Source organism: Rattus norvegicus, chromosome 3 (assembly GCF_036323735.1).
Source record: "Rattus norvegicus strain BN/NHsdMcwi chromosome 3, GRCr8, whole genome shotgun sequence".
Classification (NCBI taxonomy): Eukaryota; Metazoa; Chordata; class Mammalia; order Rodentia; family Muridae; genus Rattus; species Rattus norvegicus.
The window spans coordinates 77,834,805-77,906,893 of record NC_086021.1 but is presented as its reverse complement, the minus strand read 5'-3'; the positions used below and the strand labels follow the sequence as shown (position 1 = coordinate 77,906,893).

The 72,089-nt window shown below is 44.6% G+C and overlaps 1 long non-coding RNA gene across 1 annotated transcript; it reads left to right on the top strand.

Moving 5' to 3' along the window:
* The first annotated feature begins 29,300 nt into the window (after positions 1-29,300).
* LOC108350396 (uncharacterized) lies at positions 29,301-65,157 on the top strand. Its single transcript, XR_010064810.1, has 12 exons — positions 29,301-29,904; positions 37,846-38,150; positions 42,137-42,275; positions 43,424-43,488; positions 43,783-43,894; positions 46,057-46,173; positions 46,328-46,887; positions 51,811-51,941; positions 52,087-52,177; positions 61,171-61,599; positions 62,478-62,628; positions 64,209-65,157. It is a non-coding gene; the product is annotated as an uncharacterized LOC108350396 (long non-coding RNA).
* Positions 65,158-72,089: the final 6,932 nt, after the last annotated feature.

The following is a 72,089-nucleotide window of genomic DNA, read 5'->3' as shown; positions in this document are numbered from 1 at the left end:
TCTCTTAGCCACTTGTGTTCTCTGCAGGGGTTTGTGTGTGCCTGTTTCTGTCTGTCTGTCTGTCTGTCTGTCTGTCTGTCTGCATGCCATTGGGTCAGCCAGTGAAAGTTGCTGGTTCTTGTCAATTCTCAGTGCTGCCTGTGCCTTGGTGCACTTTTTATAAAAAATAGAATATTGAAATAGTTAAGGGTGATCACTATAGACTAGGGGATTTATTTATTAATTTAGGGCTGTTTGTAATATGGAAAGAGAGAGATTCTCTTCTTTACCCCCTAAAGCACCAGCCAGACTCTTCTCTACAATGGAGTCATTTTCTCCTCAGGTTGTACTGTTCTTCCTCCTCTGTTCTGGTCTCCCAACAGCAGTGTGTGTCCGTGTGTCTGTCCAGCACACCTAAGAGCCAGATGTCCTGCATGCACCCTAGATTTACTACATCTATGAAGTACTAGGTTTGAATCTCTATAGTAAATGCTTTGCCATGCTCACTGTCCTTCCTCAAACCGCTCACTTTCCATTGTTTCTCTGGGTAATGGTCCCTGCCTCGGGCCAGGTGGTTCTGTAACAGAGGAACAGCCCTCAGCCTGGACTGACCTCCAGCAGGGCCAGCCAGAGGAGAAGTGAGGAGACCTGGGGAGACAGAGCCCCCACTCCATTCTTCTCCAGCTTTCAAGACCTCAAATGCTCCCCCTGGGTCAGATGCTGTACATCTCAGGTTTGCTCTCTCCAGGAGCAAAGGGAGGATACAGCAAAAATGTCTGAACGGCTGAGTTAGACCACAGCTAGCTATTTCCTAATGGGTTTTATTGAATTGGTTAAAATCAATGTTGTGGGTAAGTACAGGAAGCGACAGGTTTGGCTATGGCACTTCCATACCTATTCGCCATGTGACTTCATTTTCCATGGTTACTATTCATGAGCTACATAATTTTTGCTGGGCCTAGTGGCACAGGCCTGTAATCCCAGCTACTCAGGAGGCCGAGGCAGGAAGATTGCAAGTTCAAAACTAGCTTATGCTCCATGGGAAGAAGTTGTCTCAAAATAAAAAATAAATAGCAAGGCTCAGGCTGTGGTCTAACGTTAGACTGTCTGCCTGGCACGCACGAGAACCTCGGTTGGATCCCCCCCACCCCGGAATTGAAAATGTCCCTCATAGGGGCAGGGAAGGGGCGAGAGGATAGGGGGCTTGTGGATGGGAAACTAGGAAGGGGGATACCATTTGAAATGTAAATAAATACAATAACCAATAAACAATTAAAAAAATTAAATGCCATTTTAGTTCTAAGCATAGAGTGGAAGCTCTCCTGTCTTTTGCATTTTAATAAGTGGCATGGTTTGGTGAAAAATAAATCAGATGTCGGGCCAGAATTCAGGTTTCTCCATTCAGATTTGTGATTGTCAGGCTTGGCAAGTCTGGAGAATTGTCCTTTGTGGGCTTCCGTCCACCCATCCTTGGAGTGGAGGTGTAGCAGTTCTTACTGTTTGTACAAACTGAGGAGATCTGGTGAGACTGCATCCACCTTGACCTCATGCATGAGCTAAGAGCCCCATGAACATTAACATTTTTTTCTCTGCCAGAATCTGGAGGCCCTCGGGGTGCAGCGGCGGGTTCAAGAGCATGTTCTTTGCTGTGAAGCCTTCATGGATGCTCAAAACACGGTGTTGTCTCTCCTCCACTTTTCACTAAGAATGGCGGGTGTTTATAATAAAATACAAATCTCATGTCTCTAACCGGTGAGCGTAATGATGTTTGTGGTGCCGTCCTGCCTTTGTGCCTTGTAAACCTCTGGTTCCCCTGGGGGGGTCACACACAGGAGGGAGAGGACACATCCTGTGGGTCGCAGGCAGTTCTGGTTCTCACTGGTGATGCGATAACTTGTCACCGTTCGAACTGAGCTCAGTGGCTCTCTGGGGAAACAGACTTCACACTGGTTCCTAGAGCAGACACAACACGAGACAGCATCCACATGGTCCAGCTCACCTACACACCAAGGTCAGGATCGGAGCCAGAAATGACCTCTGTGCCTGGGTTCGTCTCATCTAGTGATTGACATATTAACTCCTAACATGGATACCCAGTGCTGTCTGATTTTTCAGCCATTTTTTGTCTAACTTCTCATTCATTCATCATTGAAGCTCTGCTCCATTCAAGGTTTGGGACTTCAGTTCTAATGAAAATCCCAAACATTCCCTACCCCAAGAGCAGCCTATCTCTAGGAGAGGTAATAAGATATAACCATAAAAAATACAAATACTCTTAATCAATGAAATAAGTGGGTGATGGGTACATGTATGCTACAGTATGTATGTGGAGATCTGAGGTCAGTTTGTAGAAGTTAGTTGTCTCCTTTGTCCCTGTGGGTCTCAGGGATTAACTTTCCCACAGTCAAACAGTGGATGGAGCTTGGAGACTCTTACGGAAGAATAGGAGGAAGGATTGCGGGCAGACTCCTAAGGGGATAGGAAATCCACAGAAAGACCAACTAAGTCAACTAACCTGAAGTCTTGGGGCTCTCAGAGACTGAACCACCAACCAAAGAGCATACATGGGCTGGACCAGGCCTCCTGCACACATGTAGCGGATGTGCAGCTTGGCCTCCATGTAGGTCCTGACAACTGGAACGAGGGCTGTCCCAAAAGCTGTTGCCTGTACTTGGGATGTGTTCTTCTAGCTGGGCTGCCCTGTCTGGCCTCAGTGGGAAAGGATACACCTAGCCTCTCAGAGAGTTGCTGTGCCAGGGTTGGGGGATACCCAGGGAGTCCCACCTGCTCAAAGGAGAAAGGGAAGTGGAAGGATTGTAGGAGGGGGTGGCCAGGAGGTGGGCAGTGAGTGGGGTATGAAGTGAATACATAATAATAAATTAATTAAGTAAGTAAACTTGGCGTCTTTACCTACTGAGCATCATCGTCTCGGCAGCTTAACAAGCAGCAAATCTGGGGCTGGAGAGATGGCTCAGTGGTTAAGAGCTCCGACTGCTCTTCCAGAGGTCCTGAGTTCAATTCCCAGCAACCACATGGTGGCTCACAACCATCTGTAATGGGATCCGAAAACTTTTTCTGGTGTGTCTGAAGACAGCTACAGTGTACTCACATATGTAAAATAAATAAAAATCTTAAAAAAAAAAAAAAAAAAACAAGCAGCAAATCTATTTTGAGGAGGAAACTATTTTTCCTTAGACAAAACCAAACCATATGTGCACGCATGCACGGACCATGGCAAGCTCTTCCAGGAGTGAGGAGAGTGAGATCTAATGTTGAAGTTCTGGGTGGAGAGAGTTCTATGAGGAACTTGGAATTTGGAAAGGAGAGAGAAGGAGAAAGGCAGTAAGAAGAGGATGGCTCGGCGGTTAAGAACACTGGCTGCTCTTCCAGAGGTCCTCGGTTCAATTCCCAGCACCCGCATGGCAACTCACAACCAGCTGTCTGTAACATCTGTTTCAGGGGATCCGACACCCTCACACAGACATACATGCAGGCAAAATAGCAATGTACATAAAATAAATAAATTATAAAAAGAGGGAGAGAGGGAGAGAGGGTGGGACGGGTCAGAGGACAGCCTAGTCCTAAAGCAGGAGGGCCAAGGAAACTTGAGGCTGAGGAACAGGTACAGTTTGGAATCCTACAAACACCTTGTTGTGGGAATGCAAACGTCCCTCCACTGCCTCAACTCATCAGCAAACTGTTGAAACAAATGCTTCCTGCCAGGGGCTGGCATGGTGAGAATGTGTTTTTAAGGAGGATGGGGTGTGCCCCCATGCCTTCTGAGAGAAGAGAGAGCCATGGAATCTAAAGCACAGATATTTAGAGAGAGCAGAAACTCAGAGACAGAATTGCCCAGAAGTTTCCAGTTCCCTAGGAAGTGAGGACATAGACTTGGGTCATTTACGTTTAACTCTCTAAAACTTTCTATGCTATGATCTCAGTGAGAAGCAGGATAGGGGGCTGTAAAGAGATTGCCAAGAAGTTCTTGTGAGCAGCATACCTTCAGGAGGATTCCACAGGCCCAGGAATTAGCAAAGGCCTGTGTGACTGCAGACAAGCAAAGGGTTTGTGTTGGCCTCCGCTGGTGTCCAGAAAGTAGCTGTGAAGAGGGTGGTGGGGAATGAACTAGAGGATGCATTGGATCACTGGGCATAGGAAACCTTGAAAGGTGCTGCAGGTTGCTCCCTGTTTTGCAGATAACAGAGAACCACCTTTCCTCAAGTCTTTTGGGATTTAAAACCTCTCCTGCTTTGATATTGCACTTGGTGGTAAGGATATGAGATGGGTGCCAGTATTCCCAGTTTACAGGGCATCTGTAGTGGCTATCGCTGGTTGTCAGCCTGACTCTATCTGGAATGAACTACAACCCAGAAATGGAAGGCTCACCTGGGATCCTGATCTTGAGGCTGGGAGATACAAGTTTCTGACCCGGATCTTGGCATGGAGATCCTGGGGCATAGCAGCTATGAATCCCAGGAGCCTAAGGCAAGGAGATCTCTGAGTTCAAGGTCATCTGGGACAAAGCAAGTCCCAGATCAGGCATGGTGGTACACACCTTTAATCTAGGACACATCTTCTGTGGAGACCTACATAAGGATATTGGAAGAAGGAAGAGTCTCTCTTCTTCACTTGCCTGCCTTGTGGGACTGAGCAACTGCTAGATCCTTAGACTTCCATTCACAGCTGCTACTGACTATTGTTGGGGAGATGGACTATAGACTGTAAGTCATCAACCAATTCCCTTACTATATAGAGACTACCCATAAGTTCTGTGACTCTAGAGAAACCCCAATACAGCATCTAATAAACAAATGACAAACTTATACACAGCCAGCACAGCAGCCCAAAGAAATCTCACCTACATGTCTTAAGTGGTAATTCCATGGTGTTCTCATGCTGTGTGTATCCACAATTATTCTCTTTGGATAAACATGCCCTGGGAGCTCCAGGCAATTCCCAGAGGAGGTGAGAGGGGAGGGGGGACCACCGGGCATGCATGGGCTGATTTTCTTGAGAGCAATTCTAGAGGAGAATTTCTGATGAATAAAATTCTCCACCTCATTACACAAGTAACTAATCTAATCAGCCAGTCCAGTAAGTGGGCTAATTTTTTGGTGTGGTAGCTTCTGCCTTGGCCCACCCACTCTCCCCAACGCCCTTCATCCCAAGTTTCTGATGGCTGCTAACAGGCATTCATTCCGTGACTGCTACGTGCCAGGCACTCTGGGGTATGCTGGGAAATGGCCTTTGAGGAACAGTGATCCTATTGCTGTCTGCTTGGAGCCTAAGGGTGTTTTTGATGAGTAGAGAGAGACAAATGACTGTAATTAAAACTCCTGTCTCAACTGGCCAAGTGGAAGGGGTAACTCCTTTCTAGGTTCTTGAGTGTGTACTCACACCTGTGTGCAGGTGTATGCAGAAGCCAAAGGCCAACACCTCAGTGTCCTCTTCAGTCACGCTGCACCACTGTTTATTAAACTGAGGACTAGGCCTTGCCAATTTGGGTAGGCTGGTTCCCAGCAATCCCTAGGGACCCAGCTGTTCTAATTCCTCAGCACTGGGAATACAGACATGCATCTCCACAACTGGCTTCTTTTACGTGGGTGCTGGAACTCTCAACTCCAGTCTTCATGGGTGCACAGCACTGACCAAACACCCTCCAGCTTCCTTCCCACATTTCTTTGTGTTTTGAATTCACAATCAGGAGGGAGATCATGCCTCCCAACATTCAGTCCTGCTGCTGCACTTAACGTATACAGTGTTTGATCCCGACCAGACGTCCCATTCCAAGGAGTTTACTGCAGATGTTGTTCTGGGATGGGTGACTCTGCTGAATAAGGCTGCTTATGCAGCAGAGCAGACTGGGGTCAGGACAAGGCTGCTGCCACATCTGTGCAGGGCCATATCTCATCAAGATGCATACCAGGTCCTAACAAGACAGATGTCATGCTGAGCCTTTTTTGACTCTGCTGAACAGCATTGCCTGAAGCCTGGACTGTTTTTAACCACAATAAACCCAACTCCAGGGCACCATAGCATGGGAACATTGCCTGACTACCTGCCTGCCCGCCCTTCACGTGCCTCTGTGAAGGTGGTTCTCTCTGTTGTCTTGCCCAATGAGGGCATACCACAGGGTATCTAATAAACTCTCCACTTCTGTCCTTTCTTAGTGGAGTCATTTCGCTTTTCTGTCACCTGCCTGTCACTGCTCTTCCTAACTGATCATTCACCTCCTGTCATGTGTGTGTGTGTGTGTGTGTGTGTGTGTGTGTGTGAAAAGTTTACAGTTGTTGTCTCTGTAATTATTCATGAACTGAGGACCACTCAAATGTCCATCAGCACATGAGCAGATATTCAACATAACAGATCATTCGTGTTAGTTACACGTTAGTTAGTTCGTGCAGTAAAATTGAAGTAGCTACATCCAGAGGTCACCAGGTTGAACCCTTAAGATCTATGAGTTTCACTGTGTAACATTTTACCTGTTAAAGTCGGTGGTAGTGCCTAACCTCCTTTTAAATTATGTAGAAATCACCCTGCCAGTACAAACCCTCACTGAGTAGTTAGTGATTGTCAGGGATGGATGGAGAAAAGACTGGGGTTGGGGTCGGGGAGCTCGTGGGTAGGAGCTTTCTCTTTGAGGGGGAGTGACAAAAGCATTCTAAAGTTAGACTGTGCTATTATTATACATCCCTGTGGGTGTGTTAATATTGGTCAAGTTTATCCTTTGAGTTTTATTATTGATAAACTATATCTCGAAGAAACAGTCTAGCCAGAGTTCTAGGCAGTCATGTGGCCCTTCACTAGCTCAAATTTATAACCTAAACTCAGAACAACCCAATCTACTCCTCGCGTCACTCCTTCTTCACAGCACCCCGACATATTCCTATCTCCACGACTTTAAAGGGCACCACAGACACAGCAAGTCTCTCCCACGTTCCTGTGCACCGCAGCCACTCCCCCCTGCTCGCTGGTCCTAGGTCAAGATCTGGAATGGGGAAGACTTTGTGCCTCACATCGTGGTTACTCGGCCAGTGTCTAATCTTTCTCATTGGACTATAAGGTCACTGGGGGAAAGGGCTGTGCCCTTATCCTCTTATCTGTGACAGCATGTAGAAATCGCTCAATAAGTGCTCGGTGACTCCACTGTCAACCCAAGGCCAAGAGGAAAATAGGACCAGCCCTTCCCACTCCCCAGCCTCTGGGAACCCCATTGCAATCTTAACTCTTGAGATCAAAATTCTTTGGATTCCAAATATGTGAGATTCCCTTCGTTAGATAACCTACTTCATTCACTTAATCTAATTTCGGGTTCCATCAGGTAGAGATTGGCATTTCATTCTTCGTTATAATAAAGTAGAAGTATGAACCAGATATTACTGACAGACACCTGGGTCAGATTTATGCCATGACAATTATGTCTATTGCCTCAGTGAACATGAGAATGAAGCCATCTTCTCGGCAAGCTAACTTCTTTTCCTTGGGCTACATACACTAATAGGGTTGCTAGGTCACCATTTTCTTTTTTAAAGAATTCCCAGCCCTGGGGGCTGGGGATTTAGCTCAGTGGTAGAGCGCTTACCTAGGAAGCGCAAGGCCCTGGGTTCGGTCCCCAGCTCCGGAAAAAAAAAAAAAAGAACCAAAAAAAAAAAAAAAAAAGAATTCCCAGCCCTATAATGACCAACACATACAAATCCTTTAAAACATCACAAAATTGGTTTCTGGCTCAATTCTTTCTTATGTCCTTGCTCCTCTGTGTCCTCACAAACAAGGCCTCTGTTGTCCAAATTTCTTCCAGCATTCTTGTCTTCCAGCTTGTTAAGTACCAAGTGCTCCGTGCAAAGGTCCAAAATCCTCCAAATCCTAGAACAAGAGAGTCCAGAAGCATAAAGGGTCGTGTGGCTGGGTCCATCACAGCACTCCACTCTCCTGATTTTGTTTCTTGTGTTTATGGCCTCTTCTCCAAAATTCCTTAACCACTGTTTTCTTCTAGAAGTTTTCTTGTTTCTTGTCCTCCATGCAGGTCTTTAATCTAATTCAAATTAAGTTTTGTACAAAACTCAATTGAGTTTGTATAAAATGATGGGGGATATGGGTCAAGTCTTCATCTTCTGTATGTATGTACACAATTTCCAGAAAACCATTTACCATACCAAGAAGACTGTCCTCTCTCAGATGTGTGATGATTACACCCAAAGGCTGTGTTAGAGAACTGACACATAAGGTGTAGCTCTGTGCTAGTATATCCCATAATGATCGGACGATAAGGAATCAATAAATGATGTACTCTCAATGTACCCTGATCACTAAGTGATTCACAGCCTTAAGATGATTCTCTTGGATAAAGACAAAAGAAAAAGGGTACCCTCAAAATGATCACATCGGTAAGAGGCAAGGAAGCAGCTGGCCTACACAAGAGATATAGTATACCTTTTCCTACACTAGAGTGCTCTGAAAAGCTGTGTGTGTGTGTGTGTGTGTGTGTGTGTGTGTGTGTGTGTGTGTGTGTCTGTGTGTGTGTGTGTCTATGTGTCTGTGTGTGTGTGTCTGTGTGTGTGTCTGTGTGTGTGTCTGTGTGTCTCTGTGTGTGTGTGTGTGTGTGTGTGTGATTGAAAATAGATTCTTTTCTCCTCCACACCAGTTTCTGTTCCTTCCACTCTTCCCAGCCACCCCACTCCCCAGTACCAAGTGTCTAGAACCATTGTTCTAGAGCCACTGCTGTTCTAGAAGGGCACCCAACCTCCTTGTACCAAGGGCCACCTCCTCCAAGCTCACCGTCGAGCGGCTTGGCCTCCTGCCATGCGTCTTCAAAGGGCTGAGAATCATCTCCCAACCACAAACCTGCCATGGATCCTCTGGGAGTTGTTCCAGCTCTCCAGAGCTTCGACTCTTCTGCTATTTTTTCTGAGAGTGGCCATAATTGCAGTGGGATGAAACAAAACTCACCCAGAGTTAGTCCAGCACCGAGCCTGGCTCTGAGCACACAGTCAGTGCTTATTTTAAGTTCCCATTGTTCTGCATACCATACAATATTAATGTCATTAATATGGTCCACAGATGATTTTGGGTTAACCCCCTCTTGTCTTCTGTGCCCTTCGCCACTGGTGCCAGGGTGGACAGAATCGCTTTGGCAAGGGTTCTCAAGTGTAGGAGTGTGTGGCCCCCTAGTGCTGTGACACTAGAAGCTTTAGGGCTAGGAAGAAAATGTAAACTTTGAATGAAAAGAGGGAGCAGAAAAGAATTTTCCCTGCTGTGCAGATAATATGACAGATGGGCTGGGCCAGGATGAGGTTGTTTTCCTAAGAAGAAAACTTTCTAACTACACTTAATGTTACTTTTTTTTTCCTGTGGCCTTGCAGACTGAACCCGGGGCCTTGCACATGCAGGCAAATATCCTGCAGCTAAGCTGCACCCTTAGGCTGAGAGCAATAGCATTTCTAATCCACGCTCTCCTCCCACACGCAGCCCTGACTTCTGAGGTGCAAACTCTTCTGGGCCCCTGCAGACAGCACCAGGGATGAGGCTCTCTCCCTGACATCTGTTGTGTCCTCCTCCGAAGTGACACAGTCGCAAGGCTCATTTGAAGGAAGAAGGGCTCCATGTCGCACTGAGCAATCTCAGGTTAAACTCTGTAAACACAGCGACTGTGCAAAGGAAGGAAACAGCTAGCAACATTGCTGTGGAGATCGGGCCCTGCCTGCTCTACGTTACTCCATGTTGTGTCAGGCAGGGGTGTTTCAGATTGCGCTTGCCCTCGGGGACTCCATTTTCCCAAGCAGTTTTTGATTCTGTTTTGAAGATGGAAGTTGATTATGTACCTGTGTGGAAATGTGGACGCCACCGTCTATCTAGCACCACACACACAGCACAGAGTGACAAATGGCTTATTTCTGGTAAACTGCCCTTTAAATTTGTCCAGGTAAACTGATACTGTAAGACAGATAGATGATAGATAGATAGATAGATAGATAGATAGATAGATAGATAGATAGATAGATAGATAGATAGATAATTTATTGTGGTAGATAATTTACTGTATGTGATGTGACCGGATCATTAATATTAGTGATTAAGTTTGTCATAAAGGTGGCACTGGTGACAGACAGAAGCCAACCAGGCCGTCCCACCTTCATGCAGGCACCAACCACTGCAATGAACAAACACGTGACGGAGAGATGGAGGAAACAGAACAGTGGCGCACAGGTTTGGTGGGGCAGATTGTAGCACCCTGGACTGTGTACAGACTCAGCCCCCTAACCCACTGCCCAGATGTGAGACTGCACTGGCTCTGGGCAACAAAGGAGGCCTAGAGATGAAGAAAGATGTACTTTCTGGATTGGACCGCCTCAAAGGACCGCCCTAGTCTTTGACGTCACTGGAGACCATGTTGTCTGTGGTCCATGCTGCTACCCCAGGCCTTGACGAAGCCTGAGATTCATGGGGACATGCCATTGACTTAGTGATGTCGTAGGGCTCTGATGCCTCGGTGGGCCATCTGGGTGTGAATGCACATGCAGCCATCTGAGGCCATGTTGAGCCTCATGGTCATCTTGTAGCCACTGAAGCCCATGAGTGGGCTGTGTTGTCTGTGGCCTGTGTTACCATGGAAGGACTGAAGCCATGTTGATGTGGGTGGGCACCAATGAGCTGGTGGCACCGTTGAGGGAGAACCAGCCCTACCCCTTGCTGACTACCACATGGTGGTGCAAGTGGTGGCATGGGTGTAGGAGAGCTGGTTCTAACCCTTGTCAGCAGCTACACAGCTCTCCATAATTGAGTGCTTCTAGAGGCGGTACAGGTGAAAGAATATCCCCTCCTCTTGTGAGGCTCCCACTAAGAGGAGTTTAACCACACTCCTGTGAGGGTATGGATAATAAAAAATGGACCTGGTGTTTGCTTTTGCTTTGTTTGTTTATTTTTGAGGGGAGAGGTCATGGGGGAGGGATAGAAATGGGAGGACTGGAAGGTGAGCACAATCGGGGTAAATAATATGAGATTCCCAAATAATCAAGAAAAAAAGAAGATTGGTATAATTGAACCCATGTTTGCCTCAGCCAGGATTGCCAGAGAAAGAGGGACTATCTTTTTTAATGTATAAGTGCTCTCTCTGCATGTACACCTGTGTGCCAGAAAAGGGAATCAGATCCCATTACAGACGGTTGTGAGCCACCATGTGTGCTGGGAGTTGAACTCAGAACCTCTGGAAGAGCAACCAGTACTCTTAACCGCTGAGCCATCTCTCCAGCCTTGAAACATCCTTACCTTATGAAATTATTATCCAATAAATTCTGACATTGTGACATAGGATAGTCAGAATATGTACTACTTATTGCGATATTAGAATGTAAGCACAGTACCTATGTGAACAAAGAAAGGTCTGTGGGGACAACCCTCCTCCCCTCATAATAACAGTTATAAAAGCTAAGAGAGGAAAATGGAGATTAGGCCCTTACTGATCTCCAAGGTTCTCCTAAGACAGAACTCAAGCTCCTTAGTCCTACAGCAGAGGGTCCTCCTCCTTCCCCATCTGACTTGGAGTCTGACTGAGACTTCCAGGGTATGACACTTGGTAAGGAACATCATACTCAAGCTTCTAAGGCTAATTCAGAAATGGAGATACAGTAGCCTAAGAATGGGTGAGCACAGGTAGACTCTGAAGTCAAATACGGTGGCTTAGCTGGCAAGCACTATCCACCAACATACTGAAAAGTCCATGGAAGATCTGTGAGATCAGAAGCCTTATGATTTAGGAAATATCAATTAAAAGTTTAAGTCTTGGGGCTGGAGAGATGGCTCAGCAGTCAAGAGCACTGACTGCTCTTCCAGAGGTCCTGAGTTCAATTCCCAGCAACCATATGGTGGCTCACAGCCACTTGTAATGGTATCCAATGCCCTCTTCTGGTGTGTTTGAAGACAGTGTCAGAGTACTAATGATTCCACCCAAGTGCAGCTTAGTGAAACACTGAGTTTATTGGGGTTGCTTCCAAGAACATCCATCCAATGTAACTGCATCACCAAAAAACATACAGTAGCATGGAAAATGACACAAAAAGTACATCCCTGGAGTTTTCCATATGACTTGCTAGAAACATGTAATGACACAAAACTACAACCCTGGAGTTCTTCACATGACTTTCAAGAAACTGGACCAGTCCAAGAGTGTTTCCTGGCCAGTGGTTCTCACTGCTTATACAAAGTTGGAGAGGAGTTTTATGGATCTTGTAAATTTCAGGAAGTTCCTAAGACTTGTGAGTTATTTCTTAACCTTATGAGTTTTACTTTCTTCCTCCATCTTACTAAGCCACCATGGAAGATGGAATGCTTCAGTTCAGAGGAAGTTGTTGCACAACAGCTATTGACAATGGCCAAACCTACACATTCATGACTCATGTTTTTGTGGTACAAAACATATTTATCCATGTGAAATAGAACTCAATACAATCAAATGACACAATTGCCACAATCCTGAGGCCTTGAAAGAAACGGCAATGTGATTATTTTACAAGGTCCTTAGAAAAAGAAGAAAGAAGAGAGACAACTTGATGTGGGTTTAAATAAAGGAAGCATATAGTCTTGTGTCATCTTTGAAGGACATTCACCAATTCCATTCAAGTGGCATGTTGACGTAGAAGGGAAAATCAACTCAAACTCAGTTTCTCCTACTGGAATCCACAATGCATACCACTTCTGACACCAAGTGCTGGGGATTTCCTCTTATGCAAGCAAAAAATTAATTCTGCAGCTCTGGCAGTAGATGGATGTTCTTTAATCCAGTTCTCATCTGACACTGTATTTGAAGGTAGCATCAGACTCCACTGACTGAAGGTTCAGTCCCCAAGACTTTCCCATTCCTGCTTCCACATCGAATGTCCATGGCAAGGCCTAGGTTATTTCTACTCATACTTCTGACTGGTTTTAAATCTGAGTTCCCAAACCACCCCCCTTGGGTTTGATTGATTTGCTTTAGAGGTTCACAGAATTTAGGGGACCACAATGTTTACTGATTTATTATAAAAGATATGAATAAAAAGACCCTTCTGGTGGAAGACCAGAGAGCATCAGACTCTCTACAGGGACTTCAGCCCCCTGAAGCCTCCATGGACACCACACCCCTTTAGCTAAGTCTCTGACCCTTAGGAGTTTCGAGGAAGCTCCACAACAGGTGCAACTGTGGTTAAACTCCTGCCCTTGGGGGTCAGTTTCTCCTCTGGCCCCTGGATCTGGAGATGGGGATTTAAGAACTAGATTTTGTTTCAGGTAGGAATCTGCGTTCCAGGGAACCTGATGAAATATACAGGTTCTTGCATTCCACAGCAAAGAACTGAGCCAGAGACACAAGGTTAGAAATAGAAACAGTGTAACTAGAAACAGAAACCGTTTAAGAACAGGAAAGTATGTCTTCAGATGGGAGCCAGGCAGTGAGCTGAGGGAGACCACCAAAGGTGCTGGACCTGAGCCCATGACCCTTTTATGAGATATTACATACCACCCACCCCTTCCAGATTTATATATCTTGGGCTTTTCTTGAGCATGCTCCGTTTATTATAGGAAGCCGAGGAGGGAAAGGGCTTCCGGCCTGTCTTCCAGCTGTCTTCTTTTGTATGTCAATCTTGATGCTTCCACACTACCTGGCCATTCATTAGCACAATGAGACACACTCACGTCAAATATTCCGTACTCTTCAGGAGTTATCGGTGTTGGCATATAGAGAGATGAGGAGCAAATAGATATTTTCCATTTCCCATGTGTGATTCATTTTCATGATCTGATTAGTTCTCATCTCCCAATATTACCTGGTTGTAACTTACCATTCAGCATAAGAAGGTGGGAAGAGCATAAATGTTCAGGCTCCAGCCCAAATAACAGAGGTTTTTAAGGTGCCTGGGGGGAAGAAGGTTGAGGAATAACTTTCTGGATAAGGACACACATACCGTAGCCTGATACTCTATACTGCAGGACCGTGGATTGATGTCATCTGGGGCTCCAAGGACTGAGGCTGCAGTCCCCAGGCCTGGTACAAAACGTGCTAGGAGCTGTGTGCTTCCTTCCTACAGGGATATAACTGAGTTGCAGCCACCATATGTTTCTGCTGCACAAGGAGGTGGCCTGAAGAGTAAAAGATCGCACAAGGTATGAATACCACCCCTTACTGCCACCAAGCAGATACCCACATCTATCAATACTAGAAGAAAGATGGACTTTAGTTAAAAGAGAGAGACATAGGCAGTAACTCTTAGGCCTGCAATGGTGACGTTGGAATGTCGTCTGGAGGCAGAACCAAAGCAATTCCTGTTTTACGTGTGAAGATGAGCAGAAACTCTCTGCCTCTTGAGTGGCTAGACATCCACCTGTCTCAGAACAGAGCCTGGGGCAGGTAGTATCACCGGGTCCCCTCCCCTGTATAATTCTAAGACACCCTCATTTTCCAAGTTGTTAAAAATAGAAGCCCAGCGTCTGGTATGTAACAATATACAATGTTGCAGCTGTGCCTTTATGATGAGCAACACTACTGTAGGGCTTGTGATGAGGCAATCACTTCGGAGCACAAGCTCATTAACCCTCGCAGTATTCTGATTAGGTAGGCAGGTGGCAGGGATCTGAAGGCACTTCGACACAGAGCAGCTAAGAAACTCCTCAGCAGCCCAGGGCTCCCTGTTCCTGTCAGAGATGGAGCTGGGGGTCTTCCTTCTGGATTCCATGGCTCAAAGCTACATATCCAAGATTAGATTTAAAATGTAGTATTTCCTTCTGTTCTATCCCTTCCCTCTAGCAGGCAACCCATGTCCCATCCACCAGAATCCAGCCAGCCGTGTCTTAAAAACAAACCAAATCAAATTTAAAACCATACCTAAAACTCTTTTCTAACCCTATGAATTTCTCCTTTTTTAAAATTTTTTTTAAATTTTTTTTTTAACATTTGTGGTTCAGTTTTTAGGAATGCCCCTGCCCTAACCGTCTTCAAACACTCAGCCAGGCAACCGCCTAAATGGCCTGCTGTTCCCCTGTCTTGATTTATTTGTGTCTTTGTTAAGGGCAGAAAATTTTCAGGTGCTTTCCTAAGACTAGAGGGACAGGTTTGGTGACGCTGATATAAAATCGGGACACCTAGCCACAGAATCGAGTTCACCAGCCAAGAGGAAGATTTCCCAGCCTCCCTCAGGGTAGGCCATGTTCCTTCAGAAGGCACAGAGAGATTAATATGGGAACTCGGCTCTTATGCCTTGGGGGGCAGGATTCCCCAGCTCCCTTGGAGACAATGACACACAGCCACATCTTCAAATTGTTAATTATGTACTGCCCCCTAGGGATTTCTGTTTTGCTGGTGGCAACCTGCATCCAGTCCTCCGGGAAATATTTATCAGCCTGCCTCAGCCAGTATTTGCCACATAGAAAGCTGCGCCTTTTTGTGACCTAGTTGTTCTGGGTCCATCCCCACCCCCACCCCCGCCCCCAGCCCCCAGCAAGTCCTGTTTGTGGACTTTACTTTTCTGTTGTTAGGCTCTGGCTCCCAGTCCCCGATTTCAGTCTTCATTATTTTATTTGCCCAGGATGGCTAGATTTGCATAATCTGGGCTAGACTCTCTCCCTACCACTTTTAAAGGTTTGCTTCTCTTCTGTAGTTCCACACCCCATCCCCCAACCCTCGGGTTTTGTAAACATCTCTGGATTGGGGAGGGGGGGGGGGAAGAGGACTAGCAAACTATGAATTATAGACACTTACACACAGGGCGCTTACATATTTATCCGCACTTACAGGTGGAAGATTTCTCCACACTCTCAAATGTTCTCTATGAAATCCCATTTAAATCAAAAACTTTTATCAGAAAAATGAAATTGCTTCGTGATTGAATAGCACTTTGCTTCTAAGTACCAGCCATTGAGGCTGATGAAATGACCAAAGTGTGCTCTTTCCTGGAAAGACATGCCCTTTATTTTAAAGTTGGAGCAAGGGGGAAAAGAACTAGCGCCATATTTCTTCACACAGTTTCTGTGGAGCAACAGAGAAACACAAGAGCCATCTCCGGCTGTAATTAAAGCCTCGTCGGTACCTGGTAAGAGGGTTGCAAATGCCAATCACGCTTACTTTTTGTGCAGTCGGGTTTTCTTTTAGTAATTCGTGAAATAGGCACGGTGGGCATCTTTCTTCATGTGTGGTATGTCTTTAAAAGCATAAGCATGTGCATAAGCATAAGCACGCGCGCGCACACACACACACACACACACACACACACAGAGAGAGAGAGAGAGAGAGAGAGAGAGAGAGCAAAGAAGCCTGTACACAACAACTTCAGCAAATATATGCATGATCAAAACAGTTCAGAAATACCCGCTCTGCAAACGAGCAAAGGGCAGCAGGTTTTTGAATAGGCTTCATCAGCAGAGGGGAGAGGTCAGCCATGAAGATTAGTTACGGGAGCTATTGAGTCTCCTCTGACACCCACGGTACAAGCTGCTTAACATAATCAGTCGCAATCAGCCAAACTGCTGTTTATTATAAAACGTTTTTCGCTTTTAATATTTCATATTGTTATGTAAAATGGTGCAGTGTAGGGACACACACATTTCACCAGGGACAAATTTGTACAAATTGTCAGCAATAATAATTTGTGGCTCTTCTCGTGACATCTTTTGAAGTTAAAACCACTGAGGGCTCCCTCTTCACAGCTATTTCCTCTAATGTGGTTAACGGTTTACACTGGAGCTGACCAGCAGCTCTCTGTACTGTGTTGTGACCATTTGCTGGCATGAGAAAGAACTGTTTGCGTGAGCATTCAGCAATCAGACAAGTTGGGAAGCTTGGCTTCCCCCTTGTCCTTCCCGCTTAGGAAGAGCCCTCAGGTAGAAGTGTGTCCCGCCCTGGAATGGAGATTAGCAGAGATCTTTCCTGGCCTGTCTTAATAACCAAAGTTAATTTTTCATTCAAAACATTTTCATTTAAGTAGAACTACGGGAAGCCTGCAGAGTCCCATAACCCCGTACACTGGGGATTCCTAACTGTCCAACAGGCCTGACTGCAGGCCGGGACTAATCAGAGGGTATTTGGCTGTGATCCTCCCAGTTCTCAGAGGAGGAGGAGAAGGGGGGAGGGGCAGGGGAGGAGGGGGAGGGGCAGAGGCAGCTGTTATAGCTCTCATTCTGACCACTGAGCATCACAGGCAAGATGCCCACCTAAGCTGATTTTCCTAACGGTCCACCCCATGGGGTCATCCTCGCTCTTCCTGAAGCTGGCCTGGCTGAGCAGATACCACTGGAACTGGACACGGGTATAGGAGTTTCCTGGACAAACATACTGTCCTTGAAAGTAAAATAGGTCTGTCCTTCCCAAAGTAGTCACCTTGGCAAACTACAGAGATGCTGTGACTTCAACTTACAGAGCCACAAAAGTCTCAGTGTTGTTCCTTTGGTCCCCAGCTGGTGGCGCTGCTTTGGGAAGCTGTGAAGGCCTGGACCTAGTTGGGTTCTAGCAGGAGGAAATGGGTCTCTGGAAAGTAGGCCTTATGGGTGATAGACCTGCTGGCTTCTGCCCTAGCTGGCTCGGCTTCCTGGTCTTCTGAGATGGGAGCGAGCAGCCTCCTGTCATCACAGTGGCTCTCTCCACAGTGACAGAACATAAGTGAATAAATCTCTTTTTTAAAATCTATCGTTCATACTTTAAACAAGACCAGTTCAATACAGTTCTCTCTTTTTTTTCTTTCTACTGCACCTTCCTATACGGTGAGCCAAAAGAATTCCTTTCCGTCAGTCTGTCAGAGTGGTAGGAAAAGTAACCAATCCAGTTTTGTAATAAACTGCTTCAGGGTGGAAGTTTCCACTTTCCCTTATACAGGGATTACATAACTGGTCCAGGCACTAAGAGGCTCGGCTAATGTTACTGAATAAAGAAACAGTTTCCACTAGTCAGCCCTCTGCTTCCATCCCGCTCTCCACACCGAAGACTAGATATATGGGATTTTCTCACTTCTGGAAAATGTTCAATAGCAGAAACTTCTCGGGATTAGCGCCTACAAGCGGCAGGTCACAAAAGTGTGACCAACCCCAGTCACCCAAACTTTCTAGAACAGAGCAGTCTAATAGAAATATAATGTAAAGCACTTCTATAGTTATGATTTTTTTTTAGTAGGCATAGTAGAAAAAAGAGAAATGTATTGAATTGGTCTTGTTTAAAGTATGGATGATAGATTAAAAAAAAAAGATCTATTCATTTATGTATAGGAGTGCTCTATCTGCATGCATGGCTGCATGGTAGAAGAGTGCATCGGATCCCATTACAGATGGTCGTGAGCCACCATGTGGTTGCTGGGAATTGAACTCAGGACCTCTGGAAGAGCAGTCAGTGCTCTTAACCGCTGAGCCACCCCTTCGGCCCCATGAATGATAGACTTTTAATGAACCTAATATATTCAAACTCTTGTTGTTTCCACACAGGCAAGTTAAATATGAGTAAGGCATTGTGCACATTATGTATGACCACTGTATCTTTGAAATTTGTTCTGCATTTCATGCCTACAGCCGATCTCTATGCTGTTGGGTCAAGCTTCCAGTAGCCAGCTGTGGCTGGGAGCCGCCATAGTAAGGAGCATGGCTCCGCTCCACCTTCCTCATGCCATTTGCCCTTTTCTCCACAGCTGAAACAAGAGGGCTGGAAATACCACAGGACGTTGTTCAGGGCAAAACTTAAGAAGCTTGTGAAACACATCAGCTTTCCTGTTATCACTGCCAGCTGCATTTTTTTAAGGATTAATTTTAGCCGTGGGTTTGTGTGTGCGTGCGCAGCACTGCACTAGGGTTACAAGCTGCTTTGAGCCACTGGACGTGGGTTCGGGGAATTGAGCTCAGATCTTCTCCAAGAGGAACTGCTGAGTGATTCAGGCCAGCCTTTTATTCATTGGTTGGTCCATCCCTTGCTGGTTTGTTTTGTTTGTTTTGTTTGTTTGTTTGTTTTGTTTTGTCTTGTTTCAAGCCAGGCAGTTAGGAGGAGGCTCAGAACAGAGGCGAGTGTGGTTCAGGCTAGAACAGCACTGGTGGGTTCCATAAGACTTGTCGATGCTCCTAGCTTCACTTTTAAGTGTCACAGTCACAGCCAGCTCAGGAGAGGGTGTGGGGAGGGGATAAGGAGCTGTCAAGCTCACCAGTCTGGGGACTTCCTCACTGTGAGCCCATGCCTAGTCTATGGGGCAACTTCAGAGGTGATGGGTTCCGACCGAAGCCTTGGGGGAGAAACTTTCTTCGAACCAGGGAGCAGCCAGCTCCTAGAGCCCCGAGTATGAACAAATGTGGGACACAGGAAGTGACGTGAGAGGGAGGTGTGGGCAGTGAGCAGAGCAGCAGGGTAGTCTGGGGCCAGAGTAGACAGATCAAACAGATTCAAAAGACCTGCATAACAGATTTAGGACCTGACCAGCTAGCACTGAGTAGGGACAAGCAACGAGACTGCACTGGGCTCTTGGTGCTTCTATGTCCCTTTTTAGCTGAGATAAACTTAACCAGGGGAGAGGGTGTGCCTTAGCTTCACTTACAGGGAGTGAAATGTATCTTTATCGTCCATTGCGACCAAGAGGCAAAATAAAACCAAACCCCCAAAATCCAGAAGTATTATGATTAAGCCCCAGGAAGGGAAAACAGTCATGGCCCTTTGATCCTAAATCTACTGAAGTGGAAATACCACATGAATTAATATCTTCGAGTAAAGGCTCCAGAGATTGCTGCTAAGGAAGGGTCCTGTTCTTTGAAGGGGAGCTTACTGTTGGACTCCTTTTAACCTGCACACCCTTTCCTTTGCCTTGTGTGTCTGGACTCCAGATAAAATCCCACACGGTAGGAAAACCCTACCGTTCCTTACAGCAGAAATATGTTTGTAGTCTTAACTGGTTCAGCTGAGAAAATCGCACGCAGGGTTCCATCCCTCCCTCCTCCAACATTATGGCGGCGTTATGTCCTTCTAGAACGAGTGTGCAGGTGGAAAACAGAGCATATGCCCATCCAGATGCCTCTTCCACTCTATATTGTGTCCCACCGATGCGCATAAGAATCGTGTGTGTTTTAACTGTTATCTATAGAGGAGAAACACTTGGCTCATTAGACACTGGGCATTGCATCTCTGGGCAGTGGACATTAAAGAGGATTACAGTCCGTTGCTACCCTGGGTGTATTGTTTTTGTTGTTTGTTTTGGTTTTGGTTTTGGTTTTTTCTCCCTCTTTAGCTAGGAGCTAAGACAGCCAACCAGCAAGGGCCAGACATGGCGTTCACAGACTTTTAAAAGTCTATTTGGCTGAAAAGTAAGTCAGAATTTCTGCTCTGAAAATGTCTTTCTGTATCAGGAAACAGTCCACATGGAATGAGCATCTTGTTTCTCTGATTCCTGTGGTGGAGAGAGAGAGAGAAAAGCACAGATGCACTCAGCGTCGTACAAAGAGCATATACGGGCATTTCAAGCCCTAATATCGCACGAGTTTCTGATGCTAATGTAAAATATGTTCTTTCTGCATTTATAATCATGGTGAGCAGATGGTGAAGACAGTTTAAAGTAGTACTGTATGGCTATTAAAATAATGTATGCTGTTAGTGAGTCTCCCTAAAACTGGAGGAGTTTAATTGCTTATAAACACATACGTTAGAAGGCACCATGATTCTAAGAGCTGCTTGCTCTGCGAGGACAATAGTTATACAGAGTTTCCTATAATAGGCTTTGGCCAAAAGATGTCTCCGAGTAGCAGATGCTTCGCTGTGCTCTCTCTCTCTCTTAAGGAGATTTAATTGACAAAAAAGAAATGTTTGGATTGGCTCAGAAGAACATTGGTCTCTTAAAGCAATTTCTCTTTAAAAAAAAAAAATAAAGCTAAAATGGAAAATTTGAGGGCGTTGTGAGCTGGGGGGAAGCAGGAATAAAATAGGAAGCCATTCCCATTTTCTTTTTTCGTTCACTATTCTGCCCAAGCAAAACATCAACAGCGGCATTTCGTGATTTTTTTTTTCAGAGACTCAATCGATTGTAAGGTTGCTGTGTTTTCCGAAAGCACAACCTTCCTTAGAAGAATGCCTCCTGGTCTCTATCCAAAGGGCTTCATTGCTCAGTCAAGGAAAAGGAGACAGACCCTTCTGCCTCGCCTCTGAGGCCTCTAGACCACCCGCTGGGCCTCCTCAGAAAGGGGGTGCTCCCCAAAGGAGATCCTGAGATAATCAAAGCAGATGACTAAGTTGGAGAGGATGGGTCCCCTTGGACACCAAAGAGTGAAGCAGGATTCATGCTGTTTGCAAACTGGAGGAGAAAGAAAGCAAGCAGCAAAGGAGGCAGGCTGAGCGCCAAGGACCCTAAAAAAGGCAGCAAGTTTTAGAAAACACTCATTTGACTAATTTGCCTAATATAATAAAGAAAGGATGGTCTTATTTTCAAAGTGGTGATTGATTAGGTGGGCCTTACGTTTGCAGCACGGGAAGTGAATGATGATTGTGAACAGATCCAGAAAATATCTCACCGAGAAGGGGAAAGAATTCCATAAGTCATCCGAGGCAGAGCACAAAAATACCAACGGACCAACGTTCAGCGAGAGTTTAAATAACTGACTGGGTCTTGGAAGGGCTCCAAGGAAACAGGGATAGAAGGAGCGCTACACGCAGCATAATGGCTCCCAGACAATAGCCGGCGAGCGAGGGTCTGCGCATGCTCGCGAATGTGCTATTAGCTCTTTCATTATTATAATTACCTAAGTTTAAGGTCAACTCACCTGTGTACCGCTGATAAAGTGAATGATTTCTTCTAAAACAGAAATAGCTCTTAAATTACCCGGAATGCTATAGGAATAGATAACCCACGTGGCTGAGCTAGGAGACTATGCCGCAGTCAGGAGGAATATCATCCCTTGTGAACAATGGCCATAGACTCCCACCACATCTGCAGCTCTAACGCAGATGCCTGGATACAGGCCCCGCCGTCTTACGACACGGTGTATCTCAGATAAGGTGCTGCCAGGTTCGGAACCTTGAACTACGGTTTTATGACCTCTGATAAGTGGTCAAAACACAGCCTCCATCCCAAAGAGCCTCAGTGAAAGATCTTTGAAGCACTTGTTCTTTGAACATCTCCGAATCATGGCAGTCTACAAAGTTCTATTTTAGTAGTAAGACAAAAAGTTTTATTTTGTCATAGAAGTAACTCAGAAAGTCTGTGACTTAGTCGTTTATGAATTCCAACCAGTGGAAAATAATTACTGATAACAAAAACCTATAAGGGCTGGAGAGATGGCTCAGTGGTTAAGAGCTCTGGATGCTCCCTCAGAGGACTTCTGTTCCAGGGTCCACATGGAGGCTTACGATACTCAAAACGATCCACAGTCCCCTTCTGGTCTCTGTGAAACACCAGGCACGAGTGCGGTACACATGCACACATGCAGGCAAGCACTCACTGACATGAACTAAAAGTAAAAATTTAAAAGACACCGTGAAAGAGTTATATGACCTACAGGCAGGTTTTAGACTAAAGCTCAGAAACACTGGGACTGTCATCCAGCCAACATGTTTTGAATATTTCATGGGTGAGTGCAGTGTTCAACCAGCTCGAGTCGGTTGCTGTAGTGGGATAATCTTTTGAGTACTTTTCAGACCAGGTCAGACCTGTCCCTTTCAGTAGATCAGCTAAATAGGTGGATTAATTCGCAATGAGGCAACTGTAGCACTAAGGAGTATCCCGAGGACACTAAGTGGTTATGAATGTCAATTAAGGCAGCGAAAGTTGGAAAGATAGGGCTGTCAGCCCAGGATTTAATACATATCTAGAGAGCAAAATCAACTTTACTTTGGAGTTGAATATAGCTAAATATGGCTAAAATCTAAGTCTAAAACACCTTATATTTCTACGCTGAATGACTGATCAGCGAAGGTGTGTAGTCACCGAGTATGTTGCATCTAGGTTTTCAATGCCAACTAGTGTGTTCCAATTCAACTTGGAGATGAAGTCTTTGAGATGAGTTTGTGCAGACCTCATGAGTAAAGGGACCCAGGCCCCTGAGGTGGTCGCCTGCTCATGCCAACTGTGATGGTTAGTTCAGACCGTCACCTTGACAACAGTGTAGAATCACAGGAAACATGTATGTCCTCATTGTCTGTTCTTGACCGAGGATGCGATGACTTGCTGCTCCAAGTTCTTGCTACAACTTCCTGCTGTGATGATGGACAGTAAGCCGGATTGGTGATAGAACATAAACCCTTTCTCCCAAGTTGCTTTTCGTCAGGGTGTTTTATCTCAGCAACAGATATAAAATTAGGACACTGGCCCTAAGCAGATTCCCTGTGCAAAGGCCATACTTGGATGGGGTGGGCTACAAGTTGGGGGGAATTCCCACGGTTCACTTCAGGGTTAATGATTTGTTTAAATGGTTCAGGGACCTAAGAAAAGCACAGTCTAGAGGACATGGGTGGGCAGCTGAAGAGGCACGCAGAGGAAGGCTGGAGGGTCCCGAGCACATAAGACCACAGATACACACAATTAATAAAGGCACCAATTCCATGGCTGGACTCAGTCCTCCCTCCTGGAGGTTAGGGCATGGGGCTGTAAGTTTCAACCTCCATTACACTCATGGTCATTCTGACATGGCTAGCCCTTCCCTTTGAACTGTATTAGGACTCACCACCAGCCATATCCTAGTAGCATGAACTGGGATGTGATTGAAAGAGATGAGTATCCAAAGACACTCCTACCACTCAGGAAGGGCAACAGTCAAATATATCTTCTAAAACTCATACCAGGTACATTAAAAAAAATCGGCAGATTAAGGAACAAATAAAACATGTCATCCTAGGAAAGCAGATGTTGCATTTTTAAAAACACTAAGGATTAGCCAAGTAGAGGGAAGGAGGGATAAAGGGAGGGACAGTAGCTAGGAAAGGAAGGGGAGGGAGAGAGAGAGAGAGAGAGAGAGAGAGAGAGAGAGAGAGAGAGAGAACATGCCAGTTGATGTGCCACAGGAAACTCTGCCCCATTGTTCCTGGCCTCCTCCTGCCCACTGCACCTGTTCACACCACATGTGCCTGTCCTCAGAACTGCAGCCAAAATCTGTCTGTATGGTTGGCCTCAGTTTTATCAAATCAAAGCATTATTTATAGTCTTCCCTCTCAACCTTACCCTACAATACCATATTAATTTTCCGTATATGGATGTTTTGTCTGCATGTATGTCTGTGCACCTCCTGTGCACCTGGAGCCTATGGAGGCCAGACGAGGGTGTCAGGTGCCCTGGAATGAGAGTTAGACACTGTGTAGGTGCTGAGAACCGAGTTAGAGCTCTTGACCAGTGACTGAGCTGTCTCTCCAGCTCCTACTCCAACATCTGCTGTCTAAGGAGTGTGTCTACACTCTCCTTGCCTCGATCAAAAGCACCACCACACCCGCAGGGGCTTATCCCCTAAGTCCAGTCTCCATTTCGTCCTCATTTCTGGCTGTCAGTAAGTGCTGTTGACCCAATTTTCCATATATGCTCTCAGTCTTTTGCTTGAATCTTCCCTTTCCCTCCCTACTCCTGTCGTCAGATGTAGGCCACACAGCCCCCACTTAGATGATAGGAAACTGTCCACAGATCATACTGTAATGGCTTTTCCCTCTACTGTTCGCTTAAAAAATCTATTTTTAGCACAGTTTTAGGTTTACAGAGACGCTGAATGGGAAGCACAGAAATCATCCCTATAGCCCTTCACATACCATCTCCTGTTACCTCCCACCACCACCATCTCCATTCATGTAATATACTTGTTACTGTCAGTACAATGACCTACACTCCAGAGTCCCCACTAAGGCTCTTAGTGCTGTATTCTCCATGCCTTCTGACAAATAGATAATAATGACAGGAGTGTGTGATGACTTACAGTAGTGTCACCTCCTTAGAGCACTTCTAGAGTCCTCTGCCTGTTCACCTCATCCTCTTTCCACTGTCTGCACAGCTTTGGCTCCTCTGGAGTGACTTGGCTGGAATCAGAGTCCTGGGTTTAGATTGGCTTCTCTCACTCGGCAATATGGACATCAGATTTCTCTGTCTTTCACTGGCTGGATAGCTCACGTCCATATTACCCTCTCACTTCCAGTGGTGCTGTCCCCCACTAAGCCAAAGTTACTGCTGTCACTCCATTTTACAACATGTTTCAAATCCTTTCCTTGCTCTGATTGAAAAACATTTTCAGTTTGTTTCTTTCTTCAATAAGACTCTTATTTACTGACAGACACAGAGACCTAGAGCTGTGCTGGATCAAATGCATGCTTTTATTGTTAAATAGTTCCCCATTTGGAAGTCAGTTGTACCAAAGTATGTTCAATACTTAAGTTAGATGTGAACATTTTGAAATGGTTTATAGTACTTCATGGAATGTATCTCATGATTTGTATCTTAGTCAAATCACAGCTATACACACACACACACACACTCACTCACACACATACTCTTTCACACACACTTATACACACACTCACACACTTACACACTCGCACACACATACTCTCTCATACATGTTCACATATACACTTACACACACTCACACACACATGCATACACGCACACACACTCTCACACATACACACTCACACACTCACATATACACAGTCACACACATATACACACACTCACACACTCATATGCACACACTTACACACACACTCATATACTCACACACACACATACACACACTCACATACACACAGTCACACACATATACACACACTCACACAAACACACACACCCCTTCCAAAGCCTTCCGAGTCTTTTCTGAGGTCTCTTCTATCTCTGCTAACAGCAAACTTGCAGGCTTAAGTGGACAAGCCAAAGCGTCAGTACAGGGTCAAATTGACTGGCTATGCTGTGCTCAGAGGAAACTATGGAAATAGCAAGGACTCTGAAGAGGTCAAACAATCCAGGAGAAAGAACTGGTTAGGTTAAAAAAATAAGGCTATTTTAAAAAGTAGTCTTCTAAATGTTTAAATTAATGAAAAGAAACATTTTAAAGAAATGGCTAGCCTCCTTAAGGTGTTGTTCAAAGGTAGTGTTCCCAGGAGGTCAAGGAAGATTTGTTTTGAATTTTATTCCCATGAATTTTAAAGATTTATTTACTCACCTATTTTATGTATATGAGTGCTCTGTCATCATGCACACCAGAAGAGGGCGTCAGATCCCATTACAGATGGTTGTGAGACACCATGTGGTTGCTGGGAATTGAACTCAGGACCTCTGGAAGAGCAGTCAGTGCTCTTAACCGCTGAGCCGTCTCTCCAGCCATTCATGGATTTTAAACAAACTTTAAATGCAGATCATAATGGGGGTAAATCAGTACTTAAGGAAAAGCATGGCTTTGAATGGTGTGTGCCTAGGATCAAACTCTTCAATGTGAACTTTAATATCCCTTCCCTGCTCAAGATCCTACAGGGTCTGTAGGAGGTTGCCACACAAAGCATTTGGCCGTTATGAAAATGTGGGGCCACATCAAAGAATAAAATGTCAGTTGCACATTAAGCTTAGATCGTACACTTTAAAGTTGGGCAACCTTCGAGGTGGAGGAAGACTTTCTGCTCTGAAGAACAATGGCACTTGGCAGCTGGCCTGATAGATGTTAGAAGGTAGAGAGGAAGATGACGCAGAAGAAAGCCAGTTGAGGGCTGTTTGACAAGATGAATCCTCAATTGGGTGACCAGGCTTGCTCATAGGTAAGAATTTATTATTAGCCAAGGGCAGTGCTTGATCCTGGGACTTCGGTCTTCACATCTGCTATGACATGGATCTAAAATCCCCCAGACTTCACGGCCCAGTACAGCACAGCTTGGGAGTGGGTGCTTCTTGGTGGTAACTAGATTGCACAGGCTAACCCCATCAACGTAGACTGATGAACTCAAAGCTCAGTGGGATACTAGGTGGTGGTGGAGTGGTGCACAGAGCAAGTGCATAGTGGTGCACAGAGCAAGCCGGGTCACTAGGGCATCTCCCCACCAACCCCCACTTTCCCTCTCCTATCTCAGATTCCCAGTCACCTTGATGTGAGCTGCTTTTCTCCAATACATGCTCCACCATAAGGTTACGTCTCCATGAGACCTTAAAAGCAGTAGAACCACCTGAGCACCCACGGAACACCAACAGCCAAAAAAAGTCTTTCCGCTTTTTTAAGTTATTCTTCTAGGCCTCGGTGTCAACATTAACCCTTTCGGGGAATGTTTGGGGAGCTGTCCCTCGCTCAAAGTCTCTTTTTAATTAGTATTGCTTTCCAGATACAAATCAAGATCACTTGATTCATCTGGAGAAGGGTATCAGAGTGGGGGGTAAGTGAGCTTTCATTGCAGTCCTTAAGCTCTCAGTGGTATTTTTGTTTTTCTTTCACGTCAACCTCTATGGTAAAAATATTCAGTTTGGGGCGTTTTCCCCATTTTATAACTGACTTCTTATTCCTGCCTTCTCCGGGTTAAACAGACGAGTTGAAGCCTATAGTGATTAAGTATCGCTCATCTTTAAAACAAAACAATCAATGAACAGACCCCCCCTCACTTTACTAGTAAAACTAATTAACCACAAACCCTGTGATGAGAATTCATTCCTTAAGAATCTGCCCATTGGAGAAAGATTAGTTTTCATCCTCAATATCTGTCTTGTCTCATCACTTTTGCCTCAGTAGATTTTGTCAATAAAAGCTCGTCAGTGGTTCTTTCCAGAACTGGCTTCCCCATGTCAGAGAGAATAGGCTTGTCCAGTTCCTTTTTGTTAACTGTCCCCTGCCATTTTCCTTAAAAATCTGAATGTTCTTGTGTGGCTGGTCCACAAGAATGTCTTTTTTTTTTTTTAGGTTGGCATTATGTGTGGGATTTTTATTATTCCTTTTGCCTGAGAGTTTGTGTCTTTTGTCCAACAACTACCCATGTCCCAGAGCTACCCGCAAAAAGCAATAAAGTATTTCATTAGGTATTAAAAGGTACCTGTAACTTTCTGGGTAAATTCGTGAATAGCAAGCATTATTCTCACCCAGATCTTGCCTGTCATTTGAGTCGCCATCTTTGCTGAACATCAAGAGAGTCATTTCCTCACCCTGTATATGAAGTTCTCTTCTTTCAATAAAGCTTCCAGGCAGTGTGGCTTTGCCCACTTCTTCCCTTTCAGAGTTTGTTAACTGCTCTTGACTCACTGAAAGCTTTCTCTGCTGCCTTTGCTGGCCTGGCACTCAGATGTGGAGTAGAAGCTCTTCCGCTGCCTTCCCTTCCACTTCAATCAGAACAATGGCGTACTTACTGGGGTCTTCAGCTCCCTTGGCTGGGTGACAGCTAATTTCTAGCTTTTATCCCGCAGAGCGCCATAGGAACCCTGTGCTTTTTTCAGCTCCCTGGCTATTGACCATTTTCAGGGGTCCTCCTATGAGCACCTCACTTCAGATGCCAACAAAAACGATGCCCAATCCCCGTCTCAGCGGAAAGCACACTGCCACGTATCAATCAGCGGGAATGTACACCATCAGGGCACGTCACTCATCAAAAACACTTCATCAATTTCAGATAAACTCACAAGAGCCTAAATGGCCATGGGGATGTGTCCCATCAGCTACTGAAAAGCTCCTCTGAGGAGACTCTGAAAAAATAATTTAAAGGTGGATTTGTTTCTTATATTCTATTTCCTGCTGATTCTTTATCTCAAATACGCAGTGTCTGACCAATTAATGCAGTGTCTTTTATGGACACAATGGAAAAAGATCAGAAGAAAAGAGAACCTATTTCCCTTTTTATTTTGTTCTGGTCGTGTAATCTTTTAAATTTTCATATAGAGTCCAAATATTTGTAGTGTCAAAAATTGCAAAATTATAACACATCTTTAGTCCTCACTTCCTCCATAAACATCACTAGAATGGACAGCTTTTAAAAGCGGAGCTAAAGGAAGCATTGACACGCACAGTTAGAAAAGCCAAAATCAGAAGAGAAAGTGACAAGTTTCTATGGATTGGAGTGCTTGTAGCAGACACAGCCAGGTGGGCATGGGGATGGGGGTAGAGGTGAGGGGCGGGGATTGGGGGAGGGGGTGGGGGTGGGGGTGGGGTGTGGAGGGTTCGGCTAAGAGCCCTAAAGAATCCTTATCCAGGAGTGCTCCAACCATCTTGTGCCCACTCCCCACCGCTAGTCCTATGGGAGAGTCAAGGTTCAAGTTGGGAAAACTGAACAAAGGACGCTTAGATCAGGAGTGAGGCTCGGGTTCCAGCCGAGAGACACAGTAAAGGGCTGCAGAACTGTGGGGACACTTCCCCTTGGCCTCTTCCTGCGACTGGACTGCCAGCAGCGGGTCTCTCCAGCAGGAGGCAGAGGATTTTCAAACAAAAGCTAAAAAGCCTCAGAAAAAAAGGTCTCGGGGAATCTGACATTGCAGAATTTCCCAAAAGGAAAAGTTCTGAAAGTTAGAGGTCTCTTGGCGACACCGCCACACAGCGAGCTCTGTTACCAAGCCCCAGATTTTTCCCTCACAGTCGTTAGTGCTTCCATCACTAATTGAAACCAAAGCACAGGCAACCGCTGAGGAAAAATCGCCAGCGTGTTAGAGACTGGAAAGTAGCCGAGGTGACACCGTGAGTAGCCAGGCAGGAAGGGCCCTTAAGAAGAAAATTGAGGCCACTTCTGAGGGAGACAATGCATTCGTAAAACAAACCGCCAGGCACAGCGAGGGAGACTACTCAAAGGACAAGACAACTTCAGAAAGCCTGCAATTAATAAAATTTGTAAATGACGTTCTGTATATAATCAGATTCTTCTGGTAACTTGAATTAAAAAGTATCAATGTGGAGACTAGCTGAGGAATTATTTTAAAAATAAAATTAGAAGATCAAACTCTCAGCTCTTACATGTGGTTAATACTTTTCTCAGAAATAGAAGACAGAGAAGATGAAGAAGAAGAAAAAAACTATCAAAGACATGATGAAATTCTTCTAGAATTTAAAACCGTGAGTCCCCAATTTCTTGTTTCTCTTCTTGCAGCTTTAGGCGAACAGTCACAATCAACAGACACAAAGTTAAACTCTTTAAGTTTCCCATCTGGACTGTTTCCTGCCCCAGTCAATGGCAGAAGAAACCAGAAACTAGCCCCACCCCCTCCAAGGCTCCCAGCATCCCTTGCTGGCATCCCTGTGGTGGCCATTTATCTCTTCTTCTGGGTATGCTGAGCCAGCTTCACTGAAACTACCTCTAAAAGACAGGGTTGAACACACTTCACATCTCACACTTAAAACCTCCGAGTGGCTTTCAGGACATCTGAAGGAGACTCTTTAACCCGCCTTAAAGGTCTGAGAGATCTGATCACTCTGGTATCTCCAGCTTTATCCTGTATTGTGGTCCTCTCAGGTCTCTACCCAGGTGCATTATCTTCCTCTCAGTTGCCCTGACTGCTCATCACCTAGGAAACCACCGGTTTCCAATACAGAATTCTGGAATGCTTATTCTCACACAGACATGGGCACAAACCCAATGTTTCAGCACATGTGCCTGGCTAAAGCCCAATTTCCTTATCTGTAGATTGCTGACAATTACGCTTACCAGTGAGTTTTTATCAGGACTGACCGGAAAATGACAATAAAAAACTCATCATGGTGCTTGAAACAAAATAAGCCAGAAAATTTAGCTATCCAGTGCTATACAAAACACCAACTAGAATCCTCTTCCCAATAGTAAATGACTATGCACTGTCATTTGTTTATTAATCTGAAGCTTTACAAGCTCTATTTACACCTTTAGTTTGTACAGTCCTTCAGGATAGTAATTTTAATAGCTTTAGCGCATACAAAAGAGTTGATGCCAGAGATGTAGAGCTGGTTTAAGCCAGTTTGCAAGAGCTGACTGTTAACTGTTTAGGATTTCAGCAGGTCAACTGTTAAACATGCCTTCTGTAAAAAAAAAAAAAAAAAAAAAAAAAGGTACAAAATCCAGGGAGATGTCTCACAGCCTTCTAAGTGTTTGCTGTGTAAGCATGAGGTCCTGAGTTCAGATCAGTAGGCAGGTAAAAGGCCAGGCATGGATGTACAGGTCTGTGATCTCAGCACTAGGAAGGCAAAAGACAGGTGGATCCCTCAAGATCCTAGCCTAGCCAAACCATCGAGTGCCAAGATCAGTGGAGACCCTGACTTAAAAACTGAAGAGAAGAGTGATTGAGGAAGACACCTGACCTGGCCTTAACACACGTGTACATCCATAGGCACACAAATATAACACATGTACACATGCGTACACACACAAAGGGTAGAAAACTGAATGGTGTAAACTTACTATTAATGGAATTAAAGGGAATGGTTGTGCTGTGGCTTAGATGTGAACTCTCCTGCATAGCTTCTTGTATCTTGGTAGTAATTTTTTGGAAGATCATGGAAACTTTAAGAGGTAGAGCTGGTCAGAGGAAGTGGGTCACTGAAGGTCTTGAGAGTTTATAGCCACTCCCATTTCTTGTTTGCTCTCTGCTTCCTGTTTCTGTCAGAGGCAATGTGACCAGCTTCATCATACTTCTGAGGAGTTGCCCTCACTGTCATGATGGCCAGTGTTGGCCTAAGCTACAAACCAAAATCAACACTTCCCAGAGTGGCTTCTTGTCAGCCACCAAATAAAAAAGGTAATTAAGTCATAAAGATAGTAACTATTCAAAATGGTCAGTTTCCGACTCCTTTCTACTACCCCTGCTCTTACGGAGTCAGAATTGTTTGTGACTACTATGCCTCATTTCCAAATGCTCTGCGTTATCTCTCGATGATCACTTCCCGCTTCTCCATTCAGCGATGTCATGCTGTGTTTAAAACTGGCCATACGGAGAAAATTTATTCTATGAAGATTAGCAGTTGCTTATCAATCTGATGCTTCCACCCTTCCTAGAGAAGTGGGCTGTAACCAGCAGCTTGCTGGTTAGTAAAGCCCATTATGCGGGCATCAGCACAAATAAAGACTTCAAGAGACGTGAGGGAAATCTCTTAGCGAAGTCAATGCCTCTTGTAAAGTTATCTTTCCCTCCATTCTATTCATCAGTTCTCTAGATGTCCCTTAAAGGAGGAAAGTGACTATATATATATATATATATATATATATATATATATATATACATACATATATGTGTGTGTGTGTGTGTATATATATATATATATATATATATATAAATAATTCTCGTTAAGTCTGGCTCTCAGTCACGTCAGTCTATAGAAACAAATGAGGATATTTTGTGGGGAAGACAGTTTTCAGGGGCTAAGAGTGTGACAGTCAACAGTCTGATGACAAAGCAGGACACAAAAGCCTAGACAGGAACCAAGAGATTCCAGCAGTTTGAGGATGCTAATCGAGACGACTGCTGAGAAGTGATGTAACACACTGTGGAAGAAAGGTTACTAACGACCCCAGAAGGGACCCAGAACTACCAAAAGAAAACCTTTCCCATCTTCCACATACTACTTAAGAAAGCAGACACGGGTGTGGCAGTCATTGAAAGATATCGGAAATGCTTCTCAACAAGCATTACCTAGAAAATGGCCAGCCACGTGCAAAATTGCAGAGCTGGACGCACAGCATATTTAAGAACTCTTGGAAGGCATTAAAGGCTGTAAAACTTAAAAAGACAAGAGGAGAGGGTTCGTGATACTAGATTTGCCTTTTGTTCTTTTTTTTTTTTTCTTTTCTTTTCTTTTTTCGGAGCTGGGGACCGAACCCAGGGCCTTGCGCTTGCTAGGCAAGCACTCTACCACTGAGCTAAATCCCCAACCCCTTGCCTTTTGTTCTTAATGGTGGGAACAGCACAGGCAACAACAACAACAACTTCATCAAAATGAAAAACCTTCATGCACATAAGGACATCATCAAAGAAATGTAAAAGGCAACCAACCCATTGGATAGGGAGGAATGTTTGCAAGACATATATCTGAGGAGAGTATAAATATTGGAGTTTGGAACAATGACTCAGCAGCTCAGAGTGCTTACTGCTCCTGAGGAAGACCTGAGTTTGGTCCCTGACACCAACATTGGTGGCTTACAAGTGCCTGTCATGCCAATTCCAGGGGACCCAATGCCCTCTGGCCACCTTAGGCACCTGCACTCATGTGGCATATAAGTACTCGGGCATAAATACATACAGACAAAAAAAACCAAAACTTCAGTAAGAGTGTTTATATTTGCAGTTTATATGTCTAATTAAAGACTAACATGTAGGGTGTAAAAAGAAACCCTACTCACGAGCACCAGCAAAATAATCCAACTTTAAAACCATCAAATATGCTTCGTCAATATGCGTAGGAGAAGACGTTTACTCATCATTCTGGAAGTACAGTCAAAAGCGCAATGCAATGCCATTGCACACCCAGTAGGACGGCTATAACAAAGCAGGCGTCCAGTAGGACAGCTGTAACAAACCAAAATGGGAAGAGTATAGAGATCCTGGAACCCTTGAACACTGCTGCTGGAGATGTAAAATGCCAGGCTTCTGGGTGACAGTGTGGTAGTTCTTCAAAACCATCAAGCACAGAAATTGTCCCATGAGCCAATAACTCCGTCTGTTCTTAGGAATGAGAGCAGGATTTGAACAGATACAGGTGGTCCATGTTGCCGCTGTCTTTTCCACAAAAGGTAGAGAAACACCTCAAGTGTCCATTGATGAGGAAACAGGAAGGCTGCGAACGCCGTGCTAAGTGAAATAAGCCATCGAGGGACAGATCTGTGGTTACACTTGATGGAGGTGCACACAATAGTCAAATTCCAGGACAGAAGGCAGTGTGGTGGTTACCAAGAGCCAGGGAGAGGGTAGGGGGTGACTGAATGCTTAATAGGTCCTGTCTGTGCTGCTGGGACATTCAAGGGCTGTTAGCGGTGAGGACGCTCAGCAGTGTCAATATTGGTTTGTTTGTTTTTTAATTTGAAAATAAGTTTTCTATATTCCGACCACGATTTTCCTCATCCCTCTGATCCTCCTTGTTTCCCCAGCTTCTAACTTCTTATCTTCTACCTATCTCCTTTTAGAAAATAAAAAAAGAAACAAAGAAAGGAAGGAAGAAACCAAAATAAAACAAACAAAAAAGAAAAAGGAGAAACCCACACATGTAAATACAAAATCTGAAACCATTAATACAGAGTAAAACATCAATAAGGTTAAAAAAATACCCAAACGAAACAAAACGAGACAAAAAAAATCCTTAAATTTGTTTTGTGTTGGCCATCTGATGCTGGGCATGGGGCCTGCCCTTACGTGTGACTTGTATACACTGTGAGACTCCATTGGAGAAAACTCACTTTTCCTTTGTGAGTGACTGTCAATTAGAGATAGATTCTTGGGCAGGGATGGGAGCACATGTCTCAGTGCTCCTAGCCACAGGCTTAGACCTGTGCGCACTGCCAGTCTCTGTGAGTTCATGTATGCACCAGTCCTGTTGTGTCCTGGAAAACATGGTTTCCTTGGTGGCATCCATCACTTCTGGCCCTTAATATCTGTTTGCCTCCTCTTCTGAACAGTTCCCCGAGCTCTGAGGGGAGGATTTGATAGAACCATCCCACTTAGGATGAGTGTCCTGTGGTCTCACGCTGTGCTCACTTGTCCAGTTGTGGGCTGTTTTTGTTTCCATCTACTGCAGGGGACTCTTCTCCAATCATCTTCTCTGATGGCGACTGAGGGAGACACTGATCTGTGGATAGGGCAGAATGTTGTTAGGGAGTCCAAAAGCAAATATTCTTAATATAGTTTTAAAAAATACCCAAACAAGCAACTTTCATATTATGTATGTTTGACTATCATTTAAAATGTTTTCCAAGCATGTGTTTTTATACATGGCTAGTTTTATATAAAATGTGCAATTCAAAGTGAAGCAAGCCACCTTTGCTTTCTGCAGATCACTCCTGCTGGCAGGAGTTGTGGGCCAGATACAGAGCATATTTGTTGAGATGGATCTGTAGCCATTAACAGTGCCGCCCCTGGGGCCCTGGTATATGATCAGTAGATACTCATTGTAAGCGCTTACAGAGGAAGAGAAAGACAAGGGCTAGACTGGAGAGGTGGGGCAACCACTGGTGGCTGCTCTCCAGGAAGTTAAAAGAAGCCAGAGATAAAATAAGCCGTTGCCCAGTAAAAACAAAAGACATGAGAGGACTTACAAACAGGTAATTAGGGTTGGCTCAAACAGTATTCACCTTTGAGTTGTGACAAGATACTATTTCAGAGTATGAACCAGCCAATACACTCCCCCTGGCCCCACCCAGTCCCTCCCATATTTTCCTTTTCCTTTGACTAAGACTCCATCTGAGCTTTGCCCTTGGCTCAGGGCTATGAAGAAGAAGGAGAGGACTATTCTCAGAGATGCTTCCGAGGTTTGTTTTCATATCCTTTGTGCTGAAAGGAACCGCAGAAAATCAAGGTGTCAGTCAAGAGTAGAGCTTGCAGAGTGAGATCACACTCCCCAGCCCCAAGCAACGTGGAGACTGAAAATGACTAGCACAGGTGTGTTGGGATGTGGTGGTCCCGGAAGTGGAGTGTTGGGGGGCTCTGCTGGGGGAGGGTGGGAGGCTCTGTTCAGCCCCAAGCCTGGTCTGAGTGGGAGAATATGAGGCAGAATGGCTCTTAGCTTTGTAGAGGATTTGGCAAGGACGGAAAGAAAACAGACCTAAACTGATAGGAAATGACAGACATTGCTCCTGCCACTAGAGGAGCATGGTGACACTAATTACAATTAAGTTAGAGAAAAAATCGAGCGCTCGGACTTTTGTTCTTGCTCCACAGGTGAATCTGTGTGCTGATCTCTGAACAGTCTGAGGAAGGAAGCCTTGTCACGGGAGAAGGGCAGTTAGGGCAGGTAGAAACTTTCAAACTTGATGAGCAGGAAGAGAAAGGAGATGAAGACTGCAAAAGTTGGAGAGAACAGAGAAAGAGCCATGGTCTAATGAACAAGGACCGGCATCGCGGGAGGCTCGCCAGCTGGCTGTGCCAGCCCCGAATGTGACATCACTTTCATGGGCTTAGCGTGCGATTGCTTCTGTGACTCACTCGCCCTGGCTGGAGATCAATCCTGTCGTCTCAGCTTGGACATCCAGGCCTGCTGATTTCCATTTGAGTCCCTTGATTCTGGTGATACAAGGCACCCATGGGGCTCTTCAGGTCATACCCTACTGGTCTTCAGCCTTAAGCGCCTTTTCCAGCTGGCCGTGTCTGCCACTTCATCAGTGTCACACCTCTTTCATATCGGTCCGTGCTGTGACCTCTCCTCTCCCTTTCAACCTGTCTTCAAGATTAGGATCAATAATGCTGCTGGGCCTTTATTCAAGTGATGGAAAGCCTGGGAAACTCTTATCTGGGCTGGCTTGCTGTCTCTGAACGGATATTTCATACCAGCCTTCAGCCTGAGAGTAGAAAAAAAATTGTCTTTTTTTTTTTTTTTTTTTTAACAAAGATGGATGGTTGTCTCTTGTTTCAAATAAGAAGGAAAATGTTTTGATCAGGGCCCAAGCAAAGCGGGAAATGTGGCTCACTTTTGTTTTGTGGTGTCATCGAAGAGCCTTTAATGGCTTGTTTTAGTTTCCTTTATTTAATAAGTTGATAGCCAAAGTAGACAAGAGTGTGGGTCTTGACGGAGAACTGTAAATAGATCTTGGCATGGCTGAGTACTCTGCCACTGAGCTTTCTTTTTTCTTCTGTCTGTTCTTTCCGATCCAAGAAATAAAGAGACTCCAAGAACTAGCGAAGCTTTGTAATGTCCAAATAGGAAACCACCCACATCCGCTTTGTCCAACCTGAACTTCTTAAATGTTCTGGGGAAAGTTGCTCCTAGGTAGTCTCATAAATTTGGGGCTCAAGTGTTTAGCCCCAAGGGAGAAGAGATGCTTCCAGGAATAATTGCACTCCATCTTCTATAGTCAGCTTTGGTGTGAGCCTTTGTTTCTTGCTCCCTTCCAAGATGGGGTTCCATCCTCAGACCACCCTCCAAAGCCTGTTCGTTGAGATTCAATAGCTCATAGCGGCTGCTAACTTCTACAGACCTGCCAGCTTTATAACAAGGACACAGGGTCTCCTGAATTTTAAAAGCTTGGGCCAGCATGCCCATATCCACAAACTGAATCCTAGCTTCTCATTCTTTTTCCATAGTCCCTGCCTCTCTAGCAGGAAGTCCCACCTTCCTCTTCCCTTTCCCAGCTATTGGCCATCAGCTTTTTATTCAAGTCAATCAGAAAATGCCTTAGACAGATGAGGCAGGACAGAGAAACATCTTTACACTGTACAAAAAGATTCTCCCAATACTCACCAGAGGCAATACAACCTATAGATCAGCTAAAGGAAAACAAAATAAATTTAATCCTTTCCTGGTGACCGTTGAATAATTGAACAACCACCATGTTATCAATGACGTGAGTGAATCTCAGAAGGTACACAGATCAAGACGCATTTTGATCTCTGCTACCTCCAACCACCTCCCTCTAATATCCTGTCTCTTCTGCAGACCTGAGACTCAGATCTCCAAAGTTCCCAGAGCTCTCAGCAAGGGCCACATTTGAGGCCAGCCAGGGGGCGAATTCTATAAAAAGATCTCTTTGGGAAAACCTGCACTGGAGAGCAGTAAATGCTTCCTAAGAAAGCTGAGCAAGGCAAAACTGAGGCAAAACTGAGCAGCGAGTACGGTCCCAGCCCCAGCTGTTCAGAGGGTCAAGGAGGAAAAGTTGTGCATTCAGAAAGAGACTCACTAGAGGCTTTGTGTTTATGTGGTTAAAGCTTTGTCAATCCAAGGGAAGCGTGTCACCACAGTCCGTGATGGGTAGACTATTCATCCATAAGTGTTGGTGCTGCTTCTGCATATCGTTCAGCAGACTGTTGCCCACTTTCCTAGCGGGCACTGTAGATGTTTATGGCGGGGAGCAGTTACTGCATAAATAAAATGCCCACCATTGCTTTACAGGAAGAAGAAATCACACAGAGAAGGAATAAAATCCACAGCATCTTTCTGGCAGTCCCCATCACGGGCTCTGCCAAGAGTTCTGGTTGCAAAACATTGCTTTTATAACAACAATCAACTTCATAAATGGCAGAAACATGGACTTGTTTGCTCCTGGGAGACTTTATTATTCATGCAGACTTGTATTCAAATACAGAAGCTCCAAAGATACTTGAGGAGAAAAGATCCCAAGGAGAGACAATCAATAGAAGTGATTTTGCAAAATGAACTTAAAGGATTCTTGTTCTTAGACCCAAAGGCTGGGTCTGGTGAGTATATTGAAGAATTTTCATTTCCCCCCATGCTTGAAACACAGGCAAAGGCTTATCAGGACCTTGTGATTAAACAGAATGGGAGAAGGGAGGGCTTCTTTAAGAGTTCTCTTATAGCCAGCTGTGTTGTTTGCACCAACAGAAATTTCCAGAGTCCCAATACAAAGCTGAGTGTAGCAAGCCAATCCAGCCCAGTGACTCATTCTCCATTGGACGGTCTTTCAATCCAACTGTTAGGACGGTCTTTGACTCCAACTGTTAGATGGAGGCTACTCAATGCACACTCTCCTGTTGCTGCTTTCTCTTGAGATCTTGGGCATCACCATTCCTGGTTTGTACTCAACACAAAAACAACACCTCTGTGCTTTGTAGCCACAGGGAGATTCTTAGCTGGTTACCTTCCCCTCACTCCAGAAGTGGCTATTCCTTAATAAGCCAAGTGAACCCCATTGCTTTCAATACAACCTGCTATCAACTCACTTAAAATACACTATCCAGAGTCTTCATTTTAATTTATTGTAGTTTTGAGATAGCCTTAGGTAGCCAAGGCTGGCCTCAAGCTTACTGTGTAGCTAAGGATGACTTTAGACATCTGATCCTCATACCTCTACCTCCTGAGTGCTGGGATTACAGATGTGGACTACCACCTCTGGTTTATGTGGTGCTTTAAGCATGCTAGAGAGGCACTCTACCAACTGAAGTACATTTCCAGCCTGCGAGCTATCTGCTGTTTCTTCATTTGCACTAATCTAAGGACTGAAGAGTACAGCTGCTGGCGTGCTTTTGTTGTGTCTGTGCTGTGCTGTGACCCTTATTCTTTTGGGGTCATTGACCACTGCCTGATTGATACCTACAAGTTTTCTTTTTGAGACCTCACTGTGTTGTCTATGTTGCCTCCATTGGTCTCCAAATTGCATCCTCCTGCCTCAACTTGCACGAAAGGTAGCACCATGACAAGATTGTCTTATAGTATAGCATCATGCAGGAGGATCGAAAATAGCAAGGATACAGTTGATTCTTCCAGTAGGTGCCATTATGACACTTTATGGCAGGACAATAGAGGGCCTTTCTGGATCGACTAACAAGCTGAAATGGTCCCCCCCAAATATTAATGGTAATGGCAGTATGAGCTTTCTTTGTTTTTCTCTCCATCCCTCCTCATATTCTTGAAATATATATTTCTTCCTTTCTTCCCATCTTTCTACCATGTCCAAATTTCTAACTATGCAATTGAGGTGTCCTTGACCCTGTCCGAGCAGAAACGAGATTGTCCTTAGTCACATGTCTCTGCTGGTTGGTTCAGAGGTGAGCATGGGACAAAGGTCGTCTAAGCAGAAGAAAGTTCCAATAGGTGAGGAACAACTGATGCTTTCCTCCAGGGGTTGAGGGTCAGTAATTCCGATTATTGCTGGCCACCATTATTAACAAAGAGGAAAACCAGTCTGGAGAAGTGTCGGACATACAACAGAGAGAAAGAACTAGCTCTAGGGCTGGTGACAATGTGGTAGGTCTCTCAGAACTACAACAGAGAGAAGGGATTGACTGCAAGCTGTTGATGAAGTTGAGCTTCTGAATCAGTTCTCATAGGAGACTCAACTCCCAGTTGTTCTAAAGGTTTTTTCCTTAAGTATGTGTGTCAGTTAGACCTTGAGTTTCTAAAACATCTGAAGCATGTCAGTCACCAGTGCATCAACCCATAGATCTTCACCTACCTTCCATGGAGATGTATAGGACACTTTTCCGACAATAGGAAAAAATGTCGGGGCTGTCCTACTGGAGAAGAGTTGAGCTCTGAATGAGTTGTCATTCTCCCAAATTATGTAGTGTTTAGGAACAATGACTCAATCAACAGAAGAGAGACCTTCATCCTACGAGCACCCAGGACCTCTAAGCGCTTTGAACCTAAGGATGAGTTCTGTTGATTCCTGGTCGCCTGAGCACCTTCTGGACCTGAGTGAGAACAGATTCTTACACAGCTGCTCACACCCTCACCTCCTAGATGTGCTGAAAGAACCAGAAAGTACTTCACCCTCCAAGGTGTCTTAGTTTTACCCTTAAGACCTTTGTGAGACTATCCTACAGGGTCAGCCTGTGAAGTCTTTTAAGTAGACATTATGTGCGTTGCTTTACTAAATGAATTCATTTATACCCTACCCCTAGAAAATGATCAGAGGTGACTTTAGGACAAATAAAATTAAGAAAGTAGATAAAACCTTCTAAAACAGAAATTAAGATGAGGATATAAAATATAGTACAAATAAACAAACAAACAAATAAATAAATGAGATGGTATATATACATATACATATATATACATATATACATATACACATATACATATATACATATATACACATATACACATATACATATATACACATATACACATATACACACATATATATATATGATTTTTTTTCTCCTTAGGAAACTTTTCTCTTGTAAGAGAACCCTGCTAGAGAGCACCCCTAGCAACAGATTCTGGAATATGTACTCCAACTCAGCTGCCATGGTTCAAAGCAGTGTTTCTCAAAGTCTCTGGGGTGGCACTACTTGGAAGGAACCTTAGGTGCTGAGGATTACTATGGGGTTCTGGATTCCTACAGGTGTGCCCTTGAAGGAGATTGTGGTACTCTGACTCCTTCCTCCTTCTCTTGTGTCCTGACTATCATCCAAGCACTTTGCTCCATCAGGAAGTCCGAACCATTGCCATTCAGTATCTCCCAAGTGGATTCATCCACAAAGCAATGCCTTAATCTACTCTTAGACTGGAATCTTCAGACTGCGAGTTAAATCAACCTCTTCTTCTTCTAAGTTAATTATAGCAGTGGAGTGGAAATTTAAGGATTCTTTGGAAAGTCAGTTGGATGGTGTTTTGCTGGGGCAAACACCTGACAGAATGTTTTGTTAAAGAGGATCTAGGAGTGAAAGGCTAAAGCAGACTCTTAAAGGAATGTTTCACTGAAGCAGACACAGGAACTGCTAAAGCAAGCATGTGAAATGACAGCTGATGAAGGGTTCTTTGCTAATGACACACATGTATTGGTCTGTCTTACATTGCACAATTAAGCTGCATTTGTTGGGATTCCATAGAGAGAAACACACCAAAAACCTTCTGCTGGTGAGCTGCAGTTTCTTGCCACTTCCACAAACTTGGGTTGATGGGATGCATATGCTGAGGCAAGACCTGTGCTGAGGCAGGAGCCATGCTGAGGTAAGGCTCATGGAGGACATGTGATGTTTTAGGGTATAAATAGGACTCTACGGAGTGATGGAGACAGAGCTTGGCTTGCTGGTACAGCTAACTGTGCACTGCTTGTGAGTCTCGAGTCTTCACTGATCTTTGCTTCCCTGAGAGAGGCACAGCCAAGAACTTCTCCTGGTGTTCCTGTTGCCCCCTCCTGCTGACTCAGTCAAGTCTGAGGCCTGGCCGTTGTCTAAGTCATGTTACCACTGTTGCTAACCAGACTCTCCCGAACTGGACTGCTGGTGTTTCCATGAGGTATTTGTGAGTGTATCGAGCTGCAGCTGCTAGCCTGTGAACTGAACTGCCAATTTCCAGACAACACAGATGGAAATTGCTCCAAAGAACGTTTCTAAACAGGTCCACTTCCCCCGTATCCTTTCTTTTCTACTGCCTCTGATGGGTGATAGGTTGCAAGGAAGGTTAAAGTATCTAAGAACCAGCATTAAAAATAGGATTTGATAAAAGTAAAGTTACATCACAGGCATTTGGTTATGGTCGTAGAAAGCTAACAAGCACTGATGGTGTTTCCTCAATCCAATAGAAGTAGCCCTAGGGAGGACTTGAAGTCCCTCTGGCCAGAGCACATAGCTTTTTAATTAACTGCCTTGGACCCAGATATAAGCGCAGTATGTAACTTTGGGGAACCTACAGTTGACAACACTGGGTTTTTACTAGAATGGAGACTTTATTTTCTGGAAATAATCTGAGATATAAACATACTTTGTTTTTGATTAAGGGCAAAGGTATGACATGGTCTCATGAGACTCAATCAAGTGAATGAAATTGGGACTAGAGCCTGCTGGATACTATCCAGTGCGTGCGAGGAAGATGTCGGAGATGCTTGGGGATGAGCTCACCCCGAAACCTACACACAGGTCAGTCAGGGGCTAAGCCGAAATGGGAATTTTAGGACCAGAAAAGTCCAGACGCTCGTGAGCACACAAGCTCTGGTTCCATCCAGGGAAGCACCTCACTGGGCATGCTCCCTGACCTCAGCGTTTAGAAAGACAAGTCCTTATTCACAGAATAATTCTAGAGGCCACTGTTGTCCCCACTGGCTTTTTTTTTTAATTAAACTACCGTAATGATTAAAAGGTGTTTTTATAAAAGAGAAATGCATTCATTTGCTCCAGTAAAAGCCTGCCCATCTTTAAGGCTCTAGCTAGTGGCTCTCCCCTCCTGAAGCTTTTCTGCATCCAAAATAACCTCTTTATCTCGAAGCCCCACACACTCTGAACCATTCCTTGGGCTTCCTCAGCCCCCAGCCCCTGTAGCAAGGTTGGTATCTTCTTGGCCTGCCAATCAGCCTTTCCTTCAGGTATCACCCCTGCCTGGGTCCATGATGGCCTACTGGGTCCCTGGAGCTCTGGTAACCTAACTCCCTCCCAGCCGGCTATGAGCCTCAATGAAGAGTAAGTAGGGAAGCCAGGTATGGCCAAAGAGAGCTTTCTAATCCCATTCCCTGAGACATACCTGTGAGAGGTCTTCCTGAATTCCTAAGGAGATAGATGCATTTTCTCTTCACTAGGAAGTCAACCTGGACCAGCATGCCGCATGGTGGCCCTTCGTACCCATGAACCAATGATAAGGAAAAGTATCTCTGGGATGAGGGAGATAGGCAGGTAGATTCAGTCATCTAACCCCTGGACTAATCAGTCCTAACAGCCAGGGCTTTCTCATTTTGCTTAAAGTCAAGTAGCATGGGATTCTCTGGACCCTGTTCTAGTCTCATACACTTGAAGGATGAGGCATACTTCCATCCAAAATGACAGCTAAGTATGGGAGGCAGGATCCGGGAGCGCGTGCGTCCCCTATGAAACCTAAAAGAAGGTGAGACAAGGTTAGCTCTCCAACCCACAGCACCCTCTGCAGCGCACTGACCAAGCAACAGAAGGCAACGGGATTTTATTTGCAGGGTCCTTGACAGTTATTGTGTGCAACTCATCGCTAAAGCTTCTTGAGTATCTATTCTTTAAATTGTAAGTTAATAAAATTATTCTGTTTATGAACCATCTGTGTTTAGACACCATCCTGGTAGATCCACTCTGCAAGCGTTGCTCTCCCTGCGGCAGGACTGACTGGATCCAGGTAATCTATATTTATCAATAGGGTACTTAACATTGTAAAAATAAGGCAACTAGACTCCCATGACGGAGCTAAATATTATGTCACTGTATGAAGAGAATGGCATTGTTAGTCATTTCTGCAGATATGATTTGCTTCACAAATACTACATTCTGAGGCATTGGGACTCAGCAGGCACTCTTTGTCAACAATCTGCCATTGCTAGCTAAATTAAGCAATCATCTGGCTACTATATTTAGAATGTGTGTGCAGGCATCAGAATGTATAGTGAGCTCTAAACGCCATGTTTGCCTTCAGGGGACACCACAGCAGAGGAGCAGAGGAGCGTCTGCTTTGAAGAGAAAACAGACTTTTTATTAGAAGTCACTGGAAAGAAGTTACCTTTGCCTCTAAGAAGGCTGGGATGACAGTGAGTTGCTTACAAAACCAAAAACAAAATCTAATGCAGACTATCTTTCCAATTTTCTTAAAGGGGCCTGTTCTCTTTAAATTCTCTCCTTCTATTATAAGCAAAAGTTTGGAAAGTGTCTTTGCTCTGATTCTCTCAGTCCCCTCCTTCTGTGAAAGGAACCCTCTGCTCCCAGGATGAGGGTTTTGTTTATTTTGTATTGTTTATTGTGCATCTGCTACGTCCTAGGGAATAGCAGACATTTTCCAAGTACTATCTGACTAAATAAGATAAGAATGTGTGTGGCTATGTATGCATGTGTGTGTGTGTGTGTGTGTGTGTGTGTGTGTATGTGTGTGTGTGTGTGTTGCTTCCTGTGCTTAGCGTACAGCTGACAAGGCATGCACGTGTGTCCATTCTCTGAGTATGGAAACCAAGGCTCGTACCGCCCTGTGGCTGTCTCCTGTTTGGTAGATTGTCTGCTGCATTTGTATTCCCTACTTTAATCTGTGTCCTGGGTCTGTGCCCTGGTCCCCGTATCTATTTCTGTCTGTTGCTACCTATGGAAATGGGTTAAAAACCCAGCAAGTATTTCAGGAGATGTTCAGGGTCCTTTGAAATAAATAAATAAACCCAAGTCCGTGAAAGCTAACATAACAGGCGATCAGAAAGATAGAATGCTCCACAGGCCTGCCCTGACTCACCCACACCACTCCTAAGGACCGCTTGTTTATTTTCATGTCTAAGTTACAGCTCTCTGCTGGGGACAAAAGGCTTTGGGACTTCGATGCTTCTGAGACCTGCTTGCAGGGAAGACCAAGGAGAGTGCAGGCAGCCAGGCCTGGGCCTGAGGACCTGGATCATCAAGTCTTTTTAGGCTGTCATTAGCACAGCGCACCTGCTCTGTGGACAGCGGGAGGACAGGCCTCATGACTCTCCCTCAGAGAGATGAGACGCTGGGAGCTCCACGGGGGCAGGGGAAGTGAACTTGGTAGGCATGGACTAGCAGTTTCAAAGCAGCTGCTTGAAGAAAGTCCTAGTAATGCACAAAATATCTGCTCCAGAGCCAGAGAGAGCCACTAAAGCCAATAGTGTGTCTAGAGGACAAGTGTCACCAACTTGTGCCTGCAGTGGTTCTGCACTTAATTCCCTTGTGGTCAGGGAACATGCTCGTCATAATTTTAATCCCTTTAGTACTTGGATATTAACTTTATGGCCCTAGCACATAGTGTATTTTTGGTGATTTTTTTTAAAGATATAGGGTTAACTATGTCTCTTGATATGGCTTGGTGGAACGTTCTACCAGCATCTCTTCAGTCAGGTTGCTCAGTAGTGAGTTGGTGGCCTACGACGCCACTGCCACCGAGGACTGTCTGTTGACTTTCAGAGAGCATTGTTCTCGGGAGCAGCTGTCGCTGGGCATCCGATTCCCTTACTGGGACTCACTTTTTGCTTCGTGGAGTTTCAGAGCGCTCCGATATTGAGAGCATGCGCATTTAGGATTTCATATTTCTTGGTAAATTATTTCCTGAATCATTGCATATCCCCCTTCATTTCTAGAAATAGGTTTTGTCCCAACACTTGTATCAAAATAGAAAGCCCAGCTTTCTTATGAATAATTTAAAAATATTTTCTAGTCTTCAACAATCTCATACATATAAACAATATAACTTGATAATAACCAACACCATTCCTTTCTCCTTTTATCTTCTTCCCCCACCCCTGCTTCTTCTGATTCCTCCTCTCCCTTCTTCTGTACGGAGTCCAGTTAGTGCTGCCTGAGTGTACATGGGTATAAGACCATCCACTGTCACATGGGCAATCTACCAGTGGCCACATCCTTTAAAAACAACTCTCCCCTACCAGCAGCAGCTCCAGCGAGGGGTAGGGCCTTGTGAGTCTTCCTCCCATGCTGGCTGACAAGCAGCCTGGCTTGATATTAGCATTTCCACCACTACTGTGAGTTATCCCAGCTGCTGTCCTGTCCCAGCTTCAGGTTAAGTTCCTGCCCTGACTTCCCTCAATGACAGACTGTAACCTAGAAGCCAAACCAACCTTTTCCCTCTGGTGTTTATCACGGCTATATGGTGTCATTTGTTTGGGGGGTGGCACTTGGGATATCTCAGGATGTCTTCCGGTTCCATTTTTTCTCCTTTTCCTGCAAATTTCATTTTTCTTTGTAGCTCAATAAAATCCAACTGTCTGCATGTGCCATATTTTCACTTTCCATTCACCAGTCAATAGACATCTAGGCTGATGTGACTTCCTCCAGAATATAGAAAACTACAGCAACCATGAACGTGAGTATGTGGGTGTCTCTGTAGTGGGGTGGGGAAAGTCTGAGAACATTTGAGCTACACAGTGAGAGTCTGTCTGGAAAAAGATCTATTTCAGCACCGTTCTCTCCCACTTCTGCCTGTGGAAGCCATCTCTGTCTGTTTCTTCTGATTACAGGCTACATTTTCTTCGCTGTGGCAAGTCCGATGGTTTTTCTCATCCCTGGGATTTCAGATACTGTGAATGTAATGTTGCTGGATGGATGGCTGTTTGCTTTCCTTTAAATAATCTTGAGTTTGCTCTGACTAACAAGCTAGTTGCTTTTCCACCTGATTCTATCCAGACTGGTCTCAGCTTTTCTATACACAGCTCCACTGCAGGGGCTGCTCGAGTTTACTAAGGGATGCCCTGCGAACTTGACCAAATACCTTGAGTGACCAACGAGAGCTTCCTGGCTAAATGGCTAATGGTTTAGCTGTGCCCTGCTCTGAGAACTGGCAAGTCCCCGCCCATGCTATGTTCTGGCTTGTGGGATCTTTTATCCCACGTGTGCTCAGTCTAATAGTTTGCAAAGACACCCGACTTATCCTGTGCAGACTGCGGTAGCTCCATTTTGCACAGTGTTCTCTTTCAGAAGGCGCACATCTTAAGTTCCAGTCTCCTTCTCAGTAAACCTACTGTACTTGGGTTGAGTCTTTTCCTGCATTTTGGCCTGAAAACTGTGTGAACCAGCCAAGGTTGGTAGTGGAATCTATCGTTTCATTTTTATATCCTAAGCATCAGGGCTCTGAGGTCTGAGCTCCTCTGTCTGTGAATAGTTGCCCACAGATTTTGTCCAGTTTCTTGGCTGCTTGCAGCAGAGAGACAAATCTGGTTCCTGGGACTCATCCTTAAAGGAAACAGGACAAGGGAATGGCTTAAAATTTGAATCCAAACAGAGCTAGTAAGACACCAGAGTCAGTATGACTCCAGTCTTTTACTCTTGACGTTGTTGGTGACTGTCTCTCATCCCATTGGTGCAAGATGACTTTACACGCTGACATGATTGGCTAATTAGCTCAAAGGGGAAGAGAAAATTTCAGGAGATTTAAATCTTTGCCAAGGGACCTACAGTTGCTTTGGTCTACTGAATCAAAGTTGAGTTTTGTTTTTGTTTTGTCTGCTTTGTTGTTTTTTGTTCTACCCCAGAGGATATGATGGTACAAAATTCCTCCCAATATTAGAGCCTCAACTCAATTTGTAATCAAGACGTATTTCTAGGTCAATACGAAAAGCCTCTGGTTACTTCTCTAGCAAGAAGCTTGTAACTTTAAGAGAGTTCCTCACAAATCGTAAAGACTCAAATGCCATTGAGTGGGTAGCCCAGTTGCTCACAAACGTCATCCACTGTAAGCCCACTCTCAGGATGGAATTCAAAAGCTTATGCCATTTATAGTCTTGGTTACTACCCCCAGTTCAGGTTTCTGAGGCATTTCAGACTTCAAATCTTGCCCCACAACTTCCCTTGGTCACTAATTTGAACATTACATTCATGACATAACCTCCCCTTTCCGTCTTGGAACTGTGACCACAGGCAGGACAGATGATATATGGGATCATATGGTCTACTGATGCAAGCACATTTAGATAATCTTTAACATTTGTGAAGAGTTCCTAAATAAAAATATACTTCAAAAACAGGAAAGAAAGAAGGAAGGAAGGAAGGAAGGAAGGAAGGAAGGAAGGAAGGAAGGAAGGAAGGCTTCTTTGGTGATCAGAAAGTCTCTCAGATACAGATAAGCAACGTGGTTTCCCAAAGCTGTTGAGAACCATGTGTCTATGCAAGCGAGAACATCTTCTAGAGATCTCCTCAAGGGCTGTTATGAAAACCAGTGGGTATGATCAGGCCCCAGTCTGGTGGAAACATTTGTCACCTCCGGCCAACAACCCTGGGCCAGACTTATTTTTATTATTCTTAGGGGGAGCAGGGAATCTTTATTTCTGTGATTTAACTGATACTCTGCTTTGTGGAAGGTTTGCCAGTGAGATCCATTCAAAATACCAGATATTAACACATGAATGAACTTCTCAATGTGAAATTACTCCAGCTGCAGAGTGGCTCACTGAAGGGCTGAATAGAGGGTGAGGGAAGAGGAGAGCAATTTGGTCCGCTGACATGTGCAGATCAATACAATGCATTAAATACCAGTGGCTTGAGGAGGGGGTGTCAGAGATTGAAATGGCCTCCAAGGTTTTCTCAAACATATGTAAATAGGGGTGGGGGCTGTCTGTGTGAAAACAGACTGTTGAAGTCAAGCCACGTGGCCAGGAGAAAGGGAACGAGTGAAAAACTTCAAATTTCCTCCCTTCACTAACAGCCGGATGGGCCCCGTTTGTCCTCAGGTTGAAACACGGCATCTGTGATCACGGGTACCATGAGTCACTTGCTCACATAAATGCAGTTGACAAAACGCCTCTAAACTCTTTGTGACTCCATAATTCCTTTGGGTATAATTTTAGAAGGCGAATTCTGTCAGATTAGATATGGGGGGACCTGGTAAAAAGTTTATACATAACTCTTCAATCTACGAGTGTATATTCCGGGCAATAGTAACACAGCAGACTATGCAACTAGAATCAAACCCTATAACACGCTCCCCTGCTTACATAGCTCTCTGGTGTCTTTGACTATCTTTTTTATTTTTAATTCAGTTTTGCAATGTTGCTATTTCCTGGAAAATCTGAAAGACTCCCTATGTTTTAAAACAGACTCGTGATGGTGTTTGCTGGGAGTTAGTAAGAGCACACGGAACGTTGTTCCTTGCTACAACGGACCCCGCTGGCAGCGCAGCCCTCTGATCACACAGGTGCCTGCCACTTGACACGGTCATCTCGATGGAGAGATTTGTGTGGAAACTGTAGCTATGTGCACAGCACCTGTGATTTGTGGTCTTGACATATTGCACTGTGGACGACGTGACACCTTTGTTCAGCATTTGTCACCACATCTCCAGTTACTGCTCATTATCCGGCCCTCTTTGCACCTTTTTTTTTTCCTTAGCATTTCCCACAATCCACTCCATAATGACCAAGGTACCTATTGTGGCCCATGTGCCTAGTGTGTGCACAGCGGCCTCTCCACCTGACTCCAATTACCTCTCTGAGCAGGGAGTCGGAGGGCACCTGCCTTGAGGCCTTTGTCCACTGTGTCCCCTGAGCAAGGGGTGACGCCTGACACTCCGGTCTGACATTCAAAGACTGCCTTTGTGCTCTGACTTAATGGCCACTTGTTACAGATGATGCATCTTCTCTGTGTGTTGATGAAATGGTGGCTGATGCCAGTTCCAGAAGCAACCTTTCCGCTGGGCATCTGCCCCTTGTACGCTAGCTTAATAAGCCTGAGAAAATATCGATCAGCTTTAGTTTCTTGTCTGTGTTCTGGGGTTTAGAGGTGGTTTTGTCAGCTATCTATTTAACCAATGTCATTAACACTATTCAAGAAGCAAAAGGCATGTGTGGGGTGTCCTGTCTGGTTTTGTTTTATCGGATTTGGAGTCTCACTATGTAGCTCGGGCTAGCCTCCTGTATCAGTCTCCTGAGTGCTAGGATTACGGGCATAGCCCACCGCGTCAAGCGATGGTTTAATAATGCAATTCTGAGACACCAATCTCAGATTCGGACACAGTAGTTCTCAGCCTTCCTAATGCTATGACCCTTTAATACAGTTCCTTGTGTTATGTGCGGCCCCCAACCATAACATTATTTTGTCGCTACCTCACAACTGTAACCTTGCTACTGCTAGAATCGTAACGTGAATATCTAATATTCAGGATATCTGGATATGCCACCCCCCAGAGGGGTCATGACCCACAGGTTGAAAACGGCTGTTTTAACAGGTCACAAAGAGCCCAGGAAGCTGATTTTAGCCTCAGCGCTTCTATGGGCTGGGTGACACACTGAGAAATGCTGACTACTATTAACAGGCACCATTCAACTGTTTACGCAAAGATTATATTCTTAAAACTGTTTTCTTATAAAGCCAAGCATAGCGACACACACCTTTAATCTTAGTACTTGTGAGGACTCGGGAGGCACAGGCAAGCAGATCTCTGTGACTCTGAGGCCAGCCTGGTCTACAGAGTCCCAGGCCACCAGCAAGAGCCACATATTAACCCTGTCTCAAAAAAAAAAAAAAAAAAAAAAAGAAAAGAAAAGAAAGAAAGCACACTTACAAGTTAACAAGATATTAACACTCTTAATTTCATATCAAAGGATATTAATAGAGAGTGAACTATCACTCCTATCTGCTAGCTAATATTATGTATACTTCATGTACTAGTGTGGCCTTGACAAAATTCCCTGAAGCCTAGAGAACACAGCCCAACATAGGATGACGTGTTCCGGCCAAGCAAGGAGACACCTGAGCGGCAGAAGAAATGGATTTGTTTTCCTATCTAAACAAAATCCGGAACTCCATCCCATTTTATTTGCTCCTGAAACATAATCATCGAAGCTCCGTCGAATCTGTCAAATATTAGAGATACACTTGACCTAGACTGAAGTATTGAGAATTTTTAAACATTTAACTCCTAGCGTGTATTGGTATGAAACTAAGCTGAGCAGAACCCATTAATGTCACAGTGATCAGTTACCAATGGAAATAAATAATTCATGACGGAGGGAATTAGTCTAATTAGCAGGCAGTTTGAGTCCTTTGATAAAACCCAGCTCTAATTCCATGAAGGGCAGGAAGTGCTGTCATCAGTCAGCCCTGGAAAGATTAGCATCTATTATGAATGAGGTTCGTCACCCTAGCGAAGTCATGTGTGTCCTGGAGACAAACTTAATATGTTCCAGAATGGGATACAGTTTGTCTCACCAGCACATCGCGGTTCCTACCAGGCTATGGCGCGTAATAACAAGCAAAGATCAACGCTCCGTCCTACCGTTCGCTCCCCTGTCCATCACGCTGACAACTGTGCCATATACATTCCCCATGCAAAGCAGGGAATGTGCCCTGAATACCTGCAAAATTGCACAAGATGTCAAAGAAAATATGCGTTGCTCTCTCACTCACCAAAACAAACACACGGAATCAGATGTCACCCCCCTCCCCGGAAACTGACGGTTTCAAAGATGGTGGGCAATAGAGTTTGTCAGGCTCAGTGTATACACATTTCATTTTAAAAACTGTTGTCAGCCCTCTCGGGGGAATTTGCTTCCCTACTTATCTCTCTGGAGATATTGGAGTTACGAGATCAATCACAGGCTTGCAGCTTCTGCAACTACAGATAAGTGGAGCTGAGGGTCCTAAGCCAGGTAACTCGGAGAATGCCAAGCTCATCGCAGAGCAACACAGAGCTGTTGTGTTTTTCATTACAGCACATAAATGGCTTAGATCATTGGGACGGCTCGAAGATTTATAGTTTCGGAATGTATCTGGCCTGGTGTGCCTAAAAGATGTTGACTGCTCCACACTGTGCGAAACCCCACATTATTTTGCAGCCCACAAGCGGATGTGGCATCAGCTGTGCTTCCATTTTTACTTATGAGCCTTTTGAAATTACATGTTTCTATTTTGCAGTTTGATGTAATAATGAAGAAACTCCAAATTTGTGAGTTATTGTATTGCTTGTTTTTATTGTGTAAAATTAATTGCTTCATTTATTTATGTCATTAAGGGGGAGACCATTTTGCACGTTTTTATCATTTGCTGTGATAATTAACATGCCAATAACGCCACGGAAGCTTTGGAAACAAGGCGGATCGTGCCCGGATGTCTGAGCAGCATGCAACTCGGGAAGCCCCGTAGGTCAGAAGGGCCTGCTTCAGCAAAGCACAGTGACGAATGTGCTATCCCACGGGGGAGGGGGTCGGGTGTGTGTGCCAACCCTGAAGAGGGATATCAACACACAGAAGTCTGTTTAGTCAAATACAACACCTTGGTTTTTTTCTAGAAAGATAATCTGGTTCATCGAAGTTGCAATTCACTGTCCACAAGCACTGGAGTGGACACTGACGCTACAGGCCTGCCAGGCTGCACAAACGGTACGGACGACTCCCTTAGATTTGACGACAACGTGATCAGTATTCGGTACAGGGTCTTTACGTGTTCATTACAGGGTTAGATGCTGGGCCTATCCAGGGCTGGGAGTGATGACTCAGCAGTTAAGACCACTGACTGCTCTTCCAAAGGTCCTGAGTTCCACAATTTGCAGTGCCTGTGTTGTGGTTCACAACCATCTATATATATATAAAGGAACCTGATGTCCTCTTCTGCCATGCAGGCACACATGAAAATAGAGCACTCATATACACAAATCACACGCGTGCATGTACACACGCGTGCATGTACACACACACACACACACACACACGTATGTATGTGTGTGCTGTTCCTCCTTTCTGACATAAACTAGAAACGTGCGTCTTGAATCTTTGCAGCTTTGTGTAATCCTGCAGGGAACTATGGGAAAGTCCACAGATCCGCAGGTTCCCTGTATTTGCTTTGTATCTCCTCTTCCAAGCAGTTCTGTACAGAGCTTTCACTTCAAGTTAGGGATGCATCTCCGTCCTTATACCTTCTCTTCCTCCCACTAACCTCGGCAGAAAGGCAATATTGTTGGTGCTGTGGGGACACAGACTGAAAGAATAAAATCAAGAAGCAGAGTAGCCCAATCGAGCATCTCTGTATCATTCCGGCCTGAGAAGTTGCCACAAATAAGCCTCAGGATGACAAAAGCCCCCACACATGACAACACTCCTGATGTCCAGCGGTGATACTGCGGTGGGTCCGTGTAGCTCCAAAACCAGGTCTGAGACCTGATTGTGTGTCCTAACAATGTCCCTCAGCAGAGCTCAACTCAAAGGCTTACGGCCCCTCTGGGGTCTGGCAAGGCTCTGACATCACAGGAGATTTCTACGGTCTGGCCCTGGAAAGAACTCATTTTTAAAAAGGATATTTTGAAGATACTCTATGACAGTCTTTTGCTTTAAAATCCTTACATTTCATCTCAGTCTCAAAATTCCTTAAAATGCAACCCTCATTAGCTAGATGAGATCTTACTTCAGTCCATACCTCAGCGTTATCTGAACAGTTCAAAGGCGATGTAGATGTTGACTTCTTGAATACAGGGAAAGTCACTAAGTTGGATTAATTAGAAAAATTAGTGAAGAATACAAAATACAGAATTTTATTTTTTTTTTCTTACGTGCATGTGTGTCAGTGTGTGCACCACATGTGTGTTGGGAAGGAAGGGTCCCCAAGGAAGTCAGAAGAGGGCACCATAGTCCCTGGAGCTGGAGTTACAGATGGTTGTGAAACACCTGAGTCGGGTGCTGGGAACTGAATTCAAGTGCAGCCAGTGCTCTTAACCACTGGGCCCTTAGAATTCTTTTCAAAATCAGAGTCATAGCCCTTTTCAAATAATGTGCCCTTGTTTGAAAGGGCTGTAAGAACTCTGAATATGGGCATTAAAAATCTAGTGATGCAGGCACAGAGTTAGCATGTGACGATGTGTCAACTCATAAACAATAATTCTAAAGGAGTGCTTTTACACTTAAAATGATGTCGGTGAAAGCCTAGACCATCTGTTTTAATAAAAAATGGCCCCCATAGGCTCATATATTTGCACGTTTAGTCACTAGGGAGGGGAATTGTTTGAAAGGATTTAGCAGGTGTGGCCTTGTTGGAGGAAGTGTGTCACTGGGGGTTAACTTTGAGGTTTCAGATGCTCTCACCAGGCCAGCAGTCAGTCAGTCAGTCAGTCAGTCAGTCAGTCAGTCAGCCAGCCAGCCAGCCTCTCTCTTTCTCCTCTCTCTCTCTCTCCTCTCTCTCTCTCTTTCTCCTCTCTCCTCTCTCCTCTCTCTCTTTCTCCTCTCTCCTCTCTCTTCTCTCTCTCTCTTCTCTCTCTCCTCTCTTCTCTCCTCTTCTCTCCTCTCTCTCTCCTTTCTCTCTCTCCTCTCTCTCTCTTTCTCTCTCTCCTCTCCTCTCCTCTCCTCTCTCAACCTTTCTCTCTCTTCTCTCTCTCTCTCCTCTCTCTCTCCTGTCTCTCTCCTCTCTTTCTCCTCTCTCTCCTCTTCTCTCTCTCTCCTTTCTCTCTCTTCTCTCTCTCTCCTCTCTCCTCTCTCTCTCCTTTCTCTCTCTCCCTCTCCTCTCTCTCTCCTTTCTCTCTCTCTCTCTCCTCTCTCTCTCCTTTCTCTCTCCCCCTCCCCTCCCCTCCCCTCCCCTCCCCTCTCCTCTCCTCTCCTCTCCTCTCCTCTCCTCTCCTCTGCCTTCCTTTCTCCTTCTGGTTCAGAGTATAGAACTCTCAACTTCCCCAGCATCAAGTCTCCCTATATACCACCATGTTCCCTGACGTGATGATAATGGTCTAAGCCTCTGAAATTGTAAGCAAGCCCCCAGTTGAATGCTTTCTTTTATAAGAGTTGCCTTGGTCATGGTGTCTCTTCACAGCAATAAAACAGTGACTAAGATACCATCACTACAGAAAAAATATACAAAATACCCATACAGATGAGGTCTGGACATAATCTCTTCAAGAAATCTAAAGCATTCTTCATCTCCTTAAATAAATTTTTATTTTTGTTTAGGTAAATATTTTGAAGAGAAAAATTATATTTCAGTTCAAATACATACCAAAGAAATTAATATTATTAATGAATAACAGGAAACCCAAATCAGTAATTTTATATCTTGGCCTCCTTTGTCTCTGTAATTCTAGTCTCCTTCTGATAAGTTCTAAATTCACTTTATTTATTGAATGGCATCTCCAAAATATAAAATATGTGTTATAGGTTCTCATTGGTGAAATGAGATAGAACAAAATTATTCAAATTAATTTTTACCACTAGACACGACAGCGGGTTGAAAATTGCTATTACAATATTAATCACCTCTTTGTTTCTTGTTCCCTACGTTCTATGTGTTTGTAGTTTAAAAGAATTGCTCTACTGTGCAGACTCCCTTGCAGCTACCAAACAGTGGCCATTGAAAGTGTCTAGGAGCAAACTGCAGGAACACTCTTTACAAGGGCTCCATGATCTGCCCTCCTATACCTGGAATAGAAAGCATTGACTAGAATTCTAGAACCCATTTGAGAACCATGAAGAGAACAGAGACAGACTAAAAATGGCCGAATGGAAGTATAAGTAGAGAAGGGGCAGCTGTGACACCAACATTAAACATGTTTGTCTCTGGAGTTCATAGTTCATGACCAAAATAGAACTTCTGTTGTGCTTAAGGCACTATTTGGTTGACTTTTCTTCTATCTACACTGAACCTATATCCTAAATGGAAGATCCACATCGCCTTAAGCCAGCCTTCATCACATTTGTCCCACTGGCTTAGGGGTAAAACCTTATATCTATATGAAACCTGGAATCTGGGGTAGAAGGACTTGCATCTCTATGCTCCCAAGTGAGGCTGGTGCTGCGGACCTACAGCTTGGTCTGAGGAGTGAGGTTCTAGAGGTTGTAAATACTGAATGTGAATTGCATCCATGTGTGATTTTGTAATTTTGTTCTTGGGGGAAGAGACCGTTGTTGTCATCATATTCTCAAAGGAGCCAGTCAAACAAGAATATTTAAAGCAGATATTGTATGAGATTGATTGGCAATAAAAGAAGATGACTGCAGGACTGATTCCCTAACCTGGAATCCCCATCTCAGTGGACAGCAGATACACTGGTTATTCTCTGTCTGCTTGGATCCCAATTCACTGAGTCCTGACCCTGCCTTGTCCTGTCCTTTTCTGGGCTCTGGGAGGAGGACCCTTGTATTTCATTATCAATGGATTCTGGTTGGGTTTGACTAACAGAGGGACCAGAAAAAGATCAAGATGTGCAGAAGAGAGGAGTGAGTTTCTTCCCCCACTTTCCTGCTTTGAGTCTTGTCTCCAGTACTACAATATCCTCCCTCTGGTGTACCTTGAAGCTCACAGGACTAACCCACTGACAGTCTTCCTTTCTCTGAGCCCTTAAATGCCCTCTCTCTCTTCCTCTTTTACTTCCTTTCTTATTTTTTAACTAATTACATATGAACAGGGGTTCCCTAAGTAGCTCTCGATGGGCTGGAACTCAAGATCCTCCTGCCTGATCCTCCTGTGTGCAAGGATTAGAGGCATGTACTATCCTGCTCGGTATAATTCATGTCTCGGTAGGTCTATATTCTCTATCTGACCAGCACATGAGGATAAGGATGGCAGCTTGGTCTCCTCCACTTCCTCTGTCCCTAACATATGCAGAGACCTTTAAATATGGAAGGAGAGAGAGGGGCACAGAGAGACGGGAAGCCTCGAGAAGGTTCTCTGTGATTTTACTAGCCTCCCTCGCCTTGGGAGGGAGGCAACAGTCATCTTCTCTCCTTTTTCCAAGAGTTTTTATGTTTCCATGAAAGGTCATATGTGCCCTGAAAAGATCAGAACTGGGACTCAAGCCCCAGACAGTCACATAAGACAAGCAATAGGCTGCTGTGTGACGGGGACACTTGGCCAGGTGTGATCGAATGCTCTCACATAACTTGTTCTGCCCAGTCCTCTGGGGATGCATCAGATGACACAGGCTAAAAGCTTTTTGTTGTTGTTGTTTGCACAATAATTGGTTTTGTCTTTTTTTTTCTTACACCTGAGCATAACATTTATTCTTTGCAAGTCCCCTGACTAAAACATGCGCTGATGGAACTAGAGAAAACTATGGCCATCTTACAGAAGTTCATTTGGTATTCACAATGGCGCCCTTAGAGATAGGCAGAGAGGATGAAATCGTTTCAATAATTGCTATCTCCTCTCCTCTGCCAATAACCCTGCATCTTTACCCTTCCTTTACACACTTCCCTGCTTGACCCACATGCCCAGGGTCTTTATGAGCCGAACAACAAGGCGAATATTCATCTGCCTTATTCTGTATGCTTCTGTCTCTGCCTGCTTCATCTCCTCTACAAGATCTCCAAAAAAGACAATAAAGTAACGTGTTGTGGCAGCTAAGTACATGCCAGGCGACATTCACAGCCAAGTCTGCATGACTTACAGTGAAAGCCTTTGTTGTCTTTATGAAGTGTGTGTGTGTGTGTGTGTGTGTGTGTGTGTGTGTGTGTAAGGGCTCCTGGTGACTCAGGCCCCACCGGTTGTTAATCACATTGTTCGGTATCATTCTTCCTGTAGTGCAGAGCAACGTAAGTGACATCTGTCTCAAAGCTAACTGTCAATCTCGTCTTCAGCCAGACCCTCTGCCTTAATCCTGCCTCCTCTGCTGCTGGGCTAGGATCAGATTCCTCGTGAGTCTCTTACTAGGACGCCTAACTCAACAGAGCCCAAATCACACTCAAATGTTAGAGTTTTGTGTCTCCAGGTGGTGCTTAGGGCTGGGGTGCAGCTTGGGAGCTGAGCACTTACCTAGTGTGCACAAGGCCCTGGGCTTGATCCCTGGCCCTGGGTTTGATACTAAGCCTTGAGACAGGCTTATCTGATATCTTGAAGGAAGAATGACTCCCACTTTTTCCCCTCCTGAGAGCAATTAAAAGAAGTGGTAACAGAAGAAGAGGAGGAGAAAAAAATAACGAAAAGGAGGGAATGGGGTAATGACTTCTTCCTAATTCTCAAATACCTACATTTTCGTCAATTCAGGTCCACAGGCTTTCAATGTGCAGAAAGCATCTTCCTCTGATGTTAGCTCCTTGTGAGGAGAGTGGAGGGTTTTTCCATTACACCAAACACAGAAGAGTATGAATCTATTTGAACTCAATGTGAGTAATGTTCCTGTCAACCAACTTTCAGTGCTAGGTAAGAGCTGCTAGACGAGAGACCCTTTACTCAGACACAAGGAAGTCCTTGGTCCTCAGGATCCCTGAAGCTGGGTGTCCCCAAGGGGAGCTAGAAAACCAGACCCTGTTTGCTAGGTCCTAAGACATAGCAGACCTAGGATAGAGCCCAACCTTGGGCAGGACAGATCTTCTGCTGGTCTGAGGCTGCCCAGGAGCTGATAGAGTAAATTCTTTATGCTGCTAGAGGATCTGGGAAATGTATGAGTCTATCCTCCACACCCCGACCTCTGGTGGCCCCCAAGGGACTTGGTTGTACAGCTTCCCAAGGTTTCTGGTCCTTAGAACTGGCAGCCTGTGACAGACAAAATCCATTTTCAGGCAGCAAATACCCAACCCTTCACTTTATTTTCAAAATACCAACCAACCATGGCCTTGCAAGAAGAGGGAGGGAGAGATCAGCCTGCTGTTCAGGGTGATCTGATTCTCTGTACTGGTGATGGCTTACAGACCTCAGACATTATTCTGGACATCAAACCTGAAAGTTTTGTCTTTGCTCTTAAGAACAAAAGAGAATGTTCTTTCTTCTGTCTCTCCCTTCAGCATCTTTCAACCATAAGCATATATGCCTAAAGACAAAAGCCAGATGGCAGACCACTGAATCAGTAAGAAGCTGGCTCTTTGATGACATCACTTTATTACTGTACCTTGAAATCCCTCTTCCAGCTATCCCACTACGGGAGGTTTAAGTCCTACACTTTGAAAATGATACACAAGGAGACTATACTAACATTTTCTAGTACATAGACTATACTAACAATTCATGCCAATGAATGAATGAATGAATGCCCAGAGCATACACCCCATGTGAGAAGGAGTGACAAAGACTTCACTGCTTTATAGCCTTCCCTTTTCCTGTGTGCAATGGGTACAAAGTGATATATAGGGAGGAGACCAAAGGCTGCTTGACCCCAGTAAGAGGGAGACTGGCTGTGTATAGCGAGGATGGATTTAGGGGCCTTTAGAAAGACACATGGAAAAACATAAACCCTAGTTATGGCCAGCTGCTCCAGTGGGGGTGGTGATGCTGGTGAAAAGCTGTGATTCACACCTCAGAAGGGTAAATCCACAGCTGGTAATGATGCACACATGCAGGCTACGACCACGGCTTAGGAAAGGCCACTCGCGTTGACTGCCGCTAACCCTCCAACCAGTTAATTCCTCTTTCATTCCATCATTAAAGAGCTCCCTTCCTTGGATTTTGAGTTTGCAGGAACTCCATCCTTTGACTAATTCCCCTTCAAACAGGGCTGGGTCTTGATGTATTACAGTGGGAGGCTATGCGGTGCTCATAATCCATCATCCCAGTCAGCTGTGGTGAACTCCCAGGATAGAGAAACCCAGCCAGCTGCTGTTCTGACATGTTGAGCCATGTGTCAACTAAGCGGGGAGTTCTGGTGATCTGTGATGACCTCTGGTCATCCAGAATCGCCAAAGTGACTCAGTGCAGAATAGAGACAGTCCTGGGCCATGCAGAGCACTGGGTAGGCTTTAAAAATCCTACTCAGTGCTGAGAAAGAAAGATTTTTAAGATGCTGATTGGCATGAAACACATTGGCTCTTTCGACCCACCCACTTTGACACATTTAATAATCTGGTCAAGAAGTATACATCAGAACACCAATTTCTTCTGTGATGCTGATCTAAAACTTTCAAAGCTCTTCCAGACAGCATTTCATGTCTCTTAATCTTTATCACTGATGCCTAGAATCGTCTTTCAAGTCAGCAAACAATACCACCAGTCAGTGCCAGGATGTGTGCATATAGACACTGCCTCAATACTAGCAGCTGAGTGGTTGCTGAAATTGTCTCCTTCATGTTTGGTTTTGGACCTTTGGGAAAACACTCGAGAGCCTGTACTGCCCTGCTGAGGCCTGAGACAAGAAATGGTTGCCCTAACATGTCCTGAAGACACAGGATTCAAGCATCTCCTTACTTAACCAATCCTCCTGGTCAGGGACTGCCTCTCTGAAGAGGGCTTGACCCAGAAAATAGAAAGATTGCAAAGTCAGTTCTAAAGTCACACAACTCTGAGTCAACTGGTCCTTACCTCATCCATAAGGAGGCTGAGGGGTTAGATGAAATGCTTCACTTTCTCCAGCATCTTTAAGGAGTCACATGTCTAGTGACACTCTTTTCTTGGCTGAGACTCCAAGGACACAAAAATGGAACACTTTATACCTAAATTCTCCACACATGCACTCCTCCCACAACGCTACAAGTGTTGGCAGATGCAGAGAACAGGACGTGAGGGCTTCCTCAAATCAGAGGAGGAAGCACGAGCAAAAGCTTTCTTTTGGTGATGTAACAATCCTACGTGTTTTAACAATATCTCGATTTCCCATAAAAAGGAAAGCTAGCTAAATATACAGAAAAGTTTAAGTAAGACATCATTCTTTGCTACATTTTACCAGAAAAAAAATCATGATTAATTAATTCTTTCTCAAATAGTGCCCCTCCGTGGAGTGAGAATGACTGTCTGTGAGAATGACTGTCTGGTGAACAGTGTCTCGTCGGGTTTCCTTCCCCTGTCCTCATGCCTGACTTCACATGTTACAGCATAGAACAGGCTCCCTGTCTTTATCTCCATCATGAGGAGCCATGTGGACTTTGGGTATTTAAACTCCAAAGCAGCAATGAAGACTTCACCATAGGCAAGCTCTACAGTATGTGCTACACAGGGCAACTGGCTCAGTCCTGATTACTGAGCTTTCCACTCAAGTATTACTGTCCGTTTTCTCAAATCTTACCACCCAGGGCAGAGTAGGACTGGTGGCCTAGCAGTGTGGGCCTCAGGAAGCTCTACTTTCTCCTGAACAAACAATAACATAAAATATAGTAAAGGATATTTGGAACTGGATTAAGAACTGGGTTAGTAGCTGGGCTGTGATGGTGCACACCTTCGATCCCGGTACTCAGGAGGAGGCACAGGCAGGTGGATCTCTGTGAGTCTGAGGACAGCCTCGGGGTCTACAGAGTGAGTTCTAGGACAGCTAGGCCTACAGAGAGAAACCCTCTCTCCAAAAACACAAAAATCAAAAACAGAGAGGCAAGTGGGGGAGGGAGAGAAGGGGGAGGGGGAGGGGGAGTGAGGGGGAGGGAACCAGGTTAGTATCAAGTATGCTCAGGGATTCGGCCACAACCTTTTCCTGTAACAGTCACGGGGTCTCACTACTCTGAAGTGAATGTTAATCTCTCTCTCTCTCTCTCTCTCTCTCTCTCTCAAGTCAGGTCAAGTACCCATCCTGGATCCTGTTGGAAATGAGGAGCATGTAATGAATTTGAGCTCAGGCGTTCCTCCTCCCAAGCTAGTCTGGAGAGGAATAAGGACAATTACAGGAGAGATGGCCCAACACGCCCTGCTCCCCTTCTCCTATCCCCTATACACCAACAGCCTTCAGTTAAAATGCAGACAGTTCTGGTAGGGAATGAGCTGGGACTGAGATGTGAAATGACTACCAGCTGAAAGCAGGGTCTATGTGGATGTGATGCTGACGATGGAGGTGGAGGTCGTCTGCAAGACATGAACCCACATCTAATAAGACCCAGACCAGCACCCACGACCAGGGTGCTCAGTAGCACACCGTAACCTCCCTCTCAGTGGCTTTGGGTAGCCTCAGTTCTTCAACCCGGAGAGGACATCTGCCCAAACAATGGTGAGGAGTAGGCAAGACAATCCAGCAAGATAATAACACGGAGTGTCCCCTTCTAGCCCTAAGCTTCTGGAACAACAGAACAGGACTTTAATCCCAAGGTCCTTTCTCAGAGACCAGTTTTCTAGTTCCCATTTCTAGCTTAAAGGTTGGTAGACCAGACACTGGTGCTCCTCCTCCCTATTAACTCTGGAAGCTGTGCTATGGCTGAAGAAAAAGACTTGGCATCATTCCTGGTGTAAAATCTCTGCTCTGCCATTTAAAGCTATTGACCTTGAGCACGTTTCCTGGCCCCATCAGATTGCATTATGCTCACCTAAAAAATCGTGAAGAAGAATATGCATAGTCCAAACTATGAAGCACACAGGCAGGGGCCATTCACTGGATCAGGAGCAACCTACCGACAGCCATTTCCCAAAGGAAAATGATGCCCCTTCTCACAACAGCCCTCAATTGCCAATGGTTCCTCCATTAGGGGTAGAGCCTTATGAGATCCCCCCATCCCTGCTGCTATGTTGACAGGCTTGCATCTTTTGAAGGTCTTTGCAGGTAGCCATAGCTGCTATGAGTCCATGAGTGTACCAGGCAAGTGATATGCGTTTCCTAGGCCATTGCTCCATACTCTGGCTCTTATATCCATGAAGAGGTTGATACAGATATGTCATTTAGGGCTCACCATTCAACGGCCACTCGTTCTCAGCGCCCTGACTAGTGATCAGTTTTGCACTGACTGCTAGACACTTGACAGAGGCTCCTCTGACCGAGGTTGAGAGGAACGTGAATCTGTGAGGATAAATAGAAATATTTAGAGGACAGTTTGATGTGTCCACTCGATAAACAATAGTAATGGTATATCCCTCTATGCCCCATAACCTTCTCAGCGATGGGTGTTTGACCAGGTTTATAGTACCAAACATGAATTCCAACTCTGGAGCGGACCTCAAATCCAATCTGAAAGCCATTCCATGACCGCAACAGTAGGGATGTCCTGCCAGACAGATCGATACTGAAGCAAGCAGGGTTCACCCCAGGGTAAGTCCATGTGTGACTGTTTTTCCTGAATGACTAGCCTAGTGACTTCCAGAATTGTGAAATCTAGCCAGGAGGGAGGAAGCTTCTGGGTCAGTTCTAGTTTGCCTTTTCTATGTCTTACAGCTATCGCATGTTGTGTCTTATCATCAGGTTGTAATGATACGCTTTCCCTTTATACCCAACTGTGGTAATTTGAATGAGAATCGCTCCCATAGACTCATATATGAATAGTTAGTCTCCAGTTGGTAGAACTGTTTAGGAAGGATTAGGTGGTATGGTCTTGCTGGAGATGTGTCATGTGGGGGAGGGGAGGACTTTGAGGTTTCAAAATACTCCCATCATTCTCATTGGCTCCCCCCGCCCCTTCTCACTCCTTCTCCCCTCACCCCTAGCCTCATCATTGTATCTCAAGATGTGAGTTCTCATGACTGCCTGCATGTCTGCTAACATGATCTCTGGCATGATGATTAGGGACTCCAACCCTATGAAACCATAAGCCTGAAAAAAAACCTCTTAATTCTGAAGTTGCGTTGGCCATGGTATTTTGTCACAGAAATATAAAAGTGATTTAGATACCAGTATTCAAATGTTCCCCTCTCAGCATGTCAGTTCTAGAGATTCTGAGACACCAATATCTCTTCCACAAAGGCTCCTTTTGAAGAAACCTGAAGTTCACTTGCCTTTCTATATACTGAAGAGTCTGCCCTGAATTCCACCTGCCAAACAGGATGCCCTCTCACCCGAGAAAGGGCCATGTCTCATCCACACCCTCACCAGCTGACCTTCCCAGCCCCAACCATACCCTTTCCATGGTTTGTCCTAGCCAAGAACATAAGAACATGCTTCCTGGATACTCTTAGGTTCCACTTCAAGAAGAGTTCCTTCAAGTTGTCCATGGTCACTCATACCAATGGTCCTAGCACTCAGAATGCAGAGACAGAAAGGCCACTGCAACTGTAAGCCAAAATAAACCTCTCTGCTATTTAAGTTGACTAGCGAAAGGTGTTTGTTTGTACCCCTAGGAAGCTGGCTGACACAGTGGCTAGATCTCCCGGCATAAAGGGTACTGAAAAATGCTGCAAGATATTATTAGTGGGGGATCCATCCTACCCCATCCCGGGTTTCCTAGGTTCAAGTGAAGTTAGACTTGAGGTTTAGTGCTGTGTCTGTCTTAAGCTTCTTCTTTCTTGGACAAACTTTCTCCTTAAGCAGTGGTTTTTTGTTTTGTTTTTTGTTTTTTGTTTTTTCCCCAGTTCTACCAATCAGAAAGCCTTTGCAAGCTTCATGGTTACTTTGAGATTTTCCTAGAAAAATCTTTTTTTCTTTTCAGCTGAAGAAATTTCAACACACAAAGAGTAACATTAATATGTAAATTAGCATACTGTAAAATTCATTTTGGTGCCTCAGAGGCAGTATTTTTATAAATACAGAAACATAATTATGCATCCTCTAGAGGACTAAAAATAATTATACAAATTTACAACAAAGCCCAAGGCCGTGTTTCCTTCTAACTGACTGTTTTTAATATCATTTAAATCTTGTTAGAACTTAATTACCAAATCTCTCTTGTAATAATTCAGGTGGAAGATTTAAAGTCTAAACTTGCCATTCACAAAACAGAACCTAATCAGAGAAACAAAGGCACCGAGACACTCATCGCCCAAACAGGACAACAGAAAGGAAACTTCATCAAGAGGGAGCCATGTTGGGTACTGAGACAAAGAAGGCTGCTGAGAGAAAGCATGAACACACAGCCTCGTTAAAAAGTTTTAACCCACCACTTCTTAGGAGGACACAATTATATATAGTGATTATTATGGATTATAACCATTTCTGCCTCTGCTTTAGGGTTCTATATGCGTCTTGTCTTTTTCAAATTAAGGCATAATTTGAGACCAACATTTTCATACTTATTTAATAGCCCTTTCTAAAGTCTATCTAGAAGTGTGTGTGTGTGTGTGTGTGTGTGTGTGTGTGTGTGTGTGTGTGTGTGTCATAGCTAAAGACTGGTTTATGATAATGTAGAAAAGAACAGTAAGAAAAGTAGAAAAGTCCTGGTCCAATTTATAGTGTTTTGATGGTGATTATTTATCAATACTTTGAGTTCCTCGTTGTGAAATGAAAAGTGAAAGGAATTCAAACACTTGACATGCAAACACACTTCCACTTGCCACTAACTATTATTAGTTAGTAATAGTTTCCAGGACTTACAGATCCCTGGAAAATTAATTAGTGACTTTATTCAGCAAAGAATAATAATTTGTTTATGTGTGAAATTTCTAATATGGGTTGTTATCCATTATCGCAGCAGAAGCTGACCAATTAATTTTCCAGGAGCTGTCTGGAGCGGTTTTATATTGGGGATGTCTATACAAAGCCATGATTTACTACAAAGTGTCAGTCAACTCAGAGCAAAAAAAATATTAATCAAAGTGAATGTTTGACAGCATTAAGACGAATCAGCCACTGGTTGAATTTTTTCAGCCATTTATTCTGGTTTTATGTAGGTATAGAAATATACAAACATGTCTGTGGCATATGAATATATTTTATATGAAGCCACCTTTCAGTGACTTCTAGCCTATGAAAGAAATGTATAATACTAAAAATCTCTTTGCATAATATAGTCTTTCTGCTTCATGTTCTTGCTGTCTCTTTCAGATACGTAATCTAAGTCAGGCCAGTTATAAATGAATGTGAGCTAGTGTGTTAATCTTTGAGCCCGGCACTACGGAGACAGATGCAGGTATCTGTGAGTTCCAGGCCAGCCAATGCTACATAGTGACAGCCTGTGTCAAAAAATCAAACTAAACATAACTCAATTGGATCGATGCCAAAGGTATTTGTGATTTGGGGAAATTCCAATCTAAATGTGCTTAAGTCATCAGGGCATCCATCCTCTTGGCTGTCATGCCCCTGGCACAATGGAGCCCTGGAGTAAGTAGACAGACCTCTATGCCTGCACATGTGAAAGACAGTCTGCCTGGTGTAAAGTACAGAGGTGAGATCAGCCTAGCAGAATCTCTCTAAGAGGTGTGGAGAACTGTTCCCTTCAGGGTGATCATTAAAATCAGTACTTTCTTCTTGTCAGTGATAGTGTTACTCATGACCCTTAAACAACTGGGGCTGGAAAGACTGGGCAGTGCATAAAATTCCCGCTGAATAAATGTTAGGACCTGAGTTCAGATATCCAGACACCTACAGAAAAAGCCAGGGTTCCGTGCCAGCAGTTATGGCACTAAAAGACAGAGACAGGAGAAGCCTAGGGCTGGCAGGCCAGCTAGTCTAGACAATAGGTGAGCTCCAGGTTCAGTCATTAAAAAAAAAATAGGTGAGGTGGACCACGTAGACCTGTGAATTTCACATGGACGCACGTACGCATGGACGCACGTACCCATGGACGCACGTATGCATGGACGCACGCACGCACGCAAGCTCGCACTTTCTTTTTAAACAAAAAAGGCAAAAAAGCCCTAAATATGTACTCCTGGTTACTTAAAAGGAAAACACAAGTGAATTCTTTCTAGAGATGTACACAGGCCTTGTAGTCTGTGACCGTTTCCTTTTGGCCAGTAGAGGAAGCCATTCATGATGGCTGCCCACCACATGTGTCTGTTGCTCTTGCCAGCGAATGTTTAGTAACAAGGGCTGTTTGTTCTTCTCAACCATTTGAACTTTCTCCATGTGTGTTTACCTTCACGTCCAAACTACCAACTCTGCTCAGAGTTAATTCCCCAATTTCATGATGGCCACAGTGGGGAACGGAGAGTGGATCCGAGTCAAAAGCAGCAGACAGGAAACAATAGGAGCAGGCAGCACTCCAAGAGCTTTGGCGCGCTTGGCGGGAGGGGACTCGCTCTGATTGATGCTATCAAAATGCTTGTCTTTCCTTTGATTGATATTCCAGACCCTTGCTACAATTACTGATGCTGGTGACAACTATTATCAGAGTCTTTTTATGGTTTGATGTTAGAGAGGGAGAGAGGCTGCACGGACTTCACCCGAACATTTGCACACCTGCCTCAGTTTAACCTAAAACCCGTTATTTTGCAAACAAAAGCATGGAGAGCCAACATAGTAGTCATTATCTCGCATACTCTTCTGTTTAAAACTCTCCAGTTCTCGGTAGGGGGTGGATCTACTCCTGGCCCGCCCCAGGTATGTGAAGGGTTTGATGAGCCTTCAGAAGGTCCTCTGCGATCTGAAATCTGGCAGACTAGAAGCATCGCTTGGAATGTACTGTTTGCCCTGGGATATGACGTTACAGCAGGTTAAAAACAGCCAGATGTAGAGTCCTCTGGGTTGACTCTCAACAGTTGGGGTCGGGGGGTGAGTGTAAGAGAACTGTGACTCTCAGGTTAGCCCTCTGTGCTCTTACTCTCAGATTAACCAACTATCAGTTAAAATAGCTGCCAGACTAACCTTCACACATATTTTTCATTTAAATTTGACTGAACGACTGAATGAAAGCTTTCCCAATTTCCCGCCTCTGATATCTACAGGAATGGAGTGTTTGGTCTCTGTTTCCAAGAGGGGTGAACATTATTGGTGCCTGGAAAATGTGATTTACACGCGTTCAGTTCCATAGCTCAGGCCATTTTTCCTGTTTTATTTGGGTCTAGTAAGAATATTGAAAGGAACTGTGTGTTGTTGTTGTTGTTGTCGTTGTTGTTGTCGTTGTTGTTGTTGTTGTTGTTGTTGTTGTTGTTTTGACACCATTATTTACATCTTTACACATTGTGAAACACTTCTTTTCTGTACAAGGTTTTTTTGTTGTTGTTTTGGTTTTGGTTTTAAAAAGAGGAGTTAACATAAGTGCACAGGAAAAGGGGGTGATAGCTCACTGACTTTATGCTGTAAAGTCAGGATTTAGAATTGTACCCTGAGCATACTCAGTACTTAACAAGTATTTGCTGGCTGGCTGGCCGACTAAGTGGATGAATAGGTGGATGAGTGGGTGGGTAGTGGATGGATGGATGGATGGATGGATGGATGGATGAGTGGGTGGGTAGTGGATAGATGAATGGATGGATGGATGTTGTTCATGACAAAGAGCAAGCTTCAGCAGTCAGTTCTCTTCCCCCATCATGAACCTTCAGAGACTGAATTCAGGTCATCAGGATTGCTGGTGGGTACTTTACCCTCTAAGCCATCTCTCCACCCCAATTATGATTCTTTTAACAGACATAAAAGACATGTGGTCCAAAAGACCACCATCAAATTCACTTTTGCTCCAGCATCATTTCCCTTTACAGATGGACTTGTGAGAGACGTGTCTCCTTTGCTCTGAGATCATCTCCCAATTAGCTTTGGAATTTAACTAGGAAGCGAGCATGGGAGTAAATTGTAGCATGCTGAGGGAGTGGAACCCTACTTCATTCCACACATATTCACAGATGCCTACTGCGTACCAGGCACTACACTACATAAGCACTGGGTATACAAAGATTGAAGCTTCTCTCCAAAACCCCACTACCATTAGGAAGGACATTAGTTTCTTTTATTATTATTATTATTATTATTATTATTATTATTATTATTATGTGTTTATTCACTTTACATCTTGATCACAGGCTCCCTTCCTCCTCTCTTCCCAATCTTATTCTCCCACCCTCCTTCTCCCATTCCCCCGACTTCTCCTCAGAGAAGGGAAACTCCTCCATCCCCACCCCTAGTACCAACCTGCCCTGACCTCATCAAGTCTCATCAGGACTAAGTGCATCCTCTCCCACTGAGGTCAGACAAAGCAGTCCAGCTGGGAGAAAGGGATCCAAAGGTAAGCAACAGAGTCTGAGTCAGAGAGAGCTCCAGGACCCACCTGAAGACCAAGCTACACAGCTGCTACATATGTGTAGGAGACCCAGGTCCAGTCCATGCATGCTCTTTGGTTAGTGGTTCAGTTTTTGTGAGCCCCTAGGGGCCCAGGTTAGTTGGCTCTGTAGGTCTTCTTGTGGTGTCATTGACCCCTGCAGCTCCCTCAATCCTTCCCAGGACTCATCCATAAGACTCCCTGAGCTCTGCCTCTCCATCAGCTGCTGGATGAAGCCTCTCTGATGACAGCTGTGCAAGGCTCCTGTCTCTGCTGGCAGTGCCCCAGATGGACCCAGTAGCCAGAGGCAGGACATTAGTTTCTTAAGTGGCTTCATTCAAACGTCCAGAACCATCTGCTCTATTTGCAAATGCAAGAAAGTAACATGGAAACTACTGGTCACAATCTTAATCTTTGCCTGTGAGTTAAGTGGGGCCTGCATTATCCCATTTGACCCTCAGAGCGTCTCTACCAGGCAGCTGCTACCACTGGGATAGACACGCTAGTTAGTTAGTTGCCCGGGACACCTGGTGGGCATTCAAGTTCAAACAGACCCACGCACTAGAATCCAAACAGCCACCCTGGACTGCTCTCTACTAACTTGCATGACAAAAAAGGGACAGTTCCCCCTGAAGTAAATTCTACAAATTTGAGGTCATGAAGCTCACATTTATACCAGTTGACTCCTTCCATTTCCAAGTCCCTCCAAGGCAGTGAAATCTTTGGACTTCACTTACCATGTCAGTCAAAGGAAAGTTGGGCAGTTGGTTATTTGACCAGACTGTAGTGTGAGCTTGCATGTGTCTATGCTTCAGTAAGAATCATGGTGATTTTTATTACTTTAAAACTAGAAGAATGTATGTATGTATGGATAGATAGATGTATGTATGGATGGATGGACTGATGGATGTATGGATGTATGGATGTATGGATGGATGGACTGATGGATGGATGGATGGATGGATGGATGGATGGATGGATGAATAGATGGCATCAGAACATTACTTATGAGTAGGTCTTAGGTCTACACTGTGAGGAGTAGATTTAGGGAAAGCAGAATTTCTCAGTTGAGTTTCTAGTGATGAAACTCTTTTGCCTTGATTCTTACTCCACACCCTTCTAACTTCACCATTTCCCCACATGTCAGAAGAACATTCAGAAAGCCACAACACCAACTGAGGAAAAGTCACCATGTGCATAGTCACTTTCCTCATCATTTTCCAAAACGTCTGACAGAAGGAGGAAGAGAGATGGCTCAGCAGTTAGGATTGGCTTCTTTTGCAGAGGACCTAGTTTCCGTTCTCAGTACCAAATAGGGAGGCTCATAATGGCCTATAATTCCAGTTCCAGAAGCTCTGATGCCCTCTTCTGACTCCTGCATACACATGGTGTGTATACATGCACTCAGGCACACATGCACACACAACATAAAATAAATACATCTTTTTTAAAAAATCCAATGGAAACAACTTAAGGCAGGAGGGACTTCTAGTTTAGAGAAAGCAATCCATCATGATGGGGAAGTCATGGCAACTGGAGAGACCCAGTCTATGGAGAAGGGAGGCTGGGCCGTGGCTCGTTTATACGTTGGCCAACCTGGAAGCAGAGAGCTCAGTTGGAAGGAAGGTTGGCTCATTACCCTCCAAAGCTTGCCCCTGTGGCTCACCCCTGCTGGCCTGTGTCTCCTGCCACAAAAGTTCCACCACATCCAAAAAGCATCTGCATTAGCTAATGTCCAAGTGTTCAAGCACACAAGCATATGGGGGGACATTTTATACCCAAACCATAATTGTATTAGGCAGTCATTTGAAAGAAGTAAAACTTGAAGAACCCCCATACTCAGTCTCTAAAATTCAATCTCGGGCTCTAAAGCCAAGCCAGAACAAAATATTATAGTCCTTTTTACATATAGCTCGTCTGACCTATAAGATGCGTGTTTGATGCTGAATGCCACCAGGAAAACACTCCTCCTGGCTCAGCCCCTGCTACATACCTAAAGCATAGTAAACGGTGAGGAATACCGTTTACTATGAGGTGTATACCGTGAGGAAACGGGGATAAATAGAAAATCTGCTGGCTTTCATTCATTAAGTTCTAAATCTTGGCTGACTTGGCCTTAAACAAGCAACGGTGTCCCTTTGAGCTCCATCTACTCTATCCATAGAAGAAAGTGAGCCGATACCTCCCTTAAAGACTTAAGGAACTAACCATCTAAACAGCCGGAAAAGCACGCAACCAATGCCAGGGTCTCCTTCCTCTCCTTTACTCATGAGCAGCAAATAAACTTTCAATCGACATTCCTACTCTTACAGATGAGTCTTTTCCATGAGTTTTCTTGATTGAGATCTTTCTGCCTTTTCTGATCTTAGTTTGCCTTTGTGCTCCTCAGTGGGATTTCCTGCTAAATTACCTCATTGCTTTCCTGTGCTTAATTTTCTGCATTCGATTGAGATCTCGTCGCTGTCAGATACTGTTACTCTGCTTTGTCTGCGCTTCCCAACCAGCAGAATCCCGTCCCTCCTCAGATACCCTCGGAGGGAAGAAAACAGCCGCTTACTACTTACTGATGGACTGTCAATTCTGTCAACTGTCAGTGATGCTACACTAACAGCACCTGAAGGAGTTGTGGGAGCGCCTCTACCTCTGTCATATTACTTGTTTTGTGCTACTGTTACGAAGACTCAATGAAGTCATGTCATTTAGTCGAGTTTCCAAAACAACAACAAAAACAAACCAGTAGAGTAAGCAACGATTTCCATTCTAAATCAAGTATCTGGGTTACCTCTACAGGGCTGTTGATTTTGCTCCCCACTTACAACAGATTCAGAAGGCTGGAGTCATATGCTATTCAAAGTACAAAGGACCATTTCAAGTACAAAGGGCTTCCAGCAAGGAGGCTGGAGAGGCAGAGGTAAAGGTCTAGAGAGGTAGAATGAGTGACTTGGTTAAAGTCACATGGTAAAGAGTCAGAACAAGGTTCAGTGTCCAAGCTGGCAGGCCAGGGGGCCCTCCGGCATACCCACATGCTAGGTACAAGGACACCTGGGCTCTTTCCGAGTGACATAGCCCTAAAAACACAGGAAATAGAACCTAATGATTAGTGTAATTTTAGCATGAAGAACTGGAGAGGAAACGACTCTGGTATCCTATCTGTGTGTGTTAGGTCACCATATGGACCTCTTTGCTTGCTATTCGGTGGGCAGGGATGAAGTGAAACTCTTGATAGCTTTGCCAACTTAGTCATTAAAATCGAGTGCAGGAGTGCTCTGGCAATTTCTCTATGTTCATAAAAACTTCTCTTTTCCCCCAGATTTCCCTGAATATGCCTGGTTTTTATCAGCCAAAGTTACATGTGCCAGTGAGGTTCAGGGACCATGGGCTGACACAAAGAGTAATTCAGTAATTCTTGACCTCGTGGCGAATCAGCTTTTCTTGGTCTTTGGCCTCATTGCTGACAGGTTTCCCTCAGCTCTGGAGACTGTAGCATTATGATAATTAGCCACTATGGGGAGATTTACTTTGCTCTCTAGTACACTAGTTTGGGGTTCTCCATGCACAGGCTCACCCTCAATCATCTTGTCTTCCTCTTTTGCCATACCATCTGTAGCCACAGGCTAGACTGGCAGCCTGTGATGTTCTAGACTACTTCCTA